At 33.2% G+C, this 72,089-nt stretch overlaps 3 protein-coding genes across 6 annotated transcripts; 1 reads left to right on the forward strand and 2 right to left on the reverse strand.

Moving 5' to 3' along the window:
* Window positions 1-8,525: 8,525 nt before the first annotated feature.
* On the forward strand, window positions 8,526-35,407 carry LOC139851342 (DEAD-box ATP-dependent RNA helicase 37-like). Of its 3 annotated transcripts, none has more exons than XM_071840359.1 (7): window positions 8,526-8,575; window positions 30,907-31,305; window positions 31,398-31,481; window positions 31,697-31,939; window positions 32,065-32,232; window positions 32,363-32,476; window positions 33,977-35,407. In XM_071840359.1, exons 2-7 carry the CDS (start codon window positions 30,925-30,927, stop codon window positions 34,427-34,429), a joined length of 1,443 nt encoding a protein of 480 aa, XP_071696460.1. In that variant the 5' UTR covers window positions 8,526-8,575; window positions 30,907-30,924; the 3' UTR covers window positions 34,430-35,407. The 3 variants fall into 3 exon arrangements, with proteins under 3 accessions (XP_071696460.1, XP_071696459.1, XP_071696461.1); XM_071840358.1 differs by lacking the exon at window positions 8,526-8,575 and adding an exon at window positions 30,098-30,224; XM_071840360.1 differs by lacking the exon at window positions 8,526-8,575 and adding an exon at window positions 30,112-30,224 and having other exon boundaries at window positions 30,944-31,305.
* A 2,761-nt stretch (window positions 35,408-38,168) lies between these two features.
* On the reverse strand, window positions 38,169-48,944 carry LOC139852475 (uncharacterized). The gene is made up of 19 exons (XM_071841773.1): window positions 48,783-48,944; window positions 47,513-47,846; window positions 46,583-46,828; window positions 46,253-46,443; window positions 45,983-46,139; window positions 45,161-45,298; window positions 44,919-45,078; window positions 43,412-43,557; window positions 42,353-42,529; window positions 42,043-42,153; window positions 41,425-41,544; window positions 41,128-41,284; window positions 40,742-40,905; window positions 40,523-40,609; window positions 39,657-39,985; window positions 39,526-39,574; window positions 39,231-39,370; window positions 38,795-39,047; window positions 38,169-38,698 (listed from the first exon to the last, which is right to left on the reverse strand). Exons 2-19 carry the CDS (start codon window positions 47,801-47,803, stop codon window positions 38,369-38,371), a joined length of 3,246 nt encoding a protein of 1,081 aa, XP_071697874.1. The 5' UTR covers window positions 47,804-47,846; window positions 48,783-48,944; the 3' UTR covers window positions 38,169-38,368.
* A 2,428-nt stretch (window positions 48,945-51,372) lies between these two features.
* On the reverse strand, window positions 51,373-53,980 carry LOC139853056 (putative pentatricopeptide repeat-containing protein At1g26500). Of its 2 annotated transcripts, none has more exons than XM_071842424.1 (2): window positions 53,598-53,980; window positions 51,373-52,952 (listed from the first exon to the last, which is right to left on the reverse strand). In XM_071842424.1, the coding sequence occupies exon 2, from the start codon at window positions 52,938-52,940 to the stop codon at window positions 51,417-51,419; it is 1,524 nt and encodes a 507-aa protein (XP_071698525.1). In that variant the 5' UTR covers window positions 52,941-52,952; window positions 53,598-53,980; the 3' UTR covers window positions 51,373-51,416. The 2 variants fall into 2 exon arrangements, with proteins under 2 accessions (XP_071698525.1, XP_071698524.1); XM_071842423.1 differs by having other exon boundaries at window positions 51,373-52,955.
* Between the last annotated feature and the right edge of the window lie 18,109 nt (window positions 53,981-72,089).

Below are 72,089 nucleotides of genomic sequence, written 5' to 3' on the forward strand. Positions count from 1 at the left end.
AGTACGTAGACGCAACGGAACGGATAAACACTAGGTTAACCTCACGAACAATACCCACGAACATTACCCATAACCTCCATAGCTATAACCCATAATTTTCTTATCTCTATCCCGCTCAAAAAACTCGTTTTGAAATAACCCGAACTAACCTCGTCGTAGTATTTTATGTATACTAATACTACTAATAATAATAATACTAATATTAATAATATTAATAATAATAATAATAATAATAATAATAATAATAATAATAATAATAAATAATTAAATTAACTACGGAGTGTGTAAAATGAATGAGACCAGAGTGAAATCGTTCGACTTATATGGAAGTTTGCCTCACCTACCCCTCATGCGATCGCATGGAGATGTGTGGGTGATCTCATGCGATCGCATGAGGCATGTCACCTGCACATATTCCATTTACAATGCTACCGACACTCAATTTAATTAAATTATATATATATATATATATATATATATATATATATATATATATATATATATATATATATATATAATCTTTATAATTATTTAAATATTAAATTATATTTACGTGCATAGTTAACTTGTAAATTTAGTTCTAATGACTTGTACGTTGACGCTCGACTTATGTCCCGGTTCCGGTTTTTCGAACGTCCTTTCGTACGCTTAGAAAACTTGTACTTTACGTTTCGCGACGTGTACCTTTAACAATAACTAGGTGCATTGCCCGTGCGTTGCACGAATATGGTAAGCGTTTTTGCATCGCACTTGTAATGTTGGTACGTGAAGCTATTTATATCGACGGTTAACAATACGAATCTGGAATATTTGAATATAAACATACGTAAATCAATTTGTGTAGTTTATTGTGAAGATCAAACAAATACTATATAGAAGATCAAACATCTTAAAAAATAATGATAAACACGTGTATTTATATAACTCTATCAATTGTTTCATTTGAAAAGTGTCATTATTTCATTTGAAAAGTGTAGTGAGGTGAAAAATGAAAAATAGTATTTGAAGACAACAATGACTATCAATTTAATTAGGTACTATATGTAAGGTAAGTGAAAAGGTTAAAACTATTGTTATTATTTATGACATAACATAAAGTTATTATGAATGTTTAGGAAAAATGAAAAGTTTAAAACTATTGTTATTATGCATAACATGCATCAATTTTAGTTATGATTAAAAATATTTAGGATCAAATGTATGATAATAACTGAATATCAATAATCAATCTGAAAGACTTTATACGCAACATTTTATTAAAAAAAATTAGTTCTAAATTGTCTTATCCTGATTAATTAATCAACTATTTTTACCATCTTTATATTTTTATTTTCTTAAACACATCTATTATGAGTAATAATTAAGTAATTATAGTTCCATGAAAACTCAAATATTTGATATGTAGTAAGTATTAACTTAATATTTAATAATAAGCTGCTTAATATTAAACTTGATGTAGTAAAAGTAATAATTATATGCTAATTAAACTATTCTGTAATAGCTACTCGATCAAACATAACATATAATATGGTTGACTTATTCAATACATGTGCTTAATATTAAACTTGATGTACTAAAAGTAACAATTATATGCTAATTAAACTACTTCGTAATAGCTACTCGATCAAACATAACGTATAATATGATTGACTTATTCAATACATGTTAAATTATCTTTGTTATTCAAGAATCAATTTTTTTTTACCATCGTTAATTACATTAATAATCATTTTACTATAATTTATCATAATAATAATAATAATAATGTTTTATTGTTATTCGTCATCATATGAAGTAAGTATTATCCATGTATATAAGTCATAATTTTTTTTTATCATATTATCTATCAAAGAACTCTATGATGTAAATGATTGCTAAAAGATTACGTTTAATAATAAAACATAAAAAAATATTAAGAATCAAGATAAAAGTCAAATTAAACAAAACGTACATACAATTCAATAGAATAGTAAAAAAAATTTGCATTCTTTAATATTTGTAACCTACATCCATAACAAATATGATACAAAAAGAAGGCATAATTTCTTTATCCATTATCAAAGAACTATATGGTGCAAATAATTGCTAAAGAAAATATTTAATAATACAACATTAAAAGAAAATATTGAACATCAAGAGAAAAGCTAAATTAAATAAATCATACTTACAATCCAATACAAAAATAAAACAATTTGTGTTCTCTAATATATGTACATATTCGCAATAGGAAATACTCCGCAATGTTGTGTCCCTTAATGTTGTAATATCTGAAACTTGTCCGAGTAAGATGTTGACATCACTACATATTAACAACAAAAGAAACCTAAATAATAATAATAATAATAATAATAATAATAATAATAATAATAATAATAATAATAATAATAATAATAATAACTTGTTAATAAAGTCATACCGTAGCATAAGTCTAACGTTCGTGTGATAGATGAATATACAACATTACATGAGGAAATAATCTTACTAAATTGATGATGATGATGATTAAGAACTAACATATATAAAACTCTATCAATTATTAGTTAGTATTTGCAATGTATGTGGTGAAAAGAAAAATGTGTATTCTGAAAATGAATAATGAGTATTTATAGGTAACATTATAATAACTTATTTAATATAAGGAATTATAAGAATAATGAAAGGATTGAAATTAATCAATTTAATACATGGAAAATGAAAGGATTAAAACTTAGATATTATTATTAATGAATTTTCTAATTCTTTTATTTTTTAATTATTACCTTATTATAAAATTAAGTAGGAAATAAGAAAAAATGTTTTTTTTTTAGTTGTAAATGATTAAATTAAGAGGTTTTAGTGCTCTCATTTATGACTCAAGGAGTCACTTTTATATTATATATAGATTAGACTTATTCGCCAATAATTTATATTACAATAAATGTAACTTATACATTTGAGTGTTTTGGTCATTTGCTTCTATAAATCATTGTCTTGTTATTTATCAAAATATATTTAATAATATTATTTTAAATCTTTACAAGAAAAATATATAAAATCAAAATATTTTATATTTAAGTTAACATTTTCTAACATTATATTTTATTATATTGTAAAGTATATATATCATTGTTTAGAAATTGCATTTCATATACATCTATTTGTAATTCTTTATTTAACGATATAACGTTCAGTTTTTAAATATATATATACATATATATTTAAAGTTTATTATATATATATATATATATTCTAAATTCGTTTACATAATAAAAACTATTATATCTCATAACGTTTACATTTTAGAATTTATAATTAATATAATTCATTTATGTACTAGCGTTTATATTAACTTCTTAAATGTTCTAGTTAACTTATTTAAATATCAATCGAATCAATAGACAAGTGTTATTATAGTTTACTTAACTAATTTGAAACTATATATATATATATATATATATATATATATATATATATATATATATATATATATATATATATATATATATATATATATATATATATATATATATATATATATATATATATATATTCATAAATACGTTTTAAATACACGTTGCGAGTTATTTATCTATTTAGTTCTAACATTTAACATTCCGACTTATTGTATATATTCAAATTCATTCTTTAAAAGGTTTCATTTATATCATAAAACGTTTTCAATATTATGAAAACTAAATAATTATCTTATCAAAAGACACGAGGCAATCATTGCATTGAAAGTTAAGCAGGAATCTCTACTAACTTTTGTCCAGTTATCGTTAATTGACATTATTGTTCTTACTTATAGATCACTTTACCATTTATTCCGAATATTGTTAAAATGGAAAGATTTCTCAAATCAACGTGGACCTCACAGCAGAGACTCGTAATCATATCACAATGTTTATGGAATTGATAAAAGATAAAATATCTTCCAATTCAATCATCAGGCATTAACTTATAACTCTAAAGTTAAATATATCAAATAGATATAGAAACCAATAAGTTTATTGTACGATATCATACATTTAATACTTTGTTAACGTTTTCAATTAATATGTATATATATATATAATTATATATGCACATCAAGTTAAATATAATTGTTCGTGAATCGTTGGGAATAGTCAAAGGTAATTGAATATATGAACATAGTTAGAATTTTTAGAGACTCAACATTACAGACTTTGCTTATCGTGTCGGAAACATGTAAGGATTAAGTTTAAATTTGGTCGAAAATTTCCCGGTCGTCACACAATACCTTTACTTTATGAAACGATCTCGACCCGTTTTCAGTAAAACGACAATATTCTTTTTCTTTTTTCCTTTTTAAAGCAGTTACAAATGCGGCACGTTTGTTACAGATGCGACGCGTTTGTGACTGATGCGGCGCATCACTTTTCAACTGTTATTGACCATGACCAACAAGCACACAGATGCGGCGCATCCGAAACTAATGCGGCACATCTCCAGCTGATTACCCAGTTTTTAGCAACTTTAGCTGTTTTGACCCATTTTCAAGGACCCAAATCGATACATGTTCTTAACCAAAACATATTTCATTTCAAATACATTTAAACCATAAAACCAACACTCTCAACAAGTTCACATGATAATATGCGATAATTAGTATAAAACTGACCCGTTAAAACATCATGTAGCAAACTTGACCCATTTCGACTTATGAATACCAAAATCATAAGCATGGTCCTCGGGATATATCTATCCCACCCAAAAGCATCTACCAAAAGCAATAATCATCCACAACAAGTAATACAAGCATTTTCGCATCTCAAAGTATACAAGCGTATCATCTAGCTAGTAATCTAGCTTACCCTTATCCGTATGCGAACCTATAAAAAAAGATAAACAACAACAGGGTAAGCGAAACACTTAGTGAATACAACAAATATATACGTGTATTCATACCTTCAACCACAATCAATCCATCTCGTACATCATCGTACATCAACCAAGGATAACTCATGTCATCCTGAGGTTTGACCATATCATCATGATACAAACCTCCTCAGCATCCCGGATGTCATACAATCATCAAAACACCAAAGTGCCAATTGGACTCTCTGATGTGCCCAGTATCGAACACACCTAGAGGCTCCACCTGCATCCCGGATGCATGACCTCAAACTTAACGCATAATGTTAAGTAGGTAAGCATTGTACATCACCAGATCCCACTTACGGAATTTATTTAGTCATAAATGCTCATTGCATAGGACTTTTGTCTATCTCGATCCGTTTTCAATAACTCAGGCTATTCAATCTATCTAGTGGAAAACATTAGTTCTTCTCGATTCCACCCTCCGAATTTTCTTGTCAACAATCCAGTTTGACATTTCTCCCGAATATACACTTCCTACAGTAGTATCCCAATACTAGCACAAGGCTATTGTCGTATGAGAACTCCACCTATGACGAATACCCACATCAACTTCCACCAAAGACAGACACTCAAGACTACAACGCGTCTTCTAACACATGAATCATTTTCTCATTTAGACCGTTGGAGGGTGATATATATATATATATATATATATATATATATATATATATATATATATATATATATATATATATATATATATCACTCAACATTAGTGCATCTACCAAGTTTTCCATGAATTACATCAAGAACGATAAGTAAACCACATGTCTCAATCTGTATCAAAACCACGCTTCACGATCTCTTATATATTGATTACACTCTGATATTTCAAATTCTAAGGCTTACACGCCTCCTCAAGTTATTCACATTAAGCTTCACATCTAATTCAAAATTCATGTTCTAATATACCCCGACAACAATTCTCTCGAATATATCATGAAGTATTCATCTTGCACTTCTTATTTCTTCTTCGCCTTCCATTGGCTATATACTAAACCCGAGTTTCACACATGCAGACAAGATAGTATTCATAGCAACAATTCAAAAGGACTCAACTCAAATCCTCATAAGTTTTAACATCTTCCACCCTCTAATAAAATGCTAACAGTCATCAACACATTTTCAGCGATTACTACTACAATGGGTCTTCACAACACCCTTACACATTCGTTTAAACACCACCGGAAAACACCACATTTAACTCTACGTAACCAGAGTCGAACAATGCTTGATCAGGTATAGAAAGGCACCCGACGCTACGTCATGTTGACACCCTACCATTTAGTGCCACTTAAGATACTCGGTCTCCAGTTTCACATCTTCAGAGATCTCTGTCTTCCTTACATAGAACAGTGGTACATTCCTTATTGTCTCTTCAGAACCTCTCAAATTTTCTCAAAGTTTACACATCTGAATACATTGATAACACAAGTCTTCTCAATCTCAAAGGACATCGCAATCCGTCAGGTTATTGCTAAAACGTCAACATACATCTTCATCCAACCATACTTCTATTTAGTGTTGATTAATCTGTAAGTCTTCACAAACCATTCCCTAGAATAAATTCTTATCTTCCATACACAAGGTTCATCTTAGTCAAACATGACCAAAATTAGATTTTTACTATGAAACACACTAGTCATTTATTCACAAGTTCCATTTAACATATTCAATACCAAATCACATAATTTAAACAACTTGACATCATCAATTTGACTAACCCTAGTAAAAAATTGGCCATTAAATTAACCAAAACCCTCAAAATATGAGGTTGCATACCTAACCCTAAGACCATCTAAACCCACAAACATAATATCTGAGGTTTATAAACACCAACAACCCAAAATACCTTCCTAAATCAAGAACTAAACATATGAAATTCGGATTTACAACTTACAAAGAAAGGAAATAGAAGCCCTCGATTTCTAGAACAGAATTACACAAGCTTTGGGTCATCATTCCTCTTCAAACCAGCATGATCTTTACTTTCTCTCTCTAGGTTGAGAGGAAATCCTTGGAACATTTGAGAAGAAATAAGGTGCTTTCAGATCTGATTTGAGTTAAAACCCGCTTTAAAATCAAGTTACACATCCGGTCCCTTAGAATACAAAAGTTGTCATAACAAACCACAAGACAAGGATGTGACGCATCACTGAGGAGATGTGGCGCATCACCCTTCTCAAAAATTGGGATGTTACACTTTAAGTCATTGACTATTGATTCGCTTAAAACACTTTCAACACTTTCAATACCTATATCGCACATCTCATTGCATCATTTGAAAAAACTTGTCAGTTGACATCCATGTCTTCCTCAACGATCACTCATCCTCACGTTGGCACACTAAACTATTTTAAAATTTACATAAGCTAGGTAAAAGACTCAAATTAATTCCTTACAATCATAAAACCGAACAAACCAAACATATGAACTCTTGTACTCCTCGTTTGGTCATCATGCTCGTGAACGCGTCGTAAAGCATTCCATTTATTTTAATTTAAGGTATCAAAATATACTTTTGATGACTACTTTATTTAAGTATTCATGAGATGTCATTATTTTAAAATTCGGAACATCAAGATCTAAATTTCACCCATCATTACCTTTCGCCTTCCCGAACATATGTAGCCTAAAACATAATGGCCTAACTAATTTCAGTGAGACCATTGATAAAAATATCATCAAGAGTTACAAAGCAATCAAATTGATCGAACACTAAGTGAGATGGATAACTTTGTGTTGTAGCTCATGTGGTAGTGACCTGCATCTCTTAGCGAGAGGTCAAGAGTTCTAAAAGTTACAAGAGTTCGATTGCTGTGGGGTGTAACATTGCACAAAAGATTGCCCATTTACCCATGAATTCCACCCAAGGGTGCCTTCCGTACATCGCATTGTCGGGACAGTGGGGGAGTGAGTTTTACCGCACATGCCATCGGATTAGGTCGGGTTTCCTCCTGAGCAGCAGTTGGGGCGGGTTATGCAACTGCAGGGAAATGAACGCGTGAGTGGTTAAGTCCCCCTAAATGATCTCGTATTGTTGTTCAAAAAAAAAAAAACTTAATGAGATGGATGAATTAGAAGATATTAGCTAGAGCAACTAGAAGGATGAAATGGACGAAAATATCATCATATGCCACACATATAGGGTCACTTCCTGAACTGGAAAGCAAGAACAAGTTTCTATATATTTTTTTTTTTTGAGAAGCCGAGCAGTCAAAGAATGAAACGGATCAAATACTTATTCTAGAATGACTACTTCTCATAATTGTTCCTTGTGTTGCAGCGGTTAAGTGACGTCAAATTTACTGTCGGAGACCAAGCTTGTAACTCGTGCAAACCTTGAAGACCAATCAATCAAGCAAAATAAAGTTTGGGAGCACCTCATGTCGGTCATACTCTCTCAAAATTTTGTACCAATACTTTTCTGTTGACACAGATCACACAGCAACAAAGATTAAATTAAAATAAATAATAATAAAAATATAAAATGGAGATTTGAGAACTGAAATGTACAATTATACACTCCTGGTTAAATTGATATTTTGTCATAACTGTCTCTAAATTCTCTCCATCTTAGATACATACAGTTCAACTTTCCTCCCTTTTATTTAGGGTTTCTTATTTCAACTCAAATTCTACTTCTCGTCGACCCCCCATTTCACACGATCACTCTCCAATTCAATTATATCAGGTTCATTTGTATCTCTCTACTATCTTTAAATGTTGGCAAATCTCTGTATATATCTCTTTTTTTTTCTTTTTCTTTTTTTAAATCCAGCTATACTGTCTTCATCATACTAATGAAATGTATCACATATGCTTCGGCTATATGATCTATTATGTATGCCATGATATGTACTATGCTCAATGTTTCATTAGTTTTGAGTTTGATGAGTCATTGTCAACATAATCCAGATGAAGTATATTGGATTGTTGTTAAGAATATTCTTTAGTATTTGCAGAGTACTAATGATATGTTCTTGGTTTACGGTGATTTGGAAGAAGAGTTAAGTATTAAGTTTTATACTGATTCTAGTTTCCAAACTGATCAAGATGATTCTCGATCCAGTCACGTTGTTTCTTTGTCATGATGGGCAACACAGTTGATTGGAAGAACTCTAGGCAGAGCACTATTGAACAATCTACAACAAAAGCAGAATACATTATTGACTGAGAAGCTGCTCAGAAATTTGTCTGGATAAGGAAGTTTGTTATTATACTCAGAGTAGTACACAACATTTAATCTTCTATAATATATACTGTGATAGTTCGAGTGTTAATATACTTTTGAAAGAATCACATGTACATTTAAGTATCTTGCACATTCTTCAAAAGTTTGACTACATTTCATTAAGTCATTAAGAGGAATGATATTAGTATTCTTAAAGGTTCATACAAATGATAATGTGGCTGACCCGTTCACGAAGCCCATGATGCACAACAAGCATGATGATCATGCTAGCAGTATTGGACTTCGTTATGCTGCTGATCTTTTTCATTTGTAATTTAATATTTGGATATTTTTAGAACATTAAGCAGTTTTATATTAATGAATTGACATACTTGATATGGTCGTTTTCATTTATATCACTGTGTTCTATATTAGCATGTTTAATCCATGAATAATTGTTGATTATTCAAAATCTCCATAATCGGTCATGTTATGGGAATAACATGAATTAAGATTAATGTGAAATTTTGGTTATATTCATTGATGATGAATAGTTAACTTGTTGAGACCAAAATTCATATGTATTCATTGATGATGAATATTGGAATGACACAACCATGAGATGTCACTACATGGATTGTAGTCAGTAGTGAATCTTTTAGTGATTATGTCTTTGTGTCCTTTGACTTGAGATGCACGCCCGTCTTGATAAGTGTAGCATTGTACTTTGATATGATTAAACGCTGTCTTGAATAAGGCTGTTATAAAAGCTATTATTGGGTATAATGTAAAGCTCGTGATAGACACGTGTATACAATATAGGATTTGTTCCTCTAAAATGTTTGGAGTTAGATACTTTTTGAACTCCTCAATGAATGAATGATGTTATGCGAGGTGTATATAAAATAGTTTATATTTTACTAGGAAAAACTATTAAATACGATACAATTTTACACAAGATATTTATTTATTTATAGAATGGATATACTTAAACCTTGCTACAACACTTATAGGCAGTGTACCTAATCGTACAGTAGTGTAGTTTTTAGTAAGTCCGGTTCGTTCCACAGGGAAATCTTTAAACAAAGTTCAACGCTATATTAGTTTACTTTTATAAAAATACAAATATATATATAAGTAATATTATTATTATAAAGGGGGGTTTTTACCGTTTAATGACCGGTTTGTCGATTTTAAAACTTTAGTCGCAGTTAAAACCTAATGTAAAATATAAAATAAATACAAGACTTAAATTAAAGCATAAAGTAAATAACGATAATGAAATTGCGATAATTAAAAGTGCGATTAAATAACAATAAATAAAAGTGCGATAATTAGAAGTGCAATTAAATATAAAATAAAGGAAATTAAATATGAAATAAAAGAATTATGCTTATTTAAACTTCCGTAATCATGATGTTTGACGTGTTGATTTTAGTTTTATGCCCATGGGTTAATTGTCCTTTGTCCTGGATTATTCAATATGTCCGTCTGGTTTTTGTCCATAACAGTCCATCAGTCATAAATATAAAGTGCGAGTGTCCTCGTCAAATTATTATTATACCCGAAGTTAAATATTCCAACTAATTGGGGATTCGAATTGTAACAAGGTTTTAATACTTTGTTTAATGAATACACCAGGTTATCGACTGCGTGTAAACCAAGGTTTTACTACTTTGTTAACAATTACACCAATTACCCTTGAATGTAATTTCACCCCTGTTTTAATTATTCTAGTGGCTATTAATCCATTCCCGTGTCCGGTTAAATGAACGATTATTCGTACATATAAATACCCCGCCCATCGTGTCCGATCGAGTGTATATGGTAATTTATAGGGACGCCCAATTGTAATTCTTTATATTAACATTAACAAACTTTCATTTAGTTAAACAAATATAAAGCCCATTAATAGCCCATAGTCTAATTTCCACAAGTGTCGTTCTTTTGTCCAAACCCCAATTATGGTACAAAGCCCAATTACCCAATTTTAGTAATTAGCCCAACATCATGATTACTTCGTTTTAAATAAGCATAATAATAACTTAGCTACGAAACATTAATGTAAAAAGGTTGAACATAACTTACAATGATTAAAAATAGCGTAGCGTTACACGGACAGAATTTCGACTTACACCCTTACAACATTTGCTAACATACCCTTATTATTAGAATTAAAATTAAAATTAAAATATAAATTATATATATATATATCGTATGATAAGAAGAAAAAAAGATGATGAATTTTGATCAGAATTCGGGTTGCTTTATAGCCAGAGTAGAATTTTGGGGCTCCGCGACTCGCGGCAAAAACCCCTTCAAACTCCGCGAGTCGCGGAGGATGTATTTACAGCTCAGTCCTTGGAGTTTTCTCTGCCGACGGTTTTATATATATAAATATAATATATATATAATTAATATAATTAATTATATATTATATTATATTTATATACATAGTTAACTTGTAATTTTTAGTCCGTTGCGTCGAGCGTTAAGAGTTGACTCTGGTCCCGGTTCCGGATTTTCGAACGTCCTTGCGTACAATTTTATATTTTGCACTTTGCGTTTTGAATCTTGTACTCTTGTAATTTCGAGACGTTTCTTATCAATAATTGGAACCTTTTTGATTGTCTTTTGTACTTTTGAGCTTTTTGGTCGTTTGCGTCTTCAATTCGTCGAATCTGTCTTTTGTCTTCACCTTTTATTATTTAAACGAATATCACTTGTAAATAGAACAATTGCAACTAAAAGCTTGTCTTTCTTGAGGAATAATGCTATGAAATATATGTTCGTTTTTAGCATTATCAAATATTCCCACACTTGAGCGTTGCTTGTCCTCAAGCAATATTGTCTTGAAATACTAGAATCACTTCTTTATTCTTCACACTTTGTACATCAGTGATTTCTATACGGCGGTATAAACAATGGTAGTAACGATATGGTTTACAGTCCCACATGACTATAAAAATTTAGATCCATTAAGGAAATTGGATCTTTATGAAAACATTTGATCTTTTGAAATCTAGTTTTTACCCTAGATAAGTTTTCCGGCATAACCCTTTACCGGTGTTTGCAAAATATTTTTGTGGGTTTGGTGGGTTTCAGATTTGAAAATTTTAGCTCAAAACTTGCGGTTTTGTGTCACCCACTTGCTAACCTTGTATTTGGAAAGCAACACGTCCAGTTTACTTGTCCCGTATATTACCTTTCGGTAAACTACCGTCCGGTTGTAAAGGAAAGCGTTGAACAAGCAACTGTTAAGGCAATGTCCCGTGACATGCTTTTGATTATGGTCTATAACGTGTCGGACGCAATTACTATCCTTGGTAGGAGCAATAGTAAAGCTCACCCTTATAATTTGTCGGTTTGGCACAAAGTCCTGTCTTTGACCATGTTATGCAACCACCGTTCTTACGGTTGACACCCGATTTAGTTCAGGTGACCTAATGAATTCCAGGTGAATTCCTAGGATTTTACGTTCAATGGTAATGAACGCATTGAAAATAGGGTTTTCAGAAAACAAATCGGTTTGTAGTTTTGATCAAAATATTTTCTCGTTTAAGCTCGAGTTTAGATATCATTGAATTCCATGAGTTTGAATTCTCAATCTTTAAGGTCAATCTCTAGGATTGAGTAATATCAGTCTTAAAAGCTGATTTTTAATCTTTAAGGAGATTATCCTTTCTGGGGATCTGATTCATTAGTCTTATCCAGCTAATTTGCATGGTGATAAATCCTTCTCATGGTTAGGATAAATCTGACCACTTGGCGACCCTGTTTAATGCTGAGGTCCGTGGATTTCCTGCTGATTTTAGTGATGACTTTTCTAGATTTTTCGTCAACCTACAGCTGGTCTGGACGACAACTTCATGACCTAAATCAAGAAGCGCGTGTCTTTTTCGGAAGACTTTACTTCCTTTTAATGATGGAATTGATTCATCGTGTAGATCCATCTTTTCTTTTCTTTCATCGGGTAAAACAGTTTAGTTTAGTCCAAAGCAAAAGTATTTTCAGTTATTTGTTACAGATATATGTGACATATGTTAAGATAACTTGGTAAATTTTCCCACACTTGGCTTTTATTTTCCTTTTTATCGTCCTCTATTCCATTTTAAATGAATTTTAACATTTTAGTTTGTTTCTCAATTTATGTCCTTTCCGAGGTAACAATAATTTCGGTGTTAAAACCTAGTTTTATCGTTCATAAATATGTATAAACATGATTTGAATTCATTTAATTGAAAATTTTGAAAAATTTTACTAGAATTGGGTAGTCAGTATATAAGATTAGGGCTGTTCTTTTTTATCAGAGAGCACTAGATTCTAATACAACTACTGCTTTACTAGTATTTTTAATGGTAACCAAGTGTTTAATATAAAAATTTTTAAAATCCGAAAGAATTTAACCCCTTCCCACACTTAAGATCTTGCAATGCCCTCATTTGCAAGAAATCAGTAACAATTTAAATTATTGAGGGTGATTTGTGTGAAAATGATTAAATTTTTACCAAAGTTTCCAAATATATTGGCGTTTGTTTGCTGAATGATAAATGGTGCACATCATTTGTTCATTCCGTCTTGTTGTTATTTCACATATATTTTGCATCTTGTCGTCAAAATTAGTTGCTTTTGCTGAACTTAATGCCAGTCTTTGAAAATGCGTTGTTTTACCCTGTTGTGTACATAAGATAAACTGCAAACATATATACATATTTTTGAAGTTTGGTATATTACCCCACGTTCAAAAATTATTAAAATCTAAGAATAAAAGTTAGATAATTATAAAAATGATTACAATATTAACAAAAATATTAAATGTATCAATAATTACAAATTACAAAAAAAAATAAAAATAAGTAAACTAAGGATGATATTGGTACCAATAGGGGTTCCAGGCATAACCATAAGTGCTATAGAATGCTTCGGCAGGGTCATACGTAGGATATGGTGGCTGCATCTCTATAGACCAAGGAGGGAAGACGGGTTTCGGTGTAGGAATATAGTTTCTACCTATGTGTTGGCAATGAGCTATGATCTGGTTCTGATGAACTTGCCAATCTTCAAATGCTCTCTGTCTAGCATTTTCGTATTCCTGAGAAGCTATAAACCTATGCATTTCTTGCATCTCATTCCCCCCTCCTACATTACCTTGCTGCTGGTTTCTCTCTACCTGTGGATGTCTACCATGGTATCGTACTGCGGCGTTATTTCGCCTCTTCAAAACTTTCGCACCATGGTATACATTTAAACCTATAGTGTCGCGGGGTTCCGGCTCTTCTAGTAATAATCCCCCCCGACTTATGTCCACACCGAGATATTCACCAATCAAAGTAATAAAAATACCACCTCCTATTATGCTATGTGGTCGCATCCCCCGAACCATAGCTGATAAATAATAACCCACACAATATGGTATACTTACAGCGCTCTATGGGTCTCGAATACACATATGGTAAAACAAATCTTGTTCATTTACCTTTTCTTTGTTTTTACCCCTTTGTGTAATCGAATTAGCTAAAAACCTATGTATTACTCTTAATTCGGCTCTATCTATATCCAAATAAGAGTAGTTTCCCCCTTTGAAACGGTGATGGCTTGTCATTTGACTCCACACACCGTGTGTATCAAAATTCTCATCTATCTTTCTACCGTTTAGTATCAATCCTCTACAATCGGCAGACGCTAACTCCTCAGGCGTATATATACGTAAAGCCTGAGCCATGTCCAGTAAAGACATGTGGCGCATCGAACCGCCTAACAAAAATCTAATAAAAGAACGATCGGTTAAACTAGCTACCCGATCATTCAACTCTATACTACATAACAACTCTTCACACCATACTTTATATACAGGTCTGCGTATGGTGAATAAACATATCCAGTCATTAAAAGAAGAATTACCATACCTCTGTACAAGTAATTCCCTAATTGGCCCGGCCAATTCTACAGCTTCTAAGGGTCCCCATTCTATGACCCTCGGTACCTCAACAACCTTAGAGTGAAGAGTATGCAAACCCCGTTGATATTTTGGATAATCTATCCAAAGTCTGTCAAATCTCAGGTTCGGGTGCAATTCTTCCAAATGCATATCGGAAAAGGTCATGACTGGATGAGGTACATCCTGCTTGTAGTAGTTATCTACCTCCTGTTGTTCCAAATTCTCAGCAGGAGCATTGCGGGCTTGGGATGAAGATTCACCCCTTTCATTCTGCAAAACACATCAAACACAAATTTTGTGCATCCAAATATGCATTAGTGTCAGCAAAATCATCAATCAAAATAATTACAATGACATTATCAATTTATATCAAACTTAAGCTTATTTTCACATTTTTATCAAATCTACACTTTTTCAAATAAGCATATACGAAAATTTTCGCCAAGTTCATAAGCATTCAACTCAAATAACATGTCAAAATAATCATTACTAGTAATCAAACAAGTCTCAAATGGCATTATCTTTCAAAAATCAAGTTCATGAATTTTAGACTTGAAAAAGTCCACTTTAATTTTCAAAATCATGTTTAGGCTCAAAGTTTGGATCATTTAACTACCTAGACATGTTACACTACTCAATTTAGCAACAATTCATGACAAAAATCGGCCATAACCTGTTTATATCAAAAAGCCCCAAATTTGCTCAAGAACACAAACCTTAGATTACTCAAAATTTGAAGTTTAAGGCTTCTAATCATGTTAAACAGCATCAATCTAGGTTATACAAGCATAATACATAAACAATTTAAGTCTAATTACACTAAAAAGCATTAAAATCAAATTGGGGAAAAAAATAGCTCAAGAACACCTAATTTCGAATTAAATGGTGTTTAGGTGTAGAAATTTACCGTTTTTCTTGAGTAATTCTTAGATAGCATCCTTCTCAACATGATTTTAGCAAAAAATTTGGTGATTAACGGTTAAAAATTGGGATTTTTGGGTGGTTTTTCGTGGGTTTTTCGCAGTGTTTTCGAGTTGTTTTTGTGTGTGGGAGCTGATCAGTTCGTGCAGCTCTTTTATTTTTTTTCTGGGTTTTGGTCCCTCCGCGAGTCGCGGCAAAATACCCTCCAAACTCCGCGACTCGCGGAGTTTGGTAATTTTTTTTTTTTTTTTTTTTTATAATCATTAACTTTTGAAAACAATTAAGAAATTAATTTTAAAATTTTGTTTCCCTTGTTATTCAGGACGAGGTCGTTTCGGATCGATGTCCTAGTCCGTCCCTCGACAAAATTTTAAAATTTGTCTTTTTGTAGCGATTGTTTTAAAAGCTAAGATTTTTGGGTTTTTTAAATTTTTTTTTTTTTTTTTTTTTTTTGGCATACTTTAAATCAATAAGATTAAAAATAATGATAATAAAAGTTCTCGTCCCTCCCTCGGGTAAAGCAATTCCGGTTCAAAGACCTAGTCTTCAACTTACGACGAATTTTAAAAATCATATTCTTAACTTAATGAGATAAAGTAAATTTTTGTTTTTAAATTCACACAACTTAAATATAAAATTCAAAATTAAAAATTAAAAATTAAAAATTCACACCAAACTTAAAATTTGAAATGCATAAAATTAAAATTTCATATTTTAAAAAATTAAAAATTCACACCAAACTTAATTTAAAAATTTATATTAAAATTCACACCAAACTTATATTAATTTTTCAAATATTTACAATTTTAAATATATTGTTTTTACAAAGTTTACAATATTAATTTAAGATTTAAATATTAATTTTAAAAACATGGTAAAAATAAAATTAAAAATCTTTTTTTTTTATCCCACTTTAATCAATCAAATATTATCAAAAATATGCGCCCCTCTTTTCGGTAAAGTAATTTCGGTTCCAAGACCTAATTTAACTCATGACGAATTTTTGAAATATTTTGGGTTGATTGATTAAAGATATTTATACCTTAAGAATAAACGTTAAATTTCGCAGTGATGTAATAAATTTTTGAATGATATCAATAATTTCGGTCGCCAAACCTAATTTTATTTAATACCAATTTAATACTTTTTAGCGAACAAATTAGCGTTTATTATCAAAAGGTTAAAAATAAAAATAAAAATAAAAACTGTACAGACATACCTGTGAAATAGATTTCTTAGTTATATGATCTATCCCATTCATAAGATAGTCGGTTTAATTGGTTTTCCATGGCTACATAGGCGTAACCTCGAGCATTCAGTGTCTTTTCTTTTAAACATATGAACGGTCCGTCTCTGCATAAAGTAACAAATTCGGTATTTGAATAGGTTTGATTATTTGAACATTTACCTCCATGTGACCATTTTCCGCATTTGTGACATCTTTCTAGGTGTCGTGCTCTTCTTTTTGCTGCGGATTTTGATTTTCCTTTACCAAATTGTAACTTATTATCTTCGCATCTGGATCCTTTTCTAACTCCGTCCATTCTTTCTCTGATTACTGATACTAATTCGCTCGGTAGTATGTCATTATTTCTTTTAGTGATCAAAGCGTGTAGCATTAGACCATGGTTTAGTTCACAGGCAGTCTTCATTTTGTAAAAACCTAAAAAAAATAAAAATTCAGAATGGGGGGAGAAGACTAGTTCTTTAGGGTCTGCTAGGGAAAGACCATACGTGTTCCATTTTCGAGAACTACACGAAAACAGATAATCTAACTCTAACAGAAATACATATTATCCTTTAAAGACTTGATTCTCCCCACACTTAGTTAGCTGTGGTGTCGAAATTGTGATTAACTTCGTTGTCGACTTCCATCGGACCATGTATGTAATGTTTAACTCTGTGACCATTAACTTTAAATTCAATCCCATTTGAATTTATCAATTCTATCGTTCCGTATGGGAAAACTCTTTTGACTATGAATGGTCCAGACCATCTTGATTTCAATTTTCCAGGAAATAGCTTGAATCGTGAATTGAAAAGAAGAACTCTGTCTCCTTCTTTAAATTCTTTTGAACTTCTGATTCTTTTATCATGCCATTTCTTCGTTCTTTCTTTATAGATTAACGAATTTTCGTATGCTTCATGTCTTAATTCTTATAATTCGTTTAGTTGACTTAATCGTAGACTTCCGGCTTCATGTAAATCAAGATTACATGTCTTCAAAGCCCAAAATGCTTTGTGTTCAATTTCTACTGGAAGATGACATGCTTTTCCATAAACAAGTCTAAAAGGTGTGGTTCCAATTGGAGTTTTGTAGGCTGTTCTAAAAGCCCAGAGTGCATCCTCCAATTTAATGGACCATTCCTTCGAATTTGATCCTACGGTTTTCTCTAGAATACGTTTTAAAGCTCGGTTGGTATTTTCAACTTGTCCACTTGTTTGTGGATGATATGCGGTGGAGATTTTATGAGTTACTCCATATCTTTTAAGAACTTTCTCAAGTTGATTATTACAGAAATGAGTACCCCGATCACTTATTAAAGCTTTCGGTGTTCCAAACCTTGCAAAAAGACGTTTTAAAAAGTTGACTACAACTCGTGCATCGTTAGTTGGGAGAGCTTGTGCTTCCGCCCATTTAGATACATAATCAATGGCTACGAGTATATATAAATTATTATGAGATTTTGGAAATGGACCCATAAAGTCAATACCCCAAATGTCAAATACTTCACATACTTGGATGACATTTTGTGGCATTTCATCACGTTGACTTATTTTTCCGGTCCTTTGACATGCATCACAGGATTTGCAAAGAAGGTGTGCGTCTTTGTAAATTGTAGGCCAATAGAATCCAGCTTCATAAACTTTTCTTGCTGTTAGTTGAGGCCCATAATGCCCTCCTGTTGGTCCTGTGTGACAATGGTTTAAAATTTTACTAGCTTCATCTCCAAATACACATCGGCGTATTATTCCATCGGGACAACTTTTAAACAAATGTGGATCTTCCCAGAAATAGTGTTTTATGTCACTGAAGAATTTCTTTCGTCTTTGGTACGATAATCCTTTTTCAAGGAATCCACAAACTAAGTAGTTTGCATAGTCTGCAAACCATGGGATTTCTTTATAATCTATCTTCAATAGATATTCATCAGGAAAGTTGTCTTGTATGTCCGATTCATTCAGAACTTCTAATTCGGGATTTTCAAGACGAGAAAGATGATCAGCGGCGAGATTTTCTGCTCCTCTTTTATCTCGGATTTCAATATCAAACTCTTGTAAGAGTAAGATCCAACGGATTAATCTTGGTTTAGCATCTTGTTTTGAAAATAGGTATCTAAGAGCAGAATGGTCGGTATAGACCACCGTTTTTGCTAAAACGAGATATGCTCGGAATTTGTCAAAAGCAAAGACAATAGCAAGGAGTTCTTTTTCAGTAGTTGTATAGTTCGTTTGTGCTCCTTGTAACGTCTTACTAGCATAGTATATAGGTTGAAATCGTTTTTCAATCCTTTGTCCTAAAACGGCTCCCATTGCAAAATCACTTGCATCGCACATTAGTTCAAATGGTAGATTCCAATTTGGTGTTATCATGATTGGTGCATTAGTGAGTTTTTCTTTAAGAATATTAAAAGATTTGATACATTCATCTGAAAAGATGAATGGCGCATCCTTTTCTAGGAGTTTATTCATAGGAGTGGCAATTTTAGAAAAATCTTTTATGAAACGTCGGTAAAAACCGGCATGCCCTAGAAAACTCCTAACTCCTCTAACATTTGTGGGATGTGGAAGTTTAGCAATTACATCTACTTTAGCTCTATCCACTTCAATTCCTTCTTTTGAAATTTTATGTCCAAGAACGATGCCTTCTTTAACCATGAAATGGCATTTCTCCCAATTAAGTACTAGATTTGATTTTTCGCATCTAATTAGCATTCGTTCCAGATTAACTAGACATGATTTAAATGTATCACCGAAGACTGAAAAGTCATCCATGAATACTTCCATGCATTCTTCTATCATGTCATGAAAAATCGCCATCATACACCTTTGAAAGGTTGCAGGGGCGTTACAAAGTCCAAATGGCATTCTTTTGTAAGCAAAAGTACCATAAGGGCACGTGAATGTGGTTTTCTCTTGATCTTCGGGTGCTATTGGAATTTGAAAATATCCGGAAAATCCATCTAGAAAACAATAGTAACTATTTCCGGCTAATCTTTCCAACATTTGATCTATGAAAGGTAAGGGAAAGTGATCTTTTCTGGTGGCGTCATTTAATTTTCTATAATCAATACATACACGCCATCCTGTTACAGTCCTAGTAGGAATAAGCTCATTTTTCTCATTTATAATGACAGTCATGCCACCCTTCTTAGGTACGCATTGAACTGGGCTTACCCATGGACTATCAGAAATTGGATATATCAAACCTGCATCTAGCAGTTTAATAATCTCTTTCTTAACTACATCTTGCATATTAGGATTTAGTCTTCGTTGGCGTTGCACATACGTTTTATGACCTTCTTCCATAAGGATTTTATGTGTGCAATACGAAGGACTTATTCCTTTAATATCATGAATCTTCCATGCAATGGCTGGTTTATGAGCTTTCAACACAGAAATGAGTTGTGATTTCTCATTTTCAGTAAGAGAAGACGATATTATTACAGGTAATTCAGATTCACCATGTAAATAAGCGTATTCCAAATGGTTTGGAAGTGGCTTTAACTCTAATTTAGGAGGTTCTTCTATCGATGATTTATATCGATATCTGTCTTCTTCTTTTAGCATTTGAATTTCTTCTGTTGTTGGTTCATATCCATTAGCTATAAGTGTAGCTAACATTTCAGCTTCATCAATTGGTTCATTACCTTCTCCTAAAGAACATTCTCCTGTTCCTTGTAATTCTGGAAATTCTTCTAATAATTCTGCATGTGCATCTATAGTTTGAATATAATAACATGTATCATCTGCAGATTGTGGTTGTTGCATTGCTCTATCAACTGAAAAGGTAACACTCTCATCCTCTATACTTAGGGTCAGTTTCTTACCGAACACGTCTATCATTGCTTTAGCCGTGTTTAAGAATGGTCTTCCTAATATGAGAGGAACTTGAGAATCTTCTTCCATGTCCAAAACAACAAAATCTACTGGAAATACTAAAGTACCAACTTTAACTAGCATGTTCTCCATTATCCCTCTAGGATATTTTATTGATCTATCGGCTAGTTGTATGCTTATTCTGGTTGGTTTCAATTCTCCAAGGTCTAGTTTAGCGTATAGTGAATACGGCATTAGATTTATACTAGCACCTAAGTCTGCCAATGCTTCTATTGAACTAAGACTACCCAGAAAACATGGAATTGTGAAACTTCCTGGATCAGATAATTTTTCTGGTATCTTATTCAACAGCACTGCTGAACAATTAGCATTCATAGTGACAGCCGAGAGTTCTTCCATTTTCTTTCTATTTGAGATTAGATCTTTCAAGAATTTAGCATATCTAGGCATTCCTGAAATCACATCAATGAAAGGAAGATTTACATTTATCTGTTTAAACATATCCAAGAATTTGGATTGCTCGGCTTCAAGTTTCTCTTTCTTCATTTTACTCGGATAAGGAAGTGGTGGTTGGTATGGTTTAACATAAGGTTTATCCTTAACTGTGTTATTTTCATTAACCTTTTCAACTACCGGTTCTTTTTCCTTATCTTGATCGGGTTGTGGTTCTTGTGGAGTAGGAATAGAATCATCTGAAACTACAGGTATTTCAGGTGGTTTAAGTGTAATACCACTTCTTGTGGTAATGACTTTAGCTGTTTCATTCCTGGGGTTAGCATTTGTATCACTCGGTAGACTTCCCGGTTTTCTTTCACCTATTAACCTTGCTAGGTTACTTACTTCTTGTTCCAGATTTTGAATAGAAGCTTGTTGATTTCTAAATGCTTGAGCATTTTGTTCATTAGTTTGTTTTTGAGATGTGAAAAACTGCGTTTGAGTTTCAACTAGCTTCGTCATCATATCTTCTAAATTCGGCTTTTTATCATCGGTTTGTTGTGGTGGTTTGTTTTGGAAATTCGGTCTTTGCTGATTGTAAGTATTATTGGATACTTGTTGATTGCTAGGACCTTGTTGGTTGTTGTATGGAATATTTCGGTTATAATTCTGGTTTTGATTGTAAATCGGTCTTGGCGGTTGATAATTATTCTGATAATTATTTCCAGGCCTTTGGTTTATGTATGAAATATTCTCTCTTTGTTCCATTGTTAATTCAATACTGAGACAATCTTTTGTCAAATGTGGTCCTCCACACTGCTCACAACTAATTCGTATTGCATGAATATCTTTAGTCATCTTTTCCATTCGTCTCTCGAAAGCATCTATCTTTGCCGAAATGGAATCTAAATCATGGCTAGAATCGGCTCTAGCTGCTTTAGATGATCTAATGATATCTTTTTCTTGATGCCACTCATGTGAGTGGGAAGCAGTATTATCAATAATTTTGTAAGCATCAGTTTCGGTTTTCTTCATAATCGAACCACCAGCTGCTATATCTATGTCTTTTCTTGTAGTGATGTCGCATCCTCGATAGAATATTTGTACTATTTGACAGGTGTCTAAACCATGTTGCGGACATCCTCTTAACAACTTTCCACATCTTGTCCACGCCTCATATAGAGTTTCATTTGGCTTTTGTGTGAACGTAACAATTTCTGCTTGAAGTCTTACGGCTTTAGATGCAGGAAAGAATTGTTTATGAAATTTGTCAATTAAAACATCTCATGTATCGATCGCCCCTTCAGGTAACGATTCCAACCAATCTTTGGCTTCTCCCTTTAAAGTCCAGGGAAATAACATGAGATATATCTGTTCATCCTCCACTTCTCGGATTTTAAATAGTGTGCAGATCCTATTAAAGGTACGTAGATGTTCATTTGGATCTTCCTTCGGCGCACCACTAAATTGGCATTGATTAGTCACCATGTGTAGAATTTGTCCTTTGATTTCATAATCTGGCGCATTAATGTCTGGATGAGTAATTGCGTGACCTTGGCCAGTGCGTTTAGCTCTCATTCGGTCTTCCATACTTAAAGGTTCCAGATTCTCCATAATTGAATTTGTTGAATCGGTATCACTAGATGATTCTGATTTAATGGTTCGTTCCTCAACAATCTCTGTTTGAATGATTGGTGGTTCCAGAGGAAAGTTTAGTGGTTCATGATCTATGAACCGTTCCTGAATATTTTCCGGATTCTCAATTGTGAGGTTGGGTTCAAAAAATGGATTATCGGAAATTTGAACTGAAGTACTTGGTTGACTGGATGACGATTCTAAAGAAAAATCAACGGCGGTTATATTCGCTAAATGTCTTGATCTAGTTACAGGTGGTGAACGTACAAAAGGTGATGAACGTCTTGCTCGGTGCATTCACTGAATATCCTATTAGTTTTAAAAAGGAAAGAAAAATTATAATAAGTTATCCAATCAATAGACTTTTCTGATTTTGCCCACGTTTCGAATAGCCAAAAGATGCAGCAGAGGGGCAGGATTCGTTTGGTCTCAATATAATTGAGGACTGTTTGGCTCCAATAACCCGGTCCACGTACAAATCCAACTATTACTACGAACCAGAAAATTTTGATGTCTATTAATTTAACCACTCAAAATAAATTTTCGTAATTTTAAGAAATTTAGATAAGAAGTAGAAAAAATTCTAAGTCCTAAAACTAGAATAGCGAGAAATAAGAAAGAAAAAGAGTTCGTCGCAAAAGGTCGAAAAAGAAAAAATGGTTGAAAAATAAAAGGTGACGGAAAAATAAAAGAAACTTATAAAAACTTAAAAATACTTAACTAACCTAACCTTATTACTACAACTAACTTAAAATTATAATCGCAAATTGAAATTACTAATTGGAATGATAATTGGTACATAGTAAAAGGTGTCTAAAAATATTAAAGCTTACAAGGAAAAACTAAATCCCAAATGGAAATAACTTAAAAAGAAACTAAAACTTAAAAAGGCGTCGCAAAATTCTAAAGCACCTAAATCTTAGTCTAAAGAAAAAGCACTTAAGGAATTCTACGGCAAAGCCTAAAAATATAGGAGTAAAAATAACTATAGCAAAAACTAAGTTTAAAATTAAATATGAGCGAAAAATATAAATATTACGCTACAACGATTAAAAGGGACAAAATATAAAAATATACAAAAAGTTGTAAAAAGTACAATTTTTATAAAAATATTATTTTTATATTATTTATTTAATAAAACTACTAATTTTACAATTTAATAAAACTAATTTACCTAAAATATATAAATAAAAATTAAAAGTAAAAATAAAACTAATAATAATAATAATAATAATAATTAGGTTTAAATATTAATAATAATTAATTAAAAACCGTAATTAATGCTGAATTAGGGCTTCCTGTGCGCGTGTCAGATGATCTCCGCGAGTCGCGGCAATTAAAGAAGAAAACCCCGCGAGTCGCGGGGTTCAGAAATTCTGTTGACAGCTTTCAATTTTTTACGCGTTTTTCTTTATTTTTTTTTATTTTTATTTTATGTTTTCTGTTTTTTAAATAAATAAAAGATTTTAAAATAAAACTTATATTTTTATAAACTAAAATAGAAATAAAGAAACTTATAAAACTTAAATATTTAACAAAATCTTAAAAATGCTTATATTTTTGTTTTTTCTTTTTTATATTTTTGAATAATTAAAACGTATTTTTACAAAAGCGAATTTTAATAAAAGTAAACTAAAAAATCTTTTTTTTTATATATATTAGCGTTGCGCTTCCGGCATTTAAGAGTGTTCCCCGGCAGCGGCGCCAAAAATACTTGATGTTATGCGAGGTGTATATAAAATAGTTTATATTTTACTAGGAAAAACTATTAAATACGATACAATTTTACACAAGATATTTATTTATTTATAGAATGGATATACTTAAACCTTGCTACAACACTTATAGGCAGTGTACCTAATCGTACAGTAGTGTAGTTTTTAGTAAGTCCGGTTCGTTCCACAGGGAAATCTTTAAACAAAGTTCAACGCTATATTAGTTTACTTTTATAAAAATACAAATATATATATAAGTAATATTATTATTATAAAGGGGGGTTTTTACCGTTTAATGACCGGTTTGTCGATTTTAAAACTTTAGTCGCAGTTAAAACCTAATGTAAAATATAAAATAAATACAAGACTTAAATTAAAGCATAAAGTAAATAACGATAATGAAATTGCGATAATTAAAAGTGCGATTAAATAACAATAAATAAAAGTGCGATAATTAGAAGTGCAATTAAATATAAAATAAAGGAAATTAAATATGAAATAAAAGAATTATGCTTATTTAAACTTCCGTAATCATGATGTTTGACGTGTTGATTTTAGTTTTATGCCCATGGGTTAATTGTCCTTTGTCCTGGATTATTCAATATGTCCGTCTGGTTTTTGTCCATAACAGTCCATCAGTCATAAATATAAAGTGCGAGTGTCCTCGTCAAATTATTATTATACCCGAAGTTAAATATTCCAACTAATTGGGGATTCGAATTGTAACAAGGTTTTAATACTTTGTTTAATGAATACACCAGGTTATCGACTGCGTGTAAACCAAGGTTTTACTACTTTGTTAACAATTACACCAATTACCCTTGAATGTAATTTCACCCCTGTTTTAATTATTCTAGTGGCTATTAATCCATTCCCGTGTCCGGTTAAATGAACGATTATTCGTACATATAAATACCCCGCCCATCGTGTCCGATCGAGTGTATATGGTAATTTATAGGGACGCCCAATTGTAATTCTTTATATTAACATTAACAAACTTTCATTTAGTTAAACAAATATAAAGCCCATTAATAGCCCATAGTCTAATTTCCACAAGTGTCGTTCTTTTGTCCAAACCCCAATTATGGTACAAAGCCCAATTATCCAATTTTAGTAATTAGCCCAACATCATGATTACTTCGTTTTAAATAAGCATAATAATAACTTAGCTACGAGACATTAATGTAAAAAGGTTGAACATAACTTACAATGATTAAAAATAGCGTAGCGTTACACGGACAGAATTTCGACTTACACCCTTACAACATTTGCTAACATACCCTTATTATTAGAATTAAAATTAAAATTAAAATATAAATTATATATATATATATCGTATGATAAGAAGAAAAAAAGATGATGAATTTTGATCAGAATTCGGGTTGCTTTATAGCCAGAGTAGAATTTTGGGGCTCCGCGACTCGCGGCAAAAACCCCTTCAAACTCCGCGAGTCGCGGAGGATGTATTTACAGCTCAGTCCTTGGAGTTTTCTCTGCCGACGGTTTTATATATATAAATATAATATATATATAATTAATATAATTAATTATATATTATATTATATTTATATACATAGTTAACTTGTAATTTTTAGTCCGTTGCGTCGAGCGTTAAGAGTTGACTCTGGTCCCGGTTCCGGATTTTCGAACGTCCTTGCGTACAATTTTATATTTTGCACTTTGCGTTTTGAATCTTGTACTCTTGTAATTTCGAGACGTTTCTTATCAATAATTGGAACCTTTTTGATTGTCTTTTGTACTTTTGAGCTTTTTGGTCGTTTGCGTCTTCAATTCGTCGAATCTGTCTTTTGTCTTCACCTTTTATTATTTAAACGAATATCACTTGTAAATAGAACAATTGCAACTAAAAGCTTGTCTTTCTTGAGGAATAATGCTATGAAATATATGTTCGTTTTTAGCATTATCAATGAATAAGATATTTGTGTTGCCGCACCCAGATGTAATTAAGATGATACTTAATTAATTTGGTGATCTAATTCAGTTCTAAGATCGAGAAACAAAATTGTTAAACAAATGAGAATGACCGATGATCCATATCTCAAGTTTAACTAAAGTATCTGAAACAAAAGGACGAATGCCATTTAAAACTTACCATAAACAGTTTCGAGAAACTACCCTCACATGAATTTGGGGATAATGACGTTAGGGGTGTTCATTTTCGGATATCCGAAATTCGGATATCCGAATTTTCGGATATCCGAAAATTCGGATAGTGAAAAACCCCATCCGAAATCCGAATCCGAAATTTCGGATATCCGATTTTCGGATATCCGAAATTTCGGATTCGGATATCGGATTATCCGAATATCCGATATTTTTTAAGAACTTCCAATATTTTCGGATAATTTGGATATTTTTCAGATATTTCGGATATTTTTTCGAATATTTCGGATAGTTTTCGAATATTTCGGATAATTTTCAAATAATTTTTCGGATTTTTTCGGATTCTTTTCGAAATTTCGGATATTCGGATATCCGAATATCCAAAAATTTTGAAAACTCCATCCGATATCCGAATTCGAAAAATCGGATATCCGATTTTCGGATATCCGAATTTTCGGATATCCGATTTTTCGGATATTTTCAGATTCGGATTTCGGATAATTCGGATTCGGATTCGGATATTTTGAACATCCCTAAATGACGTGTTGCTAGACGCTTACCATTGTTTGTATAGTTACTTGGTGTTGTGCCATGCACAAGTGGGAGTCTGTAGGATTAATGTGCAAGGTACAACATATAACTATATGGCCAACTTCATTTGAGCCTTCGGGGTCACACACATATACACCGAGACGTCAAATAAAATATATATATATGATGTATATATATTACTCAAGTAACAAAATAGTAAATCGAAATTAATTCATTTACTATTCATATGAATAGTAAATGAAATAAAATTAATTAATTTACTATTCACATGAAAGTGACATGATAGAAATTATTAATTATAAGTTACATAACATACCCTTAAAGTATTTGAGAAATACGACTTTTTAAAATATATATCATAACTTCGTATCTTTATAAGATTTTAAAAAGTAAATTGGTTGGTGAATAATTGTACTCCGTATCTTTAAAAACGCGTATCTTGTTTCATAAATAAGTTAAAAAGTTGATGTGCATATCACATCACATATTTATATATATATGATAGATGTGGTGTGTGTGTTTGGTGCTTAAAAAAATATAAAAAAAAGAAAAATACAAAACCCCTACATACATTATTGTGGTGATCATATTGCCCAGGAAATCAATGTGCAAGTCGATCAAGACAAAAATCACATCAAGATTTATTTTTGATTCTTTTGAAAACAAAAATGAAACGGTTTATTGAGTATTTTATTTATAATTTCATTATAATAATTTGATTATTATAATAAATTACTTGAGTTTGGACTAGCATCCATTGACGGTCGTTTGAAATGTAGTGTGGACTATCCTAAGAGACGGTCATATTTTTTATCGTAGGTTTCTCTCCTTCAATCAGTTTCTTCAAGAAAGATATATCGTTTACTCACTTTGTGAATTACAAATTTTGACAATTATTAGTGGTGTAACTGGATCTTTGGGAAAGATTAATCGTGTGTATGTTTAATTAAATTTAAATAAGTGATTATTTAATCTTGTAAATGGTTTATAAAATAATAATAGATTATTATTTAACTATCCGCTGCGTTAATCTGATTTAAAAGTACACACGATTTTTCAACATAACCTTGTGTTGTAGCTCATGTGGTAGTGACATGCCTCTCTTAGCGAGAGGTCAGGAGTTCGACTCCCATGAGGTGCAGCATTGCACACGAGGTTGCCCCTTGACCCTTGAATTCCACCCAAGGGTGCCTTCCGCACATCGTGTTGTCGGGGCAGTGGGGGAGGGGGTTTTACCGCACATGCCCTCGGATTGGGCTGAGTTTCCTCCTAGGCAGCATTTGGGGGCGGTTTATGCAACTGCAGGAAGATGAACGCGAGGGTGATTAAGTCCCCTCTGAGTGATCCTTACTGTTGTTCATAGGGATGGCATCGGGTCGGATTTGGGTCGGGTTTAGGTAATCCCGGACCCGGACCCGATTAAGAAACCCCGCCGCAAACCCCGCCTGAAACCCGTCGGGTCCCCATTTACTTACATACTATCAGGTTTCGGGTTTCCCCACGGGTAAACGGTTATACCCGATTAGTCATTATGTATCTATTTTTCAATAAGTTACCAAATCAAAATATCGAAAAATAATTTAACTACTTCATGTTTAAAGTATTATAAAATATCACATACAAAAAGTTGTTTGAAAAGTTTTTAAATACTCAAATAAACAAAGTATATACACTATCACATCTCGAAAACTTGTTGTATATGATTATATTGAATAAAATTATACTCGTTTTTAAAATAAATAAGCAAAATATTTCATACATTAACAATATAATACTAATACTAAAATTAAACATAAAAATTATTATTAAAATTCCTCGGGCCGGGTATACGGGTATGCGAGTCGGGTATACGGGTCGGATAAACGGGTTTGTATCCAAAACCATACCCGAACTCGAACCCGGAATTTTTTTTGTAACCATCCCCATCGGCCCATGACCCGGCCCAATTATAATGGGTTTCGGGTTTCCCCATCAGGTACGAGTCATTTTGTCATCCCCAGCTGTTCAGAAAAAAATTTAGTGAGATGGATAAATTAGAAGATATTAGCTAAAGCAACGAGAAGGATGAAATCGACGAATATATCATCATATGACACACATAAAGGGGGTCACTTCCTGAATTTGAAAGCAAGAACAAGTCTCTATTTTTATGGAGAAGCCGAGCAGTTAAAGAATGAAACAGATAAAATGATTGTTCTAAAATGGTTATTTCTCACAATTGTTCCTTGTGTTGCAACGGTTAAGTGACGTCAACTTCACTCTCAGAGACCAAACGTGTAACTCATGCAAACCTTGAAGACCAATCAAGTCACATAAAAGTTTGGGAGCACCTCACGTCATATCTAAAAAAATTGTACTACGTAATACTTTTCTGTTGATACACAGCAACAAAGATTAAAATTAAAATAAATAATAATAAAAATATTAAATATAAAATGGAGATTCGAGAAGTGAGGTGATACTCACACACTAGTTTTTGATCCATACACACCTAATTTACTATGATGTCCTTACTTACGATAATGGTAGTTCAACTCTCAAGATAAACTTAAGGATATAATTGTAAGTTTTATGGTAAAAAGTTGGTGAGTATCACCTATGACAACTAAAATGTACGTACACCCCTGGTTAAATTGATATTTTGTCATAACTGTCTAAATTCTCTCCATCTTAGGTACATACAGTTCAACTTTCCTCCCTTTTATTTAGGGTTTCTTATTTCAACTCAAATTCTACTTTTCTTCGACCCGCCATTTCATACGATCAGTCTCCAATTCAATTATATCAGGTTCATTTGTATCTCTCTCTAATTTATTTAAATGTTTGCAAATCTCTGTATATAAATCTTTTATTAAATCCGGCTATACTGTCTTCATTATACTTTTTTTACGATACTTTAGTTCTGTTTGTACTACACATTTGTTTTTGGATTACTAGCCTCATGTAATCGAGATTACGTAACTTTTTTAGTTGATTGTAGTAGATGTTCATCTCGTGGTAGCTTATTTTGGAGTTTTAGCTGATTAATATGTATCTGCCAAATTTAAGAGCTCATATATAGACACATATAGTGGAACGAATCAGTATATTCACATTCATACTTCTCAATTATATGCGTAGATGCACATTTTTATATATGTGTAAAAAGGTAGATTCACAAATCAATTGCAGATGTAGAGCATGGAATCATGCATCTATGAGTTTTTCGACTTATATGCCTTTTTGAAAATGATCATTCGACTTTCTATACGTATTTGAGACGTTTGAATGTGAATTTTGTGATTTTGTTGACTATATTGTGTCAACATAATGTGCTCCCACCGATCTTAATTTAAAGAGTTTTTAATGAATCTTTACCCTATATCTTCTTATTTTTCGTATATAATTTAATATTTTATTTATTGCCTTGATTAATAGAATTGTATTGTGATTCAGTGTTTTATAAGATACTGATTGTTGTTAAGATTCAGGAGTGATACTTGCAAGTTATGAGCTCTTCATGTGCAGACAGTAGTGGTGGAATTAATTTTGATGCGTACGAGGATATTCCAGTGGAAACTAGTGGGGAAAATGTGCCACTTCCTGTTAATACATTTTCAGACATAGATTTAGGGGATGCTTTAAATCTTAATATCAGAAGGTGCAAATATGTGAAACCAACACCTGTACAACGTTATACGATTCCAATTACACTTGATGGACGGGATTTAATGGCATGTGCCCAAACTGGGTGTGGGAAAACAGCAGCGTTTTGTTTACCTATAATTAGTGGTTTATTGAGGGGGCAATTTGGGCAGAGATCATGTGGTACCAGGACTGTATTTCCCCTTGCTTTGATTATATCACCTACTAGAGTACCCTCGTGTCAGGTTTCTATTTATGAATAATTTTGTAGTTGATGTATATGAACATAAAGATAATTCGGTCAGCTGATATGTATAAATATTTGTGTTACATGCAGATATATGAGGAGGCACGGAAGTTTTCTTATCAGACAGGTGTTAAGGTTGTGGTTGTATATGGAGGACCACCGATTAATCAACAGGTAACTGGATATGAAGATGATATATAATTAATTGATAAATGTATATGTTCATTGATCGAATGCAATTTTACATTACTTATAATATTGATGTGTTTATTATTATTGCTAATCCATTGAACTACATGGATTTCTTCTTGAATTTGTTATGATTTATATCATTGATTGATCATGAATTATATGTTACTGGTGTTGTTTGGGATGTTATGCATGGATAGTTAAGAGAGCTTGAGAGAGGAGTTGATATTCTTGTTGCCACTCCAGGAAGATTGGTTGATTTATTGGAGAGGGCAAAAGTGTCATTACAAATGATAAGGTATTTAGTTCTTGATAAGGCAGATCAGATGCTCGATATGGGATTTGAGCCTCAAATCAGAAAAATAGTACAACAAACTGACATGCCTCCACCAGGTCACAGACAAACAATGATGTTCAGTGCCACATTTCCTAAAGAAATTCAGGTTTTTGTTAGATGTTTTTATTTCAGTTGTCATATATACATATACATATGTTGCTACTTAAAAAGCTGTAGTTATCACTACATTGTAGAGAAATTCAGTTGTCTTATACATACTTTTTTGTGCAGAGACTGGCATCTGATTTTCTATCGAATTACATATTTCTATCCGTTGGCCGTGTTTGTTCAAGTACTAATTTGATTGTCCAACGGGTAGAATTTGTTAAAGAAGTTGACAAGAGAATTCATCTTATGGAACTTCTTCATGCACATAAGGAGAACGATACACCAAGCAAAGTACAGCTACCCATCCACTTATGATATATCTTTTAGTATTCATCTTTATCTTTAATATTTATGTGTATGTATAACCATACATGATTATGAATTTCACAAGGATTGATCTTTTATCACTATTTATTTGCAGCAAGCTCTTACGTTAGTTTTTGTTGATACAAAGAAGGGGGCTGATTCGCTTGAGCATTGGCTATGTAGTAATGGTTTCCCTGCTACTGCAATTCATGGTCATAGAACACAACCGGTAAGTTTGATACATTATATACACTAAATGTGATTTTGTAGACTATCTTAGTGTAATAATCCATAAAATCCACTACAATGTTAGCATTTAAAATACTACAATATTTGGTGTGACAATAATCCATAATTTTTTTTTCGAGTTTTTATTTAACTGATTTGGTTTTGATTTGTTGTCTCGGTTTGTCTAGGTGAGGCTCGGTATAGATAGTTTGTTAGTTTGCCGCTTTCTAGGTACGAGCTTTGTCGGGGTTTCTCTCGTTGTATCCTTTGTTGGAGACGTTTTTCTATTCGAAAACGTTTTCCGTATTTATAAAAGCTTTCGTTATTTTTGCCAAAAAAATAATAAATAATGCCAAATTTACACTATTTGGTGCAACGTTATTTATAAAACTAAAACTCAAATTATTTCACTTTTCACCCTTTGATATAAATTACCTTTGTGTCCTTATCACACCTCAACTGATTTATATAATTGCGTTAAATACATAAGAAAGATAACATAATTTGATTTGAATTTTGTTATATAATAAACTTTTCATATAAAGTTAATAGTTAAAAGTTAAATGCATAAGAAATATATTATAAACTTCTAGCGTAAACATTGGAAATGCCCTACAAAACATCAACTACTTTCTTCTAGAGGTGGCAAGATGGGTGGGTTGGGCAGTTCCCGTAACAAGTCAAAACATATTTTGGCTGATATGGGTCATACAGGCCAGCTTACGTTGAGCTGATCCCCAAACACTTTCTTACCCATATATAAATGATCAGGGTGTTAATTATAATCAAGGTTGCAAAAATCGCTATTCGGGGATTAATCGGTCGAGACTTTGAAAGGATTAATCGGGGATTAATCGGACTGTACTGTATACATTTAAATATTAAAATTTTAAATTTATATGTATAAATATAGAAAAAAATTCATAAATATAAAAACAAACTTAAACGTAATTGTCTGAAATTGTTCATTTTGTTTCAAAACTATAAAGTTCTAGTTTAATTTAATTCATGTTAAAATGTTAACCATTTTTCACTTTGACCGACTTTGATTACCAAATTCGATTTTGGCCCATCAATTGCCGTTGTCCGTTCAATTAAACGGATTTTTGAAAATCGGAACGGATTGCTCTGAAAATTGATTAATCGGAAATTAATCGGCGATTAATCGGGTTTTTTACAACACTGGTTATAATTACCAGAACTGTATAATTTTGTCAAGGAATTGTCTAAGTTTCATTAAATTCATTAAAACGTTTCAATTACGCACAATACAAATGTCATTTAATTCTCAATTTAACATGTTTTATTATAATTATCTTATATTTGTATTTATGGAAAATTAAGGTTAAATAATCCTTAACTTCAATTGTATTATTTATGTTTATATCATTATTATTTTTATAAAAATTATAATTATAATATAATTATAATTAATAAACTTGTATAATTGAAATTAGTGCAATTTGTGTTATAATTTAAAATTTTAATATGCTAAATGCAGGAAAGGGAGCAAGCACTGAGATCATTTAAGAGTGGAAAAACACCAATTTTAGTTGCAACTGATGTGGCTGCTCGTGGTCTTGATATCCAAGTTTCTCATGTGGTCAACTTTGACCTTCCGAACGACATTGATGACTACATACACCGAATAGGACGAACGGGGCGAGCTGGCAATACGGGATTGGCTACAGCTTTCTTTAATGAGAACAATGTTTCGCTAGCTAAATCACTAGCTGAATTGATGCAAGACGCTAATCAAGAAGTACCTCCATGGCTTTCTCGCTATGCAAGTCGAGTATCTTTTAGTGGAGATAAGAACAAACAGTCAGGCGGACGGTTTGTTGGTCATGAATTTAGAAAGGATAACTCCTTTGGAGTTGGCGGTGGATATAGCAGCTCTGGTGGCGGTGGAGTTCGGAAGTCTTCGTCAACATGTTACGAAGCTCCAGTCTAGCAGTCAACTTGGCATTTTTCAGAGATATAGTGGTAGATATGATGGCTACGGTGGTGGCAGTGCTGGTGCACCTAGTGCTTGGGATTAGTTGGTAAAGAATAGCGCGTAACCTTCCTTCCAGCCCAACAATGCCCAACCGATGTCCAATTAGTGTAGGGTTATAGTGGAGAGTAAATAATATATATAGTAGTTGAGTGTGCTTGTATCGGGTATCTCTAATTTCAGTATTAAGTTGAGTATTTAGGCCTTGTGGCTTCGGCATGAAGATTGTAGTGTGCATATTCTCCGATTAGGCAGAGATACCATATTGTTGTGGTTATCCTCTGAATTATCGTTGTTCTATTTCCTTTACAAATTTAAGCATTCATTTATTTTATATTCATGTATTTGTTTATCTCATCATTTGTTTATTCATCATCTATTTATTATAATTGGTCCACTTGTTGCTTATTTGATTCTTATCAATGATAATTCGAATTAGAGCAGCAGATGGACCGGTAATAACAAACATATGATGAAATAATAAACAGATGATAAGATGAACAAATTGATGAATATGAAATATACTGAATATTTATATTAATAAAGAAAATAGAACAATGATAATTCAAAGGATAATCACAAGAATCTGGTATCGTATCGCTGTCAAATAAGAGTAGATGCACGCTACAATCTTTCTGCCCAAGCCTCAAGGTCAAAATACTCAACTTAATATTGAAATTGAGAGATACCCCATATAACAACACAACTATATATATGATTCACTCCAACACTAATTGGGCATTGTTGGGCCGAAAGGAAGGTAACGGGCTATTCTATATCATTAGTCGATTGGTATTGTTATATGATGTTGTGGACCTTGTGGTGCATATTTTTAGGTCATATTTCATAGGAATCAAGAGTTATAATCTGTAAAAAATGATTTCATATCAAATTTTGTTTTGTAGTAATTGTTCTTGGATAATAACAACTTTATTTATCAAATACAAGTTCGTTGATGATATGAGAAGAAACATGCACTTCAGTTACATCATTTATTTCTAACTTTAGAGTGGTTTGGCTAAAAATATTTGTCATACTAAGTAACGAAAAAATTACGTGAGTTGTTCCTGTGGTTAGACCACATTTAACCATGTGTTAGTTTCATCCGTCAGATTACATGGACAAAACTGACGAAAACTGATGGGGGGCCTAACGGAGCGTCAGTCAGTTTCATCAGTTGGACCTCTGGTGCAAAAAGATCAACACTTTTTTTCAACCAATCAATGATTTTTCTGATTTAATAAATATATATTTTCTATACATGATTTATTTTCCCAACCAATTTTCCAATTAAATTTTACCACATCACCCTACCCAATATTTGACAAAAAAACTGAAACAACGGTTAAAAAATGTCAAAAACTGACATTGCAACATCATAGTCAGATTGCACTTTTTGGCCAGAAAGTGCACTAACTGCCCGCGATGTCACAGTCACCATTAGAAATGGTCTTACCTCAATTTGTCGTGTCCCTGTACTATTTTTTGAAGTGGCATCACCATAGTTGCAAAAGTTACATGGTGTCGTCCGAGTCAAAAAAGGTATAGGGATGCCCACGTAGATTTATCTCAGTTATTAATCTAAATAATCAAGCTTGGTATGAACAAAGACTTGGCGTAGTGACGGTGACCTGACTTTCCATATGAGAGGTCAGGGGTTCGAAATCGCGGACGTCTTGCGTTCAAACATCACCCCAGAGGGTTTTACCACACGCGATGCGCCTATTTGTCATGGAAGTTTTCACTGGAGGCGCGGTAAGACTGTAATAGTTCAACCAAGAAAATGATCGGATGAATAGGTTCCGATATCACGTTTGGGCTGCCAATTTGATCCGTTACGATTCGAAAGAATACAACGCCAATCGTAATGATATTATTTATTCTTAGAATACTTTGTTTGCGAAACAAGTAGATAGAAGAATACATCGAGTTGAAGGTAACTTTCAAGTGGATGATCTGGTTTGGCTACATTTGGGCAAGGATCGCTTGAAGGGAGAAGGCAAAAAGCTTAAGCCAATTCGCTATGGTCCTTTTCGGATTCTCAAACGCATTGGAGAAAACGCATATCAACTTGAGCTGCCAGCCTGCATGAAGCTTTACTCCGTAGTTAACGTTGACAAGTTGAAACTATTTGAGCCTTCAATTTACATTCTTCTTGTAATATTGAAGAGAAAAAAAACAAAGCCTCTATTTTACGTTTCATGTAACTTGGAGAGAATAAATAATATCACCGAATATTTACCCCACTTGTTATTTCGTCTATTTCTTCTATCTACTTGTTTCGCAAACAAAGTATTCTTCTCTTACGTAAACCAAGAATAAATAATATCCTTACGACTGGCGTTGTGTTCTTTCGAATCGTAACGGGTCAAGTGGTATCAGAGCCAGGTTGCCTCTAGTTGTAGCCACTTGATCCGTTACGATTCGAAAGAACACAACGCCAATCGTAAGGATATTATTTATTCTTGGTTTGTACGTAAAAGAAGAATACTTTGTTTGCTAAACATAGAAGAAATAGACGAAATAACAAGTGGGGTAAATATTCTATGATATTATTATCTCTCCAAATTACATGAAACGTACAATGGAGACTTTGTTTTTTTCTCTCCAATATTACAAGAAGAATGTAAATTGAAGGCCCTCCCCTTCTTTCATCTACCTACAATATTTATTTATTTTTTTTTTTTTTTTTGAACGGCAAGCTTGCATCAGTCCGGACCGAAGCCTAGTCATCATTTGCAGATACACACGCGTTCGGGCAGGAAACCCGAACCATATTACAGGGATCCGAACCTTAAACCATCCCGAGGGGCAGGCGGGTCGGATCTGGGTCCTGAATAGGTCGGTAAAACCTTCCCAGGGGCAACCCGGCTTATGGTAAGTAAGCCTACCACGGGTATTTTTAAAGAGTGGGATTCGAATATTTATATATTTATATATGTAGAAGATTGATCTCTCCATGATTCCCACTTACAAAATTCATGGGCATTGGTTGACTGCCATTTTCCACGTTAGTTTTTGTTGAGAATATCTTGGAATAATTCTTAACTGACTTATTCCTAAGCACGTGCCAACCTCCTTGTTTCTCGGTGACGGGTTCAATACCGGATCACAATTCAAGCTTGGTATGCGAAAAATTGTGTTTTATACTTCGAATGTATACGGCTCTTGCATTTTTTTTTTCCAAGGTAAATCAGTTTTTAAATCATTTAGGAGTCTATTTGTTAAAGATATTTTTGCATAAAAATTTAACAATTCATGTGTAGCTAGGAATGTTTTGACCACTGATGAAGCTAAACCCTGAGAGTCACGTGTTCATGATGAGAATGTTCCATTTTTTGTCTCACCGACACTCGGATATCTTCTTTGATCATGAAAGAGAACAGTTGCAGCCACCATAATCCCAGGAAAAAAAATCAGCTGATGATCAGTTAGAATGATAGATATAGCTTGTATGTACTTTCAGTCATTCATTTTGTAAACTGTTGCTCAAATGTCAGGATATGGTGAATCTATAGCAAAATGCAGATTAATAAAGGTCCAAGAGGACAATCTACTAATAAAACAAGTCCAGTAGTCCACCCATAAATAAGAGAACTTCTTAACAAAATTTTGAACTAATGCTTAACGATTTGAGAGTTCAAATCTTCTATCTAACGAAAGCAGCAAATCATCCTTTACAAACAAAAATCGACATCAATCGAAACATGCACAATGGTTCAATTCCTCTAAAAGAAAAGAGCCCAACAGTTATCAGATTTGTCAAAATTCTGGGATCGTAGTAATTAAAGTTCACAGTACAACTCACTACACTTAATGACATAATGACATTTAGACATACACTGTATTATCAACTACAAAATCATCATCAATAACACCACTAAAAAGAACAATTTTTCAATGTCGATGAGAATGCTTTCTAGTACTATAATACACCTCTCCACCTCTTCGATTTCTTCTTTCTATGATTCTAAAAACAAACGAGATGAACCCTAAGGCAGCCATTGCGTAGAAAACTTTGTAAGGAGCCAAGTCTAAACCCGAAAGATAACAACAATATCCCGCAAGAAGGTACAAGAACCCTTGTCTTATTTCATACCCTCTCATTCCGGGTATCTGAAAGAAGACGTTAAACTCGGGTTTTGAGTCACATATACCGTGGAGGACAATGGCCGTGCAGAGCACGGAATCCAAGAACCGTGGGAAATTGTGGCCCGTGGTTAATCTCTGCAAGCAAAAAGATGATTTGATAAGTGCATGTAACTGAAACTGGTCAATAGAAATTAGAGCAAATAAAAAGGATGAGTCAAGTATCAATGGTACCTCCAACCAAGCGATGAATGAAGGAATAAACATGAGGAGAGAAAGAAGATGAAGGATTAGCAAGCCATGGCGGTGGTGGAATATCTCTAGTTGTGTGTCGCCGAAGCTTCTAGAAGAGTCAGGGGTACCGGAACTGTTGTCATCTACACCTAAACCCTCCTCAGATTCTTCATTGGTGAGGTTTGATGATTTCTTGCCATTTCCAAACCCGTAAATATCTTCTGTACGAGCCTTGCTAGATGCAGTAAAATAGCTGCACAGAAAGGGTAGAATGTATATAAGTTCAGCGAGCAGATAAAAACTGAATGATGTATATAGTAACTCAACTTTGTAAAATAGATAGTACTAGAGACGAGATGTCAAGATGGGCGGGTCAAACAGGTTGGGTAACGGATAAAAATGTGTTTGTAATCCGTTATTAATTATAGTAGGGTACCTGCACAACGCTTGGTGACAGCACAGAGCATGAGAGATGAGCAGAACTAGGAGACCTAAAGCTGGATGGATAAAGCAGATCAAAGCAATAGCAAGTAGTGACATACTCAATGACGGATTCGCATTTAACACCCTCATGATCTGGCATCAAATGACAAGAACTATTTTTGGATTAGAGATGTCGGACAAATAACAGAAAAAAGAAGTCCTTAGGGAAAAAGGTGGCTCCAGTACATGCAAAGAAACTAAAAGCAATATTCAAATCCAGAAACTAAATACTACTCCGTAATAATTACCTTAAATGCGAAAAAAGTATTCGAGAGATCAAGTATCCACCATCTCCACCTGCAAAGATCACGATGATTATATAATATGTGTGTGTGTGCGCGCGCGCGCGTGTGTGAGTGTGAGAGAGAGAGAGACTCACTGTGTTTTGAAGAAAACATGTACTCTGGCAACCAAATGCAGGAGTATTTGGGTGGTTAGAATTAAAATGATTACGATCCCATTTGCTATTAGATAGCAAATCATTGAGACAATAAAAAAGCTGGCGACTGCAGGAAAAGGCTTTGGACTTAAACACGAATAAAACAAAGCAATCAGAAAGGGTGAAATAGCAAGGAGAGAGAATGGCAATGGCATTCTAAGATTTGATTCAACAGCAGACAACAATGAAGGTACAGGCAGATCAAGCTCCCATGCATTTGCTTGCCTCATTAGACCAAAAAATACTAGAGCAAAGCAGAACCCAATAATCTGCATCACAGATGTCCAATTTGAAAATAAGCTAATCAAGAATTACGTGCAAAAATCAAAATGTAATTCGTGAACATATAGTTGAACGTGATATTAGCAATTAATAACAATAAATATAAGCTAAACATTCAGACAATATTTGTTGGCAGATGAGAAGTAAGCATATAGTGCACTATCACTTTATGTTCCCAGAAGTATAGGAATCAAGTGTCTGTAACTTGATACATTTGACCATAATATTTGTTAGCAGACGAGAAGTCTAATATACAAACAAGGTTGCAAAAATTGCTACTCGGGGAATACTCGTTCGGGACTTTTTAGAGAGTACTCGGCAACTCAGGGAGTACTCGGATGTTTGACTAAGTTTGACTTTAACCGATATTGGCCGAGTTTTGACCAATTTTGACTGATTTTCCTAGTTTTGGCCGATTTCCGAGTAATCTGGAATTTTGGCCGAGTTTTGTCCGAGTTTGACTGAGTTGACCGAGTGTATACATATACAGATACAAATAACATTTAAACGAGTTGCTAAATTACTTGGGAGTGGTATAAAAGCAAAAATCTCCTGCCAGCAGCAGTTAGAGAAACAGCAGCAGTAGTTTTATAGGAACAATGTGGATCTACCTGCATACACATTGCATAGAAATTATAACTTGAGAGGCTTTTGGATTCAATGAACTGATGAATAAAGATTGACACTGTATACATGTTAACTATACGAGTAACAGATTATCAAAAAACAAAACAAAACTGTACCAGTAACAGCACGTTAGTATGCTCAGATCCGTGAATTGAGCTCCAAAGTGCAGGTGACGAATCCACCTCAATTGTACGAGAATACAAATTAGGAAATACATGAAGACCAGATGTAGGGTCCCATGCAAGGGCAACAGGTGGAAAGCATCGGAGCTTGCAAAGTTCTACAATGTTAACAAACAGAAACCATTAGCATGAAATTTGTGTTAACTGGGTCCATTGCAACAAATAACCCATGAAATCTAACCAACTCATGGTGTAAATGAATATCTAACTGTATGTACAGCAAAGGGGATAAGATATGAGATAATATCAAAATTTAAGTCTATTCAAGTACACTAAATTATTTTTAAGTTCAATAGATGAAGCAAAGGAAAGATGCTTACTGCCATTATCGATTTCGCCGGCCTCTTCAATGGGAAGTCCCGACTTTTTGATCCCGCAACCAGTAGTTTCTATAGATACTGTAGAAGGCAGAAGCCCTAAGCTGATACCGAATGTAATATTCATTGCAATTGGATGATCCTCCTTAATGAACATGTCCTGCAACATTTTATATTCAGTATGTCACTTCAAATGAGTCATAAAAAAGTGGCCACCGACAGTAACACACGTGAAACTTAAATCTCTACTATATTTAAGCAGTGTATATATATAATATATTCCAATAATAAAGTATCAACCTTCAGATAATACATTGAAAGAAGCAACGAGTGAGAAGAAAACTCTTTATGCCCTTCCTCTGGATTGAAAAATTGCCCAACTGCCATGGAAGCTGCAGGTGGAGGTCTCCCTGAAATAGTCTGGGTATATACATTAATCACCAGTTGTTCACTTCATAAAAAACACATGTATACTTCAAATGTTAATTAATATAAACTATCGGTGTATTGAGATCTTCATAAACAAATACAGCAACCAAACTCATTGTAATTCAGTGAATGAGATGAAAAATTCAACAATGCTCTTGAGCATAAATTATCAGATCACTATTTATTAACTTAAGAATGATCCAAGACCAAGTAGTAATGATACTTATTAACTTAAGCCATTTTCTTTATTGTGCTTTACAGAAACGAAGAACATCTGAAATGCTGAAAACGATTGGTGACCAGTGCAATAATATGGATTTTATACTGTTCAGTAACATGAGTCATGTCATTATGATAGCTAATCAGGCTTCAACAAACTTCACATAAGGGAGCTACATGTCATTATGATAGCTAATCATGTCATTATGATAGCTAATCATGTCATTATGATAGCATACATGATAAACTTGGATCAAGAAGATACAATACCGGGCTAGGTGCAACCGAGATTGTGAGGAATCTAAAACCATGCATATCCTTAGGGGATAACCAAAATACAGCTGATGGCGAAGGTTGTTCTGTCTGACTTCCTGGTTCTATCTGCAAACATTGCAATACATTATAATCAATTAACAGTTCATCACAGATGATAACTCCACCATGGGCAATGTGAAATATGAGATTTTTTATCAAAACACATAACAATTGCATAACTCAGATTTGACTGTTTTATGTATATGTGAATGGAACAAAAATGAAAATTTTAAAAAATTGAAGATATCAGGTATGGTTTTAGTACCTGCCTTGGTGAAGGTCCGGAAGGAATCTGAATAATCTTTGATGTCACTTCTACAACCCTTATGCTACGAGGCAACTCTGAAACGGAGGTTCCTTTTTCAGGCCAAAGATGAAGTCGGACCCCATAACAGGGAAGAAGATTTGTCACCAGAACAAAGTTGTTTCTTCCATTAGACCCCTGACAAATTGAAAATTTCCATACTCTTATATGAGATAAATAAGATGACCAAAAAGGTACCCCCACCATCTGTGGCCCACCAACCGGTCCAACTGCCATTGCAGAGGATGCAATTTATTTATGTAAGTTTCAAACAAGGGACATGAGGCCCGGATTCAAACCCTGGACCTCCGCTTTATGCTAAGAAGCCAGAATGCCATTAATGAAACATTTGACGTAACTATAAGATGTTTTGCCGCCATCAAATGTTAACAGAAAATGTCACTTTTAACTACATAGTGCAGCTCAGTATATAAAATAAATACCTCTATCCTAATGAAATATTACAAAAAATTTGCGAACAATAATGGAATAAGCAAAGCATCAATCCCCGTATTCGTGAATTATTTCAATATTCCATTTCTTTCTATTTAGTTTGAGTGAAGATCTGGCCTGGTAATTAATCAATCGGAACTGGGATCAGCACCAAGACGAAATGTTATTTTGTGACTGCTAAAGATTATAGCTTCAGGGATGTTACTACTATGTTTCGATCATGTGGTTAATATTCAATAATGCGCATGAAGCTTTCTTAACCTATCTTGAAACACAGAAACAGAGCCTATTATTTATCTTACAACCTATGTGTGAAGAAGGCATGTACAGGTAACAGTTTCCCCTTAAGTTGTTTACAAGTTCTTTCTTTCAGAACTCGTAACTGAAAATAAATAGGAGTAGATGTTTTTAGCTTGGAGACTAATTATGGGTTGGTTTGTTGTGCCAACTAAAGAGCAACCATTATTAGAATAACACTTGAATACCTGAGCCTTTAAGGGACTTCAAATCAAATTATAATGACGCGATGTATGGTATAGTGAAACACAATTAAAGATGATGACTAACCAGTTCTTTTATGTCCAGCCAACGTCTTCTGCCATCCATTGCTAGAATTGTTACTGTTCGCGTCTTGATGTAAAGATCTTTTTCGAGTCCCTCGTCACTCCAGTGAAGTTTACCAGGACATGCAGTAATTTTCTCTGTTTGAGACCCTTCACGATCAAAAAGACGATTTTTTCAGACTTGTATAATGTTAATAATGTGCAGGTACTCGTACTACATCAACTGAACACACACAAAAGTACTCCTTCCATGATTAAATAAGCCTTCTGTTTTTTAGTTGTATTCTGCATTAGCCTCTTATGGAAATGTAAGCAGCATTACATATTTTCACCTTTTTTTTTACAAAATAAAAACCTTACAAACTTAACTACAGCTCCTAGTAATCATTAATCTTAATGTGTAACGTGTTCTTGACTAAAGTTCACATTTATTTGTTCATGTTTTTCTATAAACAAATTTACATATATACTAAAACATGAATGTTCAGTCCTGTTAGGCACCCAAAAATACCCTTCCAAACTAATACAATTTCCTGAGAAGATAATACTTAAGGAACACTTGGCATTAATAATCGGCATACTGGACGATAATAACAATAATACAGTCTATATAAATATATGAAATTCCACTATGTTTTAGAAATCCAAACTCACATTGGGAATAAAACGCTTAGGCTAATAATCAGATATTGCATTCCCCGGTATATTAATGAAAATTAGTAGGGCAGCTTGCAGCATAAGCAACTAAAGCAAACCAGCAACTAGACATGCATACAAACAAATTGTAAACTACCAACAAACTATACTGTTGCATATCAATTTCTCTAAGAACTATTGCCCATAATGGAATGGGCTCATCAAATATATGGAGTCAAAAAATATTTCAAGTTCGTGTCGACAACATTTTTCAAGTAGATTGAATTAACTTCAGCTCAGGCAGCGTACTAAAGCTAATAAATTTTTCAGCTCAGCTAGCCAAAGTGAAGATAAGCAAATTCACAGCTATTGTAAAACTCTTGCACACAATGAGATGATCACCAAATTTAGAGTCCCATATACATGCCACACTTCAAATTTTAGAGTCCACATAAACAGAACTTTCACCTAATATCCAACTTATGAGCTCATCAATAACTAGTGGCTAGTGCTTCTAACTTCTTTATTAAATAAAAAAAAAGAAAAAGAAATTGAACAAATAGCAAGATTGCAAAATTCGCTACGCTGGGAATACTCGGCCGGTAATTTTTAGGGAGTACTCGGCAATTCGGGGAGTACTCGAATGTTTACTAAGTTTGACTTTGACCAATTTGGCCGAGTTTTGACCAATTTTAACTGATTTTCCGAGTTTTGGCCAATTTTCCAAGTAATCCCGAGTTTTGACCGAGTTTGACCAAGTTAGACCGAGTTTGACCAACTACTTGCCAAGTACTCCCTGAGCTGCAAAAAATGAGTACTCGCCGAGTAATTCCGATTTCTGCACCATTGAAACATAGAATATTAAATCACCGTACCGGAAAATTTTCTCTCGTGTGAAGGAAGATGTGCTGATGGATGATGATTTCCTGGCATTCCACCGTGAAGCATTTTTGTAAGTATTGATAGTCTTTTCCTTGCACTAGAAACTGGATGACCAGTTTCAGGGTCTACTAAAGTGAGAAGAGTATGTGACACCTGAAACTCAGTTAACAAATCAGAACCATTTACGACATAAAATTAACTTGAAAGGTTACATTGAAAGAGAAGCATGACTCACTTGCACAACCAGTTGATTACACCATAAGATAACTTGGTGCTCCATTGTTAGCCATACATTCTTCACCCCCATGCTACTGATCATAAAACCATGGGTAGATGGGACGATACCATCAACTGATTCCAGCTTTGACCTTATCTAAATTATAAACATGTTTTGGCGTCAATGATGTTGCATGTATGGTACACCAAGAACAAAAGAATTAAAAGGACCAATGATAGCATATAAGTATAGAATGAAAATACTGATAAGAAAAAAAGAATTAAAACATGAAAGGTCTAACTAATTAGCGAACTCATTATGACCTAGTCGTTCCATTATCATGCCACAGACTAAAACTACGGACATGGAAGGCTTACATACATAAGACTAACTTTGATAAACAATCACTTTGTTAGGCAGGTGACCCAATTAATGTATTACAGTTCCATAAAGCAAAAATCTTTTTGATATTATTGGTCCACCTGTTTGCACAACAAAGGAACATCCACATAAGGATAAAAAAATATTATTCTTGCGAGTATCAGGAAAGAAACATCCGCATCCAATCAAGCCAATTTAAAAGCGAAATGTTTTTTGTGATAGAAGTTTTATACTTTTATGCGCAATACTCTGTAGTATAGGTAATTATTATAACTATGAAAAGTTCATGTTTGCTATTTGATTAAATTAAAGCCTGTTCATCATGATTTCATGCGGACTACACCATTATTCATCTCATAGTCATTCAAGGTACAATACAAGAGACCATCTTATGTATATAATGAAGCTTGGAACTAATACCAACGAATAGCAAAGGAGTCTGTCAAATCATATAATCACCTGATAATCATTACCACCCCCGGAAATGGAGATAACAATCACTCGAGATAGTTGAGGACTGGTTCTGGCATTTTGGACCTCGTACCCTTTTCTCCATTCATGATTTATGTATTCATAGTAGTGACCCAATGATGGTTGCAGTGCCAGAGGAGGATACCTGGACAAAAAGTAAAAAAAAAAAAAAAAAAAAAAAAAAAAAATTTAAAGTACAAACATGGGGTAAGGTTTGAGACGCACTATAGTTTAGATAGTTAGTCCAAAAGAACTTACTGATGCGGAGTTGATAGTGTAACAACAGTTTCAACAGCTGATTTTCTCAAATTCGGGTGCACAACTGCAGCTCTAGCAACAAAACCACCCATAGAATGGCCAACCAATATGACACTATTAGGCAGATTACTAGATTCATCAGCACCTTCTTTTGCTCGAGCATCTCGAGATATGTTATATTGATCCAGTATCTACAAGCAGATGTAGATACTTCAAACTTATTTTCGAAACAGATATTGCATATAACTCAATCTGTTAATTCTGGCATCTACATTCAGTCTTTAAGTGGTATTATAGGTGCTTTATGCAAAGATATAATAAAGTTGATACCCTGTGAATGGCATAGACTACATATTCGGTGTGTTCTTCGAGTATTTGACCATCCATAGCAGAATGTTCGCCTTCAAGATCCACCGCAAACCAGTCAAGCCTGCGAGTATATTTGTTGAGTAAAGGAATATCTGTTTCATCCATATCCACTCCATCCTCAAACATTACAGAGGCTTCTTGGTACAACAAAGGCTCAGGTGGGCCACCTTGAAAAGCCCTATCAGATTCTGCTGCTAAGGACCTGACCTGTAAATTAGTTCTGGAATATTAGCATATCAGATATCTTGGAGATAAGTGGCATTCTGCACATATTGATGCAATATTTAAACATATATATTGATATTCATATATTATACATAAAATCCAATGAATATGGTAGAGTTGAACATGAACTCTTATGCAACCCTCTTCAACTGGCGCAATGATTCAGTATAAAATATTTGTGTTATTTCTCTCAATTATATTTGTATTCGACTTGTGGAACTAAAATTTCTAATTAATCTCAAAGCTTCAGCCAAAGACACACTATAACCAAGAATATCATACTTCTATCTTGCAATTCAAATTTTAGGCCCATGCAGCAGGCAACCACTTTGGCTGAGAATCAATGACGTCAAACACCACACATGAAAAGCAACAAACTAGATTTACCTATTGATCCACATGTATAATAGAAGGGGTTATACTAGAAAGGGAATGTTCTGTTGCCACAATCAAAAGCACAAAATTAGCATTATGTGAGACTGAAGTGTGATTACATTCAAGTATGAAAAGGTGTACGTAAGAACAGCTCAAATAATATCGCGTGTGGATATGGCGTAAAAATATAAAGAGCAATTATTAAACTCCAGACTTCAAATCATTACAATTGGCAGTGGGTGAATAAAAAAAACATTGCTAAATTACACAGGAAAGAGAACATAAATGCACCTGCTTGTAGCTACCTCCATTTCCAGGGATGAAAAGAACAGGAACCCCGCTCAGTTGTTTAAGATGCTCATTAAAATCAATTTTTTTCCACCCTTCATGATATAGATACAGTCCGTACTTTGAAGAAGCCAAACTTTCTGTTGCAGGTATTGGAATATAGGTTGGGTACATGTATGTCATGTTACAACCATTTGAAACCGGCTTCAACAAATCATATACAGCAATTAAACCAATTCCAATAGATAGAATAACAATTGCTGCTAATCTAAATTTGGCCTTAAGAGTTTTCATCTTTTCAGTTTACAGTGAGGGAATCATCTCTCAAACTTGCATCCTGCAATGAAACACAAAATTAGAAAATGATTAACATGTTTTGATCAATATAACATGTTTCTTTAGTATTCATTAAAAGGTAAATGTCAAAGACGCCCTACCTAGCTTGCTTAAATTGTTAATTTCATCACTCAAATTTACAAAAAAAACTCTGTTTATAAACTTGATGGATTTTTAGCTGGTACTAACTGATTTGAACGGTTCCAATTTCTTCAAAGTTCTTCTATCATAAATATTGTTTTGATGTATAGGAAGCAACCACCTCCCTGTTCTAAAGCCCACTCAAAACAATATCACATACAACATACACCAATGTAACAGTTTTAACATACAGCGAATTTCATATTTCATTAAACTGGGATCACCAACAGGCTCCATCACAAATGCTGATTCCATTCACGAGTTCAAATGCAGTTAATACTTCTAGTTACTAGTTATAGTTATTATAGCCTCTAAATTAATGACTGCCAAGGGTTTCATTAAAATGCGATCACCAACAGGTGCGTGTGATTTACGCAGTAACATTTAACCTAACAAGTTTTGTCTGTAACTTAACAGTGAAGCAACAGCTGAAATTATCAGTTTATCACTAACAGCATTTCAAATTGCTAAAATAAAAAATTTAAATAATAATAATAATAAATGTCTGAAATCGAGTATGTGTGCGATTAACATTCTGATTCAACGATTATAACAACATTACGAGCTAGGGTTTGTCGTTCATATTCAACTTATGAAGCAACAGCTGAATCGTTTCCTTAGGCATCGTAAATCGAGAGTAAGGAGTATAAAACAGTTAACTGTGTGACATCGTGTGCGTGTGATTTACATTGTGATTTGAAGTGCGTGTCATACACGCTGTTATTTAAAAATTCATAATAACACCATGAGATACAATTTGTTATAAATATAAACCTGGATCTATAATAACACGTACCTTGATTCGATTGATCTAACAACGACGAATAAAGGTGACGGAATAGAGTGATTGAGTAAATAAACTGTGTGAATCGGTTTTGTGTGATCTTGAGGTGTGATTATTTTCTCCGTCACCGGCCGGAAGTAGGTGAGGTGGTGTTGTATTTTCCGATGAAGGAATTAGAACTAGAAATGGACTGAACTAAAAACTCAGGGGGTTAAAATGGTAAGTAATTTATAATTTATAATTACTTTAATTACTTTAATTAACATTAAAAAGGTCGTTAAAAAGTCGTAATTGAAAAGGCGTTTTTGTTGTTTCCAAGAGAATGTTGTCGTTTGGGGCATGATCCATGGGCTTACCGTAATTTTTTTAGGAGTACCTTACACACTTTTTATAGTTACTCCGTCCCTATATTATTGTCCACTATTCCATTTTGGGATGTCCCAAATTAATTGTCTACATAAATAGAAAGGAAAGAAGATATTTTTTAGTGGATCTGGAGAGGGAAGATATTTCATTGGTGGAGAAATAAAATTAGTGGGATTTCCTAAAACTGTGTGTTTTTTGTCTGGTGACAATAAATATGGGACGGAAGGAGTATTAAACTACCTATTTAACCCTTTTAACACATATCTTGCAATACAAAACCAAATTACCGTCGGAATAAGGGTGTATTTTTTGTCTTTTAATGAAATGATTCAGCGTTGAATGTCGAATCATTCAGTATTCAACATGTTTATTTCTGCTCTCTGAATGACATATGGTGCTGAATGATTCATAATTCAGTGTTGAACCATTCAGAGTTGAAACACTTTACTTAATCATTAAACACCTAATTTTTCTGTAATATCTTTATCAAATCATATTCAGAACGTTTAATCAACAAGTATAGTTCATTTTTATTGATGTAACACGTTAATAAAGTAATTTTATTTAATTCATATCGTTCATTTAAAATAATTATCAAACAGCTTATTTTCATTCGGAATGAACTTTATTCACAGGCTCTGAATCATTCAAATTCTGAACCATTCATCGCTAAATCATTCAGTTTTATCAAATGCACTCTAAATCATCGTCTCCTTAAACGATTCTTATCGCAAACTCCAATGAATGCACCTAGAGCTTAGTAAGTAGTGATTTCTTTTCCGTAAATCAAATTATTCTAAGACACTGTTTAGTCTACATAATTCGCAAGCACATATGTACAGGTCAAAAGATTAATAATCCAACAATTATTTCTGATCAAACAAAATTTCAAATATCAAATTAGAGAGAACGAAATGATAGGTCGGTAATAGGCTGTGCTACCATTGCAATTGCTCCCATATGATTTGCCTTAAACCCTCCATTAACAAAGCTTGAACGTTCATTTCTTCATTGAATTATAAATAGTATAAATTGTTCTTACAACTCCTAACGATGTTTGAGCGTTCTTTTCTTCATCGCTATACTCGTCTTCAAAATGACGAATGCGTGGTGAATTATGACTATGAATCGTCGTTCGTCAAAGCTTAAATGTTACTCCATAAAATTCAAATTCAAATACAGTAATAAAAGGTAAAGTAGGTATTTTAGTGTAAAATGAGTGTATGGATTAATTATGACTGTGTTAGATCATCTCGTAATTTTTTAGTACGTTATATTCACATATCAAGTTTTGATTTATTTATTAACAAATTGTATTGTACAACTTATTGATGCATAAATGTAGTGGATTTATAATAAAATAAATTAGATTTATCGTTACCCAATTTTTCAAGGTGACCTCAACTAATGATCGCTCAACAAATGGTCGCATATGGTGAACAACAAAAAATAAATTACGGTATCTAAAGATTGATTAAGTTAAGAAATCATACGATCTGATTGAATTGTAGATTGTAATATCGATTGATCTGATTGAATTGTAAGATTGTAATATTGATTGAGTTAAACACTAACAATAGTGATACAAATCTATTAGACGACACAAAACCATTGGGACATTCAAACACCCGCTTCTTTTTGCATCTTCGCCCGGGAGATTCACCTTAATCAGGAGAGCAAGTTCACAGCGATAACTTGTGACATTCCAATGAAATCGGATTACGACACTGCAACTTAACACCAATTGACATGAAGGAATAACAAACAAGGCACAACCACAACAAAAATTACTAGGGATGAAGCCTTGCAAAAACGGACTAACCGCCAAAACAAACCAATCAATTGAGATCTCAAACCAAAAAAACTACGTAGATCATAATAATTAGATATTCAGAAATGTTTTTAGTATAAAGATCAATTTAAGTTACCCAGTAGAATCGATCAATCTTTGAGCTAACGATCAGTAATAGCTATCATCAGTTTGAAGTTAATTTTATAATTTGTAGCATTTTTTCACAAAAAACCCTTTGCTTGTATACTTCAAAAGATTTTGTAATTGGAACAAGGCCTTCTATCAGCCTTTTTCTAATTCATGTGATGTCGATTACAAGAATCAATATCATATATTCCTTTTGTTAGCATACCCAACAAAGAATTAACCCGAACACAAATGTTATATGATGTTGATCTTGAATCTTTAAAAAAAAAAAAAAAAAAAAAAAAAAAAAAAAAAAAAAAAAGTTAAATTAGAGGCTGAAATTTACATCATGTTATAATACTTCACCTATCCCTTCTTTTCTCTCTAGTTGCCATTTTCTCACCATATCTTTCAAAAATCTCTCCTAAATCAAACAAACCAACCTCTCTCAATTTCTTCGACATCACCTCAAACATAACAACACCTTCTTCGTTCGAATAGTAGTGCAAGAATCTATTATAGTCAAACCTAGGCACCTCAGCACCTCGATTCATCACTCGTTCAACATACTTGGTTGCTTCTAACGACTTCCCGGCCTTGACCAAACCTCCTACAAAAATAGTGTCGAAATTGATTAACGGGTCGTCTCCTTTTCTCCCTCTCTTCCCTAAATGTCCTTGCAACAACATTACATATGTGTGCATTGTAGGCTCACACCCTCTCCTTATCATCTCCCTAAATACATTTGTTGCTTCCTTCGCCCTTTTCAATCTTAAAAGCCCCTTGATCAAACCGTGATAAACATTAATGTCGGGCTTCTCAATCTTTTCCGCCATCTCATACGCTTCACGAACCCTAGCTTTACTCAAAAACCCGTAAATCAACGAACCTAAAATCACATAATCCGGTTCAATCCCTTTCTCACACATTTCATTAAACATCATCCGCGCTTGACCAAGTTTTTCCCTTTTACACATCCACCCTATTACAAGCCGGTAAGTTGAAACCCTTAAATCTTCAACCCTATTAAGTTTAATGGATTCAAAAAGCTTCATCGCTTCATCAAATCGATTCACCTTAAAAAGACTATCGATCATCTTCTCGACACCATCAATCTCCACGTCAAAACCTTCATCAACCATCAAATTCCAAATCTTTGAAGCTTCAACCAAATTACCCACATCACAAAACCCCTTAATCAAACACTTGTAAGTAAACCCGTCCGGTTTAACAAACTCTTTCATCTTCAACACAACATATTTAGCTTCATCAACAAGCTTACACTGACATAAACACTCAACAACCTTATTCAAAGTCCCCAAATTATACCCATAACCAAACCCATTCATTACATGAAAAAATTCAACACATTTCTTCAATTCCCTTGCGGAAGCCAATGTTTTTATCACAATCTTGTAAGTCTTATCGGTAACCAAACGTTGTTGATCAATATATTGGGTCAATTCCCATAAAAGGTCAATGTTTCTTGATTTGCCAATGACATCAAGCATTTTGTTTAAGGTAACGGGTGTGTGATTAAACATCAGGGTTTGTGTAAATTTGTGAAATTTATAAATGGGTTTCCATGAATAAGGGAATTGGTTGCAGATTTGAAGAAAGAATTCATGTGTGAGATTGAAATCGCAACGGGAGAGAGACGTGTGGAGTCTTGATTCGGGTGAGTCTTGTTGTTGGTAGAGAATGGTAGCGACACGGAGGAGATGTGCTTGGTTGATTGAAGTTATCAGGCTAGGGATGGTGGTGGCAGTAGTAGCGGTAGTGGTGGCGGTGGCGGCGGCGGCGGCGGCAGCGGAGTGAAGGAGTCGGTGGTGGTGGAAAGCTGAGATGCTTGTGATAGAGGTATCAAACGGAATGCGCCTGAGCATGTTGTGCAGGTTCTTCTGTGCATAAGAAACATTTAATATATGGAAAAAAAATTCATATATATGAATAATTAGATGTGTTTGACAATTGAGAGTACATATATTAAGAAGTGTTCTGATTTGTTTAACAATACATATAGCTACATAGCACGAAAAGCAATCAAGTTGAATCATAAAAACCAAGGAAGGGGAGTAATCAGGATAGCAATATATATAAACTTGAATATTATCATCAATAATATACACAATCCATCCAATTGCAGATGAAAATACAAAATTATCATATATAAGATATACGGAGTAATATATAATATAGTTGAGTTGTGGTACATTTCTCAGATGAATGTATGACCATTTGACTTAGTTAAGCATTTCTACAAACAGTTGGTGTGCATACATACAATGGAGCATATATATATATATATATATATATATATATATATATATATATATATATATTGAATTAAGATCATGAGGATTATATGATAACGGCTAACTGATAGCTCATCAAACTAATTGATTTTGCCATATGGGCGGAATTCTGTTAAACCTCACTATGTTTTTCACTAACAACGCAAATAAAAATATTAGTACATATTTCAGAGCCTAGCTATAAGAGATGTTTCGATTATTTATAAAATAGGAAAAAAGAAGACATACCACCGGAGAGACTGAAGAAACCGGCGATACCTATCGGCCGTTGACGAGGTTGGAGATCGCTGCTTTCGCAACTTCTGTTGGATTTTTCTTCTTATTTTACGAATGTCATGCAGTTACTACTTGTACCATATGCTTAGATATCATACTATTTTATTTCTGTTTATTATTGTTTCATTATTTGTCACGGTTTTGTTTGAATAAAATACACTTTGGTTCGAGGATTTGAGTACCAGAACACAAAAGTTAAATTCCTTCCCCTTCCCATATCAGTTTTCTATTTTCGTTAGTGTGTTTTCGAAATCTAGCGTTAATTAACTGAATATTTTAGGCAATCTCATTGATGCTGCTTATATGTCCACCACCTCCCTCGGAAGAACAAGTTAAGAATATTACCAAAATGTAACTCTTGGTTCTTAGCCAATCCCTTTAATTTCTTTATAATCATATAATAATAATATAATAATAATAATAATAATAATAATAATAATAATAATAATAATAATAATAATAATAATAATAATAATAATAATAATATAATAATAATAATAATAATAATAATAATAATAATAATAATTAATTAATAATGCAATTGATATTGAAATTTAGATTCTGTTACGGAGTATTACTTTTGCTATACCTGGCCATTAGCCGCTGCAGCAGAGCAAAATGAACTTAAAACCGAACCAAAAAATCGAATACAAATTCAAATTCGGTTCGGTTAACACGGAAAAACCCGAAATTCATAATTTAACCTTACTAATCATAATAAATAAATGGATTTTAAATTCGATTTTTATTTGAAAATTGATTTTTCATCTCACGAAAATGATATTTCAAATCAACAATTCAGTATAAGACCGGTTGTATCGCACCCTATTCAACGCCGTTGGTGCCGACGTGGATTGTCGAAAACGCCAACTCGCGGCCGTACCCCGGCGTTGGCAACCGGCGTTTTGCCGGCGTTGGTGAGACTCCAACGGAGCTTCCAACGGACGTTTTGTCCACGTGGATGGTTTTGGTTGGCCACAAAAAATATATCCGTTGAAAAATTGATGAGGGGAGCCGTTGGAATAAATAAAAAAAAAATTAATTATTTTTACTATTATATATATCCCCATTTTAGTCAACAAAAATACACACAATTTACTTCAAACACTCTCAATTTCATCTTTATTTATAAAAAAATGGCTAACACTCCAAACAATTCACAAAACGCAAATGTTGATGATCACGATGCACCACTTTCAAGTACCCGTCCGTTATCAAATCTTTTGACGTTCAGGACTCCTAATAGTCCCGGGTTAAACCGACCTCTTCAAACACCAAGTCCACAACAATTGTTATCCATCACTAGAAATTTATTTGGGTTCAACCAACCACAACAAATCGTGGCGCCGTTAACTCATGAACAACAACAACAATGGACATTTTTACAACACCAACAAATGATGCAAAATCAACAAATGTTCCAAAACCAATCACAACAATTGTTCAAAAGCCAAGCACAACAATTGTTCCAAAACAAACCACAACAAAATTTTCAAACCCAACAAGCAACTTCTCAAACACAATAGCAAGAATCGCAAAAAGTGCAAGAACCTCGGGCTACTCGCAAACACGAAAAAAAGAAAAAAGTATATAACTTATTGTTTATATTTATTATTTATATATATTTATTATTTTATACCTACTGTAAAGGTATATATTTATATATTTATTATATATTTATACTAGCTTAAGACCCGCGAATTCGCGGGGTTTTTTTACGTTTATTTGTACCATAAGTAGGATTTTATAAAGTGTTTTTCAGGTTGATTAGAAAACAAAACAATATTAGAAGTAATGGTTTGTTGATATTGAAAAAACCAAAAAATATAATCAAACTTGTCCCATTAATACAATTTTATATAGTATTTGTTAGGTTGATTAAAAACCAAAACAAACACACCTTAATCACACTAATTTGATTAAATTGACTGGGCTGCTAAGTTTCAATAAAAATATTATCAAAGTATTGCAAATACAAATATGAAGACTATAATCATCCACTTTAACTTTTTCCAAATATTACAAATACAAGGCTAACTTAACGTACTAACTGTTAGCCCCAATTCTTGCTAAGGTCGATCGATTTTGTAAGTGTAAGTGGGTTTAGATGTTAAGAACAAGTAATATGGTGATAAGGTTGAGAGAATATGTGTGAAAAGTGATACTTGTAGAATAATTCAACTAAGGGTGAAAGCCATAAATAGGTCATATACTTTCAGTTTTGTCCCAATGTAGGCTTATATACCTCAAAAAATACCAATGTAGGTTATATACTCTTAAAAGTTGTATCGATGTACACAAATTTAACAAGTTACCTGCTGAACCGGTAAAGTTAATTATTTAACATTTTTTTTGCATTTTATATGGCTACAAATAGGTCATATACTTTCAGTTTTGTTCTGATGTAGGCTATATACTTTCAGTTTTGTTTCGATGTATCACCAACATCATTCTCCACGTAGGGTGCCACATCATCGTTTAGTTGTTTATCCGGTTATTAAGTTTTGTTCGTTCATATTAGTACACTTTATGAAAGTATATAGCCTACATTGGTATTTTTCGGAGTATATAGCCTACATTGAGACAAAAATGAAAGTATATGGCCTATTTATGGCTTTAACCCACCTTCAACTAATGATAAAATGGGTGGGAGGTTGCTTTATATACTAGCAACCTCCAAGTTACATGAGTGGTAATTAAACATAATTACCATGGTAATCTAGCTAGTTAACTATTACATAGTTACTATTACATTAATACAAACTAAAACCGCATGCCACAAATAATAGACAATATTCATTGTCAACAATCTCCCCCTTGGCATGGGGTTTTCAAAATAGTGTTGATTGTCAACAGTCTTCCCTTTGTCAACAGTCTTCTTCTTGATTGTCAACCATTATTTGTATAGGGTTTTCAACAGATGTAACCCTCCCTTGATCATTCTCTTGAAGTTTCTTGTGCATCCTTCTTCTGGGAGTTGATTTCGGTTTGAAGCTATGAAGCTTTTGATGCTATCAGCTTTGAACACGAACTTGCACATAGGATGAACTGATCTGGGAGTGTTATGGTTGATTTGTTTTGTCTTCCTCTTTGGTTCGGATGATGAGGTCTTGATCTTAGACTTTAGACCATCTTTGTGAATTGAAAGTAACTTGAATTGATCTTGTGTAAGCCTCTTTTGCTCCCCCTCAAATGTTGAGTCGTCTTTTTCATGATCATGATTGGTTTGTTTTTGACTCGAGTTTCATTCTCCCCGCATGATGAATATGGTGTACCGTGTTCAGCTCGTGTAGCATGAATATGGCATCCCGTGTTCATCACAAAATAGCGGAGAGAGCATGTATGATTATCATTAGAGAGTGAATGTGTACCTGCTAAGAAGAGACAAAGTGGTAAAGAAAAAAGTTTGATCCTTGGGGAAAACAGGATCTTCGGAAAACCGTTTTTGGTTTTGTAAAAATCAAGCTAGTTGTTATACTAGACAGGTTTAAATCAGGCATGCTAGTTGTTACACTAGACAAGTTTTCTGAAACCAAAACTGTTTCCGGATTTGGGGACCTCACCGGGATTGGTAGGTCCAAGTTTAACCTCGGTGGATGTTGAGGATGACTGGTCACCGAAGTTCCAGTCGGCGTTAGCAAGCTATCCACCTCCATGATTAAAGTATCATGGGACTTTTGTGCGACTATGCCGCTCTTGGTTATACCAAGTCTTCCAACTGTACCTAACACCGCATTGGTGTCGGTAGAAATCAATGTAATGTAGGAAGATGTTACATCGCGTCCTGAAGTCATTGATATGTCATGAGGTGACAAATCTCTTTCAGTTGTTGAACTCTCTAAGGAGTGTGTGTGGTCAGGCTTAAATGCTAACTGATTGTTGAGGTGATCATCCTTCCGGAGGTCTGATAAATCTACCAAGGTAAGCCTCAGCATTGTCATATTGCCTCTCCATTGAACTAGACAGATCTCCCTCATCAAGATAAGTCTGACCTCTGGACCCTGTTTGAGGTCCCACCTTCTAAAATAAGGTGTTGATAGAGGATTTTCGGCCGATACACAGGGTTCCTATTCATGATTTTTCGAAACCCCTTCAGCAGTTCGAGACTCAAAACACTTAATTTGCATCAAGTTGTTGGGTCATTCCACATTTGAGGCAGTCATCTAGACACATCCTCCTGAGGCAGTCACTGGGACACATCCTCCGTCATTTGATGACTATTTTGTTTGAGGCAGTCATCTAGACACATCCTCTTGAGGCAGTCACTAGGACACATCCTCCGTCATTTGGTGACTGTTGTGGTTGAGGCTGTCATCTAGACACATCATCTTGAGGCAGTCACCAGGACACATCCTCCGTCATTACTGACATTTGAATCTTTAAACTCCCCCTTGATAGTTGCACGTTTTTAGCTTTGGTTTCTTGGGAGAATTATGTGTGAAAATACGGGTTTTACATTGTTATTTGTGCAAAAGCCATTTTGATGTTTAACACCACTTTGAAGTGTGTTTGACACCACTTTAAGATGCGGGTTTCCCCCTTGATAGTTGCACGTTTTTAGCTTTGGTTTCTTGGGAGAGTTATGTGTGAAAATACGGGTTTTACACTGTTATTTGTGCAAAAGCCGTTTTGATGTTTAACACCATTTTAAAGTGTGTTTGACACCACTTTGAGATGTGGGTTCTACACATAAGTATGTAGAAGCCATCTTGGATGGAACTCATGTTAGTTTTAATCCTTTTACCCTCCCCCTCAATATATGACGTGTCATGTTTTGATAAAACCTTTATTTTCTTGGTCTTTTTCTCCCCCTCAAAATATGATTTATTTGGAATTAAAACATATTTTGACAATTTGCAACACAGAAAATACAGGTTTTGGTGAAAATCTTCGTTGTGGGTCCATTTGGATAAAACCTTCTTTGAAGTGCGGTTCCCATACAGATCTATTATGGGAACCATCATGATCTATATGGGAACCCACATTCCCTCCTTCTCCCCCTAAATTGTTTTTTGAAGTTTCTCCACTGAGAGGTTTTAAGAGAAAGAGTGGAAGACATTTGAGACGTGGGGCATACACTGAAATGTATGCATACACCATATAAGGTTTTGGACGAAACCTACTTTGATTTGAGGGTCCCTTAGAGATCTATTATGAGAACCATCATTCCCAGCGACTTCTTTGGTTTGTGGGTCCCATAAAGATCTATTATAGGAACCATCATGATCTCTATGGGAACCATCATTCCCCCTTCTCCCCCTAAAAAAAATTTGACGTTTCTCCATTGAAATATTTTTAAGAGATAGAAAAAAAGACAGTTTAGGCTCGAGACATCCATTGAAAGGTTTTGGTGAAAACCTTATTTGCAGTGCGAGTCCCATACAGATGGTTCCCACATTCCCCCCTTCTCCCCTAAAAAAATTTTGACGTTTCAGATTTTGATAACCGTCATTTCATTGCGGGTCTCATTGCTCCTCCTAGACATATGCATTACTCCCCCTAGGAACATGCATTGCTCCCCCTAGTCACATGCAGTTGTCAAGTTCATCCAAGAGAAGAAACTCAGATAAGTCATTTTCAACGGATGGTGATTCGCCTACAACTACTGCGGTAGATGTGCCAAAGGTTATGGATTCGGGCGAAATTGGTTTTAGTGAAACCGTGTGATTGGGCGAGGTTGGAGGAAAGAAAGGTTCAAACAACACATCAAGTTATCTGAGGTTGTGTGTGGGTCATGCCTGAGTGTACAGTCAGGTGTCAGCGGGTTAAGTCCGGGTCTTGAACTGTTGTGTCCAAGAGCCATTTTGCAGTCAAATTCGTTTTTCATAATTAAATTTGAATACCATTTATAGGCCTTGTCGATCTGACTTATGGACGTTGAATTCCACTTGGATCCGATACATGGTGTATCCTTAGAAAGTTGATTTTGTGGAATCAAGGATGATTGAAAATCTTTTGACATAGCCAAAGAAATGGATCTCGGCTTAAGTTTAAGTAGCTCAGCCGAAGAGTACTTAGATGGTTTTGAAGAAGAAGTGGATCTTGGTGTTGAAAATGGTTTGTGTGTCCACTTCTTATTTGACACTTGTTTAGCAAGATTATTCTTTGAGTGTTTAGAAACAAGGTCAGTTTTGGTAAGTGGGGTATTTCTCGGACCTACGGACGACTTCATAGGTTTGTGTGGAAGCCAACCATATTGATCACGAAGCCCTGTAATATCCCCATTTTTCCCATAAGTTGTTTTCAGAAACGGACGGTTGATCTTGGTCTGGTAACTGGAGTAAATCTTTTTATTTGGGAACTTGGATGCTATGGGTAGGGCAACTTTAGATTCCTTTGGTTTGAGTTGAGTAACTTTGGGTTCGTTTGATTTCGAGGATGTTTTTCTCAGAGTCATTGTTGACTTTGGAGAATCTCGTTCTTTTGGTTTGAGGTTAGAAGACCTTTTGGGTGGTGTATCCATGTGGACTTTTGGTTTCATGGGGGATTTCCTCGTTGTCTGTTTAGACTTAGGAGGACCATTGTCTTTTGGTTTTGGAGCCTCCAAGGTCTTTGGTGTTTTACGTAAAGCAGTCTTCGAGTACATTGAGGATTGGTACACTATGGGTTTGGGATTGGTCTTGGCAAAAGTCACCTGCCTTTTCACAGCCTTGGGAGTAGACGTTGAAGCATTGGACAATTCAGACTTTGTAACTCGGGAACCAACTGACACATTTGATTTGGAGTGTCAGTGGAGGTCAATATGGTCTCAGTACCAGGACAGATCTTGTAAGAACCAGGTTTTGAATATATGGTCTTGGTCACGAAGTCCATACTTTCCAGTGAATCACATTGGTCATGCAAAGTCTCATTCTCTTCTTTAAGTAGATTCACATGAGCTTTTAACTCCCGAATTTCTAAGAAAAGGTCATCAATAGAAACTACAACAGAGGCTTTAAAATCATAAGTGGGTTCTACTTTGGGAACTACATGCATCTTCTCAATTGTTGCTAGAGTTTTCTTGTAGGTCTCACATTTAACCTGAAGATCTATGTTTTCCCATTCTAGCTTGTCAACAAATTGAGTAAGGTCAATCTCAACATCCTGAGCTCCTAAAGAGATAGGTTCTTTCTCGGGTTGTGGTTCTACCTTAACTTCTGGAATCTTGGGTTGAGATTCTAAGAAGTGATCTAGAGATTTGGACCTAGATGATTCTAATCTACATTCAACAATGTCAAACTTGGTCAAAAGAGAATCACTAAAGTCTTTGAGTTCTTGTGCTAGACACTCACAGTTGATGGAGTCATTCACGGATCTTAGGTTTGAGTCCCGTGATTCAGTGTTCTTTGAAATCAATTCACAAAATTAACAACTTGATTTGCAATTTGATTTTCAAGTTTATGAACATTGGAGACCAGTTTGTTGTTTTGGGATTCAATGACACAGATTTGGTGTTGTAAAGCCTTAATGATCATTTAAAATTTAAGTTCGTTGTCAAAATATTTGATTTTATTTTGATCAAGTTCGTCCTCCAGACTGATGATGTATCTTTCTAAAACCAAGGTTGGTAAATAGATTATACGCTTTTTAGGACTATTTTGAGCATTCAAACTTTCAAAATCATTGAATAAATCGAGAGGGGTGTTATAATATGAACAATTTTTTCTCATGTAAGTTGCATTTAATTTGTCATAAATTAACGACACCTCACGTTTCATTTTTGTTGATCGATTGCCTATTCTCTCCTCAATCTCACTTTCATTGGCAAAAGTGAGTCTCTCTGGCAAACCTATCTTAATGTATCTACCATCATATAAACAAGGTTCGGCTTTGGAGATCTTGGACTGTATTTGAGGATTTTCAAACCCTAACCCCTGGTGTTTTTGGTAGGAGTTTTTGGGTCGATTCAAGAACAGAGCTTGTTTAGAAATGTGGCCATCTAAGACTGCTTTTGCTTGGTCAGTTTTGTAAAGTTTCTCTTCAAATAAACTTAGTTGGGTTTTTAAGTTTAAGTTTTCTGTAACTAACTTAGAGCATTCAGAAGTCTTCTCGGCCAGGTCATTCAAAGGCTTTCTAGTTTTCTGTTCTACAGTCTCTAGGAAAAGTTTCTTAGAATCATTAAGCTTCTTAAGTTCTTTTTCAACGTTGTTAACTTTTTCTGTGAGAACTGCATTCCTGAGTTTAAAATCTGTCCTTTCTATCCGTAGGGGTTTCACACTACTTTCTAGCTCTCTTAATTCAGTTGCTTTGTCAGCTAGATCTTGTTTTAGCTTCAAATAAGTATGATTTGACACTTTCATTTCCAATTCAGATTTCAACCTAGAGTTCTCATTTTTCAGTTCGCTAACTTGATTAGCAAATGATCTAAGATCTCTATTCATCTTGGCAAAGTTGTCTACATAAATATCAGGTAGTATAGGAAACACACATTCGTCATTAAAAGGCACAGATTCAGATTTAATGGGCAGTTTCATTTGGACAGGTGGGAGTGGGGTGTGAAAAGCAGAGTTACATGCAATTGTATCATTTTGATCAAGAGGTGTTTCAGGACAAGTTTGCAATACATCAGATATAAGCGCATAATTATTATGCACAGAGTTGTAATATTCATGAGTAATATCAGTGTATAATTGTACATCTTCCTCAACATTAGAGGACACGTGATCATCATGATTTGCCATGTTAACAGGACGGGTGTTCAACAAGTAGGTCAGGCCAGACAAGGTTTACGAGCAAACCACGAAACGACAAATAAGCTTAAGAAATATCACTTTTCTCCCCCTCAAAATATGATTCACGTGAATCAAATTTTGAAAATGAGGTTTCGTTGGTTATCGTTAACTTTCCGTTAAGTGTCCATTAAATGTCAGTTAAGGGCACGATTTGGATTTCCCTCCAAAATTATTTTAACAAAAATTAATGTCGTAAAGTTTTGGGATATGAACTAATACGTGACCGAGGGGTTGAGGAAAATTTTTGACTTTTTCCGAAATTTTCTGGCAAATTTCGTTCAAAATCGTGCGTTTTCGGGCGGTTTTTGGGGCCGAAAAATTTTCTGTCATGAAAATTTAAATCTCGCGTAAAAATGATCTTTTAAATCCAAGAAAAAATTTAAATTTTACTCACGTTTTCCCGCCTAGATGATCTCGCGTAAAAATGAATTTTTTTTTTTTTTTTTTTGGATTTCAGGCAGGTGGGTTTCGGGCAGAAGTTTTCGAGCACCAAGTTTTCGAGCAGGGTTTTCGGGTAAGGTTTTTGGTCAGTTTTCGGGCACTAGGTTTTTGAGCACTAGATTTTCGAGCACAGTTTCGAGCAGTGTTCTTAAGCAGGTTTTTGAGCAGTAAGTTTTTGGGCAATGATTTTTCGAGCAGACAGTTTTCGAGCACTGTTCTGTCAGCTTTTGTCCTATGTCCTTTTTATGACACAATGAAAGTCAAAGATACTTTTCGGTGGGTAATATCCACAAAATAATTAATTTTCGGTGGGTATTATCCAAGGGACAAAATTATGGAGCCAAACTAAGTCAAACTTGGAGCCAAAATTATGAGATTTTCGGGAAAAACAGTGCACAATCACAAGATTTCGAGCACAAAAAGTGGTTTTCGAGCAGGAATTTTGCACAGGTTAATATTTTCGAGCACAAGTATCTGACCAGTTTCAAGTTTCTGAGCAAGAAAAATCTAGTTTTAAAGCACTAATTACAAATTTTCTAGCATACAACACATTAAATCAGTTAATTTCACAAAATCAAACATGTTCATATTAAATTAGTAAGTAGCAATAGGTTGTTCATGGATTCAAGCAAATTTAACACTTTAAAGCTTCAACAGTTATGTCCTAAAAAAACGAGGTTGTACATATGCAAGTTTCAAGTTTTCACAATAAGAGTAACATAAATTTGATTGAATCTGTTGGTGTTTTAGGGTGTAAAAATCAGTTCAAGTGGTTAAAGAACACATATAAGATATGATAAGCACTAAAACCAGCAAGAATATGATAGTGAGTTGAGTTTTTGAGTTACCAAAACCGAAAATAAGCACAAACACTTCGAGAACGCGATGGAGACCTTCAAGAAACAGATCTTCTATGCAAAGAGCTAAGACCCACTCTGATACCAATTGTTAGCCCCAATTCTTGCTAAGGTCGATCGGTTTAGTAAGTATAAGTGGGTTTAGATGTTAAGAACAAGTAATATGGTGATAAGGTTGAGAGAATATGTGTGAAAAGTGATACTTGTAGAATAACTCAACTAATGATAAAATGGGTGGGAGGTTGCTTTATATACTAGCAACCTCCAAGTTACATGAGTGGTAATTAAACATAATTACCATGGTAATCTAGCTAATTAACTATTACATAGTTACTATTACATTAATACAAACTAAAACCGCATGCCACAAATAAAATAATAGACAATATTCATTGTCAACATTAACTATACAAAAACCTAAGGAGCAGCTGTAATATAATGAATAAAGCAATGCCAATCAAAGTCAGAATATATTATGTTAATCTGTTCAACCAAATCTACAAGTAGTTTTGTGTACATGCTATAGTCAAATAACATGTTAGCACTTTAATCCATCTCATTTAAGAAAATTTTGAAAGACTTGAACTAAATTTGGATAAATTTCGACCAGTTTATTTAACTAATTGAAACTTTATTTTCAATTTCCCCTTAATTCAAAATTTGTTTATTTGACTACATTTTAGACAAACGAAACCCAAACTTCCATTCATAGATAAAATGAATTAGAATTTCCACCTCTTAATATGCACTTAAGAATGTGAAATAAGATGAATTTGTATTGTATATACCTCTTCTGAAAGGCTTTTTGTCATTATTTTGAAGAAGAATAAGCCATAATCTATTGTTGATGACATAACAAATGATGTGCCCTTTAACTTTGAATGAGCCACTCCGCCTATACTGCTGCTAAAAATGTAGTAAACGTAGTAGGATAAATACAAATGTGTAAATATAATGCAGGGTGTTGGTGATGCTCATAAATGCTAATTTGATATATGAAAATATTCAAGGTAGTATTGATATTAGAAGACATAGATAACTACCTTCATATTGTGACTCGAGAATGGAGATCACTGTGGTGATTGTTATTGATGAACCTTTATAAAATCATTATAAAAGATAACGTAGCAGATTAACATTCATGAGCCTAAACTTGTTTCAACCCATTCAACTGATCTAACTATTCAGTTAGGTGTGGTAGTAACCACCGAGCTTGACCTCTTCATGTCATGAGATGCAAAGGAACAAATGAACGGCACAATGTGTAACACCATGTTAAAACACATGACCTTCTGGATTTTTTTCTATAGCTCGAGAATACTCTATAGATGTGATATAATAAGAAGCAAACTTACCTTGGTGCTAAACTGTAATTGTCCAATTGGGCGAATGAAAACATTGACATCACAACAAAGTGATCCTTCTTGCATATTTCTATTACCTACTCCCAAATGATCTCACCACCCTCTGCAACATATTATGCAGCCTAATTCCTCCTTGCTTATCAGGTTTAGAAACAACTTCGAGTAATGGCATCCCTGATATATACAAATCAACCTGCAACCAGGAGACAGATAATAGTTTTTTTTCCCCTCACAGCTAATACATCATAAATATTTTATTTCAACACTGATCGTATTGCTCCTTGGTTAACGAACTACATGTGACGTTAATTTATTATTTGTTTTTAAAAATAAAGATTTACTTCAAAATGACTTATTCTTTCATTACTTCATAATGGAATGTTAAAATCATTTATCAACTAACCAAGTTCGAGATTAAGTAAACATATAGCTAACTATAACACAATGTAATGAATATGAAAACCAATAGCAAACAACTTATGCCTCCTGATACATTACCCATAATATATGAGCGACGTCTATTTGGAATATACCATGAATGGGTGCGATTTGTTTAGTGCATAACCAAGATCTTATGATCTTCTTCATGCTGACCATTTATTCTCGAAGTGTAAAAGAAAGTAAGCATATGAAATGACCCGTCCATATTACTATAAACGTAGTACGTTATTCATTAGTCCCATAGCGAGGTATTTGACCTCTATATGATACGTTTTAGAAAAATATTGCATTTGTTTTATAAAAAGCACTCCATTATTATACATAATGCATGTTTTAAACAAGCGGACGATTATTTAAGAAATAATCCCCAAGATACATCGGTTTCTAAATACTTCACACGTGACATAACAGTCGAATATAATACATGACAAATGTTTTATTGAATGCAACATTTCATTTAAACAAAAGCATGAGACTCCATGCACAGCTTGCTCAGATAATGCAACAGCGGAAGACTTTCTTAAGGACCTGAGAATAAACATGCTTAAACAGTCCACACAAAGGTTGGTGAGATATATAGGTTTAAAGCTAGCATCGATATAAATATAGACCACAAGATTTCATAGTTATAAATATATGTACACTCGCAAGTGTATAAAAGTATTCTATAAGTTGTTAAGCGCATTGGTAACCATACTTAACCATTAATGTAGCATATTCCCTTTATTATAAAATCTCCCTACACTGTACCAAGTGTAGTAAAAACGAAGTACTATGCAACCGTTACTATACTAGAGCGACTAGCCCGGTTGGGGTTGTCAAACCCGATAGATCTATCAATAGGAATCGCGCTTACAGGTTCTTACAACATGTAAATATTAGTTACCAAGCTATTAGGGAAGATATGCAAGGTGGTACATGAAATGCCCCGTTCATATCGATTATAAACGATTCATAATAGTTGATTACATCGCGAGGTACTTGACCTCTATATGATACATTTTACAAACATTGCATTCGTTTTAAAAAAAACAATCTTTCATTTCATCTCAGTTGACGGCATGCATACCATTTCATAATATATCCAACTATAATTGATTTAATAATAATCTTGATGAACTCAACGACTCGAATGCAACGTCTTTTTGAAATATGTCATGAATGACTCCAAGTAATATCCTTAAAATGAGCTAATGCACAGAGGAAGATTTCTTTAATACATGAGAATAAACATGCTTTAAAGTGTCAACCAAAAGGTTGGTGAGTTCATTAGTTTATCATAATCCATCAATTCCATAATTTTAATAGACCACAAGATTTAAATTCCATCTTTCATAAACATAATCTCGTATCAGGCATTTCGCACGGCTTAGATATAAAAGTCATTCATACGAACTACAAACACCTGGTAATCGACCTTAACAAAATGCATCTAGAATATCCCCCGCATACCGGCATTTTGCACGGTCATGCAAAAAGCACACAATCAGGCCATTCTTTTAAATATGATGGTTGTGTACACCTCACAAACAGATCATATCTTTTAAAGCTGGCGGTTGTATACCTATTTCGAAGTACTAAAGCAGTTCAAATTCTCTGACTGGGGCTTGTTAGTGCCCATAGATCTATCTTTAGGATTCGCGTCAATTTGGGGCTCGGTTCCCAAATTCTCAGATTACCAGACTAAAAGGGGTGATATCCGGTGTACTCATTAATCATTCGTAGAATGTTTTTAAGTACTTGTGTCTATTTCGTCAAACATTTATAAAAGTTGCGCATGTATTCTCAGTCCCAAAAATATATTGTAAAAGCATTTAAAAAGGGAGTAATGAAACTCACAATACTGTATTTTGTAGTAAAAATACATATGATGTCATTGAACAAGTGCAAGGTTGGCCTTGGATTCACGAACCTATATTAATTATATATATATTTATATGTTTGATCAATATCTGTCTAACAATTTAGGTCATGTCGTAGTGTATCACAATCCTAATGCTCAAGACTAAATATGCAAAAGTCAACAAAAGTCATATTGACCACAATGTCTTCCAAAATTTATACATGATTATTATATAGTTTAAATATAGTCGTTTTATATATTTAAATATTTTTAACAGATTTTATTAAAGTAAATAATATAGTTCTTTTATTAATAAATAAAATTTTATATTAAAATTTATATAATAAAAATATACTTTTATATATCTTAAGTAATAAAATTTATAAAGTTCATTTAATATCATAAAAATAATATGATAGGTATTATTAATGTAATTATATTATACGTAGTAAAATATCTTTGTATCACATATTTATTTGATAAAATAATATTGATAATAATAATAATAAATAAAAGTTGTATTATTTTGTAATAATAATTATTATTCTACTAATAAAAATAACAATAATTATATTTTCTAAAAATGATAAAATGATAATTTTTATTAATAATTAATAATAGTACTAAAATGATAATAATAATGATGTTTCATATTAACAATGATATTTTTATTAAAAATAATAATTTAAGTAAAAATGATAGTTTTAATATTAATAATACTTTTACTAATAATAATAATAGTAAAATAATGAAAACGATATTTTTCCTTTAAATCAATATATTACAATATCTTAATTTCATCGTGATACTCATACCTATTATTTCCTAATCGCTTCGTTTAATAGCTTTTAGTCATCTTTTATATCGCGTTCATATTAATAATAATAATAGTAATCATAATAATTAGATGTTACTAATATTAGTTTTAATTATAATAATACTAATAATAATAATATTAATGATAATACTAATAACTATTTGAATGAAAATAATAATAATAATAATAATAATAATAATAATAATAATAATAATAATAATAATAATACTAATTATAACCTTAACGATAATAATGATAATAATAATAATAAAAATAACAATAATATCTTTTATTAATAACGATAATGATAATAATAATAATAATAATAATAATAATAATAATAATAATAATAATAATAATAATAATGATAATAATGATAATAATAATAATAATAATAATAATAATAATAATAATAATAATAATAATAATAATAATAATAATAATACTACTACTAATAATAATAATTAGATTATAACGACGATAATAATAATCATTTTTACAAAAATTCAATTGACTATAACTTCTAAACCGTTCATCGAAACCATTCGATATCTAAATGAAAAGTTCTCAATTTTTCGCTAGCTTTCCAACGACATGCATATCATATACCTTATCTTAATAGCATATGTATTTAATTCAAGATTCGACATAACCTATCTAACGACAATAACGAATGTATAAGCATGCATATTCCTATATACTCGAGCACTAGTCAGGGATACACTAATAATATATAAAAGTTAAGTTATGAGGGCTCACGTATCAATATTGAGATTCAATATTGCAGGAAAAGTACGTAGACGCAATGGGGATGATAAACACTAGTTTGACTCACGAGCAATACTCCCGAACCATACCCATAACCTCCATAGCTATGACCCATAATTTCGTTAGCTCTATCCCGCTCGAAAAATAATTTCGAAATCACTCGGACAGCACTCCGTCGTAATATTTTATGTATACTAATAATATCTTGAAATAATACAGAGTAAATATATATATGTAAATTGATTGAGAGAGTTTAGAGAAAAATATTTTCAAGTTTATATGAAATAATGAAACATATTATATTCTATTTATAATAGATTTTTGAATTATTAAAGTGAATTATTAAAGTATGAATTATTAAAGTATGAATTATTAAAGTGAATTATTAAAGTATGAATTATTAAAGTAAATTATTAAAGTATGAATTATTAAAGTGAATTATTAAAGTATGAATTATTAAAGTGAATTATTAAAGTATGAATTATTAAAGTGAATTATTAAAGTTAAAGTAAAGTAAAAATAAAGTAAACGTAAAGTTTAAGTATAGTAAAGGTATAAAACTATATACGTATAATACGCGTATAAATATATATAATATTAATTTAAATCGTTATATATATTTAATAAAATAAAATATAAATATCGTTATCTTTATCATACTGGTTAATAATGAGTTGTCAAAAGTGGTCCTAGATATTTATAAAAGTTATATAAGTTTTAAAGTTCTTTTTAAACTGAAAACGGTTTTGTACGTTTGAAACTAAATCAAATAAATATGATAATTTTGTTTTCCAAAACTAAATATATTTAAGAATCATTTTGTTTAAAGGTTAAAATAATGAAAATCATTATATCATTAAACATTTTAGAAAAGTAGAATCATATATATTCATAATAGGTTTCAAGTTTTTAAATTACAGTCTGTTGGTGAAGCATGGGATAAAGTCCAAAGGTTAAATAAACGTATGAAATCATGTTAATTAAAAATATCGAGTTACTTAACTTGTAGATTTCCAAAATCTAAGTTATTTACACTCCACGTTCTTACTTATAAATCACTTTACCATTTTCCGAATGTTATCAAAAAGAATAGATTTCTTAAATCACAGTGGACCTCATAACATGGACCCGTAATCATATCACAATGTATCTGATAAATCAATCATTTGATATTATCTTCTAATTCCATCGATAAACATATTGAAACAAATACGTTCATGTAAAGTATTATACGTTTAATACTTTATTAATACTCTCAAGTTATAATATATATACATATATATACATATCTATTTATATATAACGGTTCATGAATCGTCAGAATTTGGTCGAGGTTATAATGAATGTATGAACACAGTTTAAAATTTTTGAGATTTAACTTAACAAACTTTGCTTATCGTGTCGGAATAATATAAAGATAAAGTTTAAATTTGGTTGGAAATTTCAGAAATTTTTGGGTTGTCACAGTACCTACCCGTTAAAGAAATTTTGTCCCGAAATTTGAATGGGATGGTTATGGCTGACAATAAGTATGTTTTCATGACGTATACGACTTAGAAATTAGAGTTTTATTATCATCAAGTAATATAGATAAAACAATTTGATTTTTGTGAAGAGTACGAGTGAAGTTATCACAAAAGAATGAAATGAGTAAATGCACGTTATTTTTAACCAATGACATAGTCACGGTTGATTTCCGGAATTCAAGGAATTTAGAGAAAATCTTCGTAATAAGATTTGGTTCTTCGGTAATTAAGGAAGTTAGGATCCGCTTTGATTAAATGAGATAATCTGTTTTGATTGCTCTGTCAGATATTTTACTATATATCCACCCCTTTCGTTTTCTTATTTCCACAATTCACACCTTTTATTCTTTCTCCCTCAATTCATACTTTATAGTATTCGCTAATATGCTCCATCCAGTTCTGATTCTTGATATACTCCTAACTTTCATATCTGTCATTCTTCTTTTTCATCTGCCGCCGGAAGAATCTATTTACTTCTACTATACTCTTGGTTTTATAGTGTTTTTAGTTCTCCTGTGTCTTTATATTGCTATATGAATCGATATATATGATTTGAAATTTCTGGGTTGTTGTTGAGTTTTATATCTTCCCTTATACTTCAAAGTCCCTGCTTCTGTCTTCTATAATCATTGTCATCCACAGTTAATACTCCCTCCTATTTGCTGCGATTTATACTTCAATTTCTATTTTGGAGCTTTGTCCTTTCGTTTCTTCTTCTTGCGATTAAGCATCGCTTGTAATAATCCAGAATTCGCAAATATAAATTTCGGAATGAACATTGTTAATGTTCTAAGAAGGAAATGGTAATGGCACGGTCTTGATTTGTTAAACTACCAGAATACCCTGAAAAAGACCGAATCATCAAGAAATATTTTCTTGATATTTTAGAGGTTAAATAGAATACAAGAGTCGTGTAACATGGCTCATTGTAACAGATTGAAACCGGAGTTAGAAGTAAGATTACTTAATTTCCCTTAGGTTTATAATTGTGTTTAAAATATGCTTTTATTTTAATAATATGTTTATTATTAATTGATTATGTGGTTAAGACCAGTTTGTGACAAGGGTCACATAAATGGTTCGTTTGTTGAATTTGGACTCCGTTAGGGTTGCCAAATTAAGTACGAAAGATATTAGATAACTGATAAATACCCGTGTGTTGTGGGGTATGGGTTTTAATACCCACTTAAGAGTGTAATCAGCTTCTATCTTCTCATTTTCTAGATATTTCTCAAACTAGTCCCGTACCTAACATTTATCACTCTCAAACCCTAATCAAATCCAAGTAAGAAATTGAATCAGGAGGCTTAAGGAACTGAATCATATCATCTTTGTGATCATTTATCCAGGTTTGATTGATTGAATTCGTGCTTTAATTCTTAAGAATTGGATTTTGGGTGTAAAGTGGATTTTTGATAAATATGAGCTTGGATCTTTATGTTTTGGTGTTTGTTATGCTTATTTAATGTTAGAAATAGTTGTTATATGGTTTACATGATGTTTTTCAAGTGCTTTTGAGGTTAGAACTTGCAAAAATCGAGTTTTTGGGCCAAAAACGCGAAAATCAGCGTGCAAGAGTTGTTCTTCAGCTCCCACATGAGTGACAGGTCACTCGTACGAGTGACCACACTTTTGAGGGTCAACCACACGTGTGAGGGCTCACTCACACGAGTGAG

The sequence above is a fragment of the Rutidosis leptorrhynchoides genome, chromosome 6 (genome assembly GCF_046630445.1).
Source record: "Rutidosis leptorrhynchoides isolate AG116_Rl617_1_P2 chromosome 6, CSIRO_AGI_Rlap_v1, whole genome shotgun sequence".
Lineage (NCBI taxonomy): Eukaryota > Viridiplantae > Streptophyta > Magnoliopsida > Asterales > Asteraceae > Rutidosis > Rutidosis leptorrhynchoides.

Coding starts and splice junctions, on each gene's coding strand:
- LOC139852475 (XM_071841773.1), bottom strand. CDS start 47,803: ATGAAAACTCTTAAGGCCAAATTTAGATTAGCAGCAATTGTTATTCTA. Junction 41,545..42,042: donor TCTCGGTTGCACCTAGCCCG/GTATTGTATCTT, acceptor GTATATACCCAG/ACTATTTCAGGGAGACCTCC. Junction 41,285..41,424: donor TTTCAATGTATTATCTGAAG/GTTGATACTTTA, acceptor AAAATGTTGCAG/GACATGTTCATTAAGGAGGA.
- LOC139853056 (XM_071842424.1), bottom strand. CDS start 52,940: ATGCTCAGGCGCATTCCGTTTGATACCTCTATCACAAGCATCTCAGCT.
- LOC139851342 (XM_071840359.1), top strand. CDS start 30,925: ATGAGCTCTTCATGTGCAGACAGTAGTGGTGGAATTAATTTTGATGCG. Junction 31,306..31,397: donor CTAGAGTACCCTCGTGTCAG/GTTTCTATTTAT, acceptor TGTTACATGCAG/ATATATGAGGAGGCACGGAA. Junction 32,233..32,362: donor AGAACGATACACCAAGCAAA/GTACAGCTACCC, acceptor ATTTATTTGCAG/CAAGCTCTTACGTTAGTTTT.